Here is a 68,952-nt window from a genome sequence, read left to right as displayed (position 1 = left end):
GGCTTCGCAACCCCCTCATCGGCCGAATCCCCCGCCGGGCTCTGCTCCGTCTCGCTCCCTTTGGCCCGCTTGGGTTCGTCGGGGCGGCCGCCGTCGGGAGGAGCCGAACCGCTGCGAACCTCCGGCGGCCCCGAAGCTTTGGGCTTCCTCTTCCTCCGGCGATAGTTACCGTTCTCGAACATGTCCAAGCAGCGCGGATCCAGGGTCCAGTAACTGCCTTTCCCCGGCCGACCCTTCTCCCGGGGCACTTTGACGAAGCAATCGTTGAGGGAGAGGTTGTGGCGGATGCTGTTCTGCCAGCCCTGCTTGTTGTCGTGGTAAAAAGGGAAGCGGTCCATGATGAACTGATAGATACCGCTGAGGGTCACCTTCTGCTCCGGAGCCTCTTTGATGGCCATGGCGATGAGGGCGATGTAGCTGTAGGGGGGTTTCTGAGGAGGGTCCTGCCGGGTGATCGCGCTGCTGGGGGCAAAGCCCAGAGCGGCAGGAAGGTACAGCATGGACGGAGAGCCCATAGGGGAGAGGTGGGGGCTGTAGAGGTGACTCATGGCCGGCAGGCTCGGGGCTCCGACTCTTCCCCCCAGGAGGGATGAGTCTGCCAGGGAGAGGTTTGTGCGAGCTCAGATCCCAGCCCAGCCCGAACAAGCTCGCTCTGCCTCTGTCCCCGCTTCATAGCTTTAAAAAAAAAGGAAAAAAAAAAAAAAAGAAAAAAAAAAAAAAGAAAAAAAAAAAAAAAAAGGAGGGGGGGGGAAAAAAGTTAAATAATTGTTGTAAGTTTGCTATTATATGTTGACTTAGCACTGGAAAATAAATTGTCTCTGATAAACAGTCGTTTGTGTTCTCAGCCCACCCACATTAATTAAAATTTCATTGCTACAAAACTCCGAGCTCACTCCACGTGTCTCGCCGGTACCAGCCAATGGTCTCCGGGTTATTCCTTCATTTGTTTATAGAATTAGTCTGTTGATAAGTCTGCCCACCCAAGTCGAATCAAGCTGTGTTTATTTGGAAAAATTTCCGGGCACCCAATATATAAACGCACTGATCTGATGTTTGAAATATCACGTCCACCCTTTGACGCTGTAAGCACACACAGCAGAGCAGGATGTGCACTGCTGGAGCTCGGGGAGGAGAGGGAGAGGATCCTCGGAGGAAAACGGGGCCGCGAAACAACAAAAAAATAAATAAAAGGAGAAATAAACGGAAGGGGAGAAAGGGAGGAAAAAAGATCGAGGAGGGGAGAAAACGGAGCTGCTGATGGGGAGGGAGGAAAAAAGGATTCTGTGGTCGTTATTTGCTGGGGGGAAGGGGGGGGGGGGGCAGGTGCGTAAGGCTGAGCCCTGCAGTCCCCAATGGCTGCAGAAGGCTGGGGGGGGAGGGAGGGTGAGGGGGGAACTCGGCAGGAGGGGGAGGAGGATCAGTATTTGTGAATGCGGGCCTGTTGCTTTATATTATGTACTTTCCTGTTTATAACAAGGAGGGGGATTATAACAACTTTACAAGTGCACACAGCTGGCCGGTGCTTACATTAGGAATTTGTGATGCTCTTTTTCTGTATAAATGTCCAGGTCTGTGTTTTCTGTTGTTGGCTTATTATTATTATTTTTATTATTATTATTATTTAATTTGCTGATGTAGCAGCTTTAATACGAGGCCCTGAGGGATTCTGATGCAGTTGGAGGTGTCGGCTGTTTCCCTAGGCTCCCTGTGTTAATTAAAGCATCATTCCTTTGGGGGAGGGAAGAGGAAGACAGACAGGGATGGGGGTGGGAATGGGATGGGGATGGGGATGGGGATGGGATGAGGATGGGATGGGATGGGATGGAGATGGGTTGGGGATGGGGATGGGGATGGGATGGGATGGGATGGGATGGGATGGGATGGGATGGGATGGGATGGGATGGGAATGGGAATGGGAATGGGATATGGAGGGGGATACAATAGGGATGGGTATACAATAGAGATGGGATGGGGGTGGGATAGAGATGGGATGTGAGGATGTCCCCTGTTAGAAGGTTGTAGAAATGAAGCAAGAGGTGAACAGGAGATGCTCAGTAGAAGCAGCTTGACAGATGCCCGTTCCCTGGTTGTTTAAGGAGAGAAGCAAGACCTGAATCAGGAAGCATCTCTTCCTTGGGAATGGCTTCAAAGAGAAATAAACCCCCACACGCAGCTCCTCGCCCGCTTATAGCAGCTATGGTGGGACTTTTCCATGGTGGGTGAGGAAGTAAAAGCAGAGCTCAGCCAGCCCTCCCTCCAGCCCTCCATGCAGGATCTCTCAGCCCGTCGGGTTTCCCATCTGTTTATGCCATTTCCCGAGACATGGAGCAGGCAAAGGGGTTTAATCCACAGGTAAAAGCGAGCGGGATTCACATGGAGCCGCAAATGATTGATTAACGACACCTCCTTTTGATTTATTATTTTTTTAAAGAGCTATGAAGCATGGACGGAGGCTGAGACGCTGCAAGCGAGCCTGAGAAACACAGGGCTGGAGAAGGAGGTGGCTCCTTGATAAGGGGATGGGGACCGTCCCCGTTCACTGACTCGTCCCAGGACGGGATAGGGAGGGACCATCCCACTCTGCTCACTCCTCCTTTGCCGGTAACACACACCATCAGGCATGCCATCCATGCAAACCCCAAATAAATCAAAGCGGAAGGAGGGATTGGAGTGGGGAGAGCCCTTTGTCTGAACGTTGAGGGTCGGCATTCCTGGGCAGCCCCTCCCCTCGGTAGCATCTTCATTGGGAGGGATGGGGCAGAGCCCGGCTGCTCTCACCTTCTCGATGCATTCACAGGGCAGCAGGATCCCCCCGCACAGCCCCACTTCGGGGACACCCCGCTCCTGGGACACTCCAAAGGCAGATTATTAAAACAGTAAATACTCGTGCGTATGGCAGGAGACTGACACAAGGGCTTCCCCGAGCTCCCTCCCCCAGTAAAATTGTTGCTTCCTCCTTTTCTCTCCCCCCTCTCTTCTCCCCCTCTTTGCGGTAGGAAATCCTTGGAGGCGGGGATGAGGCTTTTCTGTCTTCTTCCCAACCCATGCGTGTCTGTCTCCTGCCGGCAGCATCTCTGCGTTATGTGCACAGGCATTGGGGTGGCCGGGGAAGGGAGAGAGAGGCCGGGGGGGGGGACGTTGTAGTCGTCGTTGTTGTTGTTGTTGTTGTAGCTCTTTCTCTGAATATAAGAAATGCAGATCCGGCAACAGAGGCACTCCTGGATGTTTTTCCCCTCCTCTCCAGCTGACTGTCCCCTTTTAAAGCAGCAGAGAGGAGCAATCCCACCCGAGGATCCCAGGAGGAGAGAGGGGTAAATCAAGGCTCCCCACTCCCTCCGTAACTCAACCTGAAGCAGGGGTGTAAATCAGCACTTCCCTCTGCAGCCACAGCCCTCCTCCGGGTCCATTCTGCTCTTGAAGGAGCTGCTTCAGAAGGGGCTTCCTCATCCCCAGCTGACCATTGAGAATGACCCCAAGCCACTTGGAAATGCCCACCCCTCACCCTGAGCTGCCGTGCACAGTGCTTTACAATCTCTCAATGCCGGCAAGGGGCTTGGGAGTATTTTTAATTCTCCCCTGGCTCCTCAATGCTTGGTATGAATTTTCTGCAAAATCCTCTCCAAAGTGGCAGAAAAGCGAGCAGCCTTGCCCCAAAATCTCCTTCCCACAGAGCACTGCTGGTCTTTAGGAGGTGTAGGATGGCTCAGAGGGAGCAGACTGCTCTCTGCCCCGGGGTTGTGGAGAGGCAGGGGGTTTTCCTAAGGGGAAAAAGTTTTACGCGGGTCCCCGCAGCACCAGGGATGCGTTCCCTGGGACTGTCAATGCAGGGAAATTCCCAGCAGCGGTGCAGGAACGAGCTGCGAACCCGCCGGCCCTTCCCCTCCTGAACCACAGAGCTGTCTGGGCTCTCAGACAGGTTTGCAAAACCATAGTTTGATGGCAATGTAGCAAGAAAAACCCATCCACCAGCTTCATCCGCTGCCCGGAACCGCGCTGGGCCTCATCCCGGTGCATCCCTCAGCTTCAGGCGGCCCCGCTGGGGCAGAGCTTGGCCCTTCTGACCTGCTAAGGGGGGCCTGGGGGGGAGGCGTTCAGCTGCAGAAGTTGTCCTAAGGGCTGGGAGGGGTTGGCTGAGCCTGGAAAAGGGACGCGGTGGAGGGATTATCTGGGGTGGAAATAGACGCATCAGGGCCGGCTCGAGGGGACGGGGGTGTCTGTAAGGAGTTGCCCTGTGCTTTCCTCCTGGCTTTCTTCCTCCCTCTCTGCCCCAGCCGTCACCTGTCACGACAAAAGCTATCACGTTATCGAACCCTGCATCACAGCTTCGAAATCGGGCTCAAAATCACCCCTGCAGCACGCACTCGGCTCTCACCTCGCCTGCAAAACGAGCGCCCAAAAGAATTCCTCAGAAGGGCTCGGCGAGAAGGAGCGAGTGAGACGTATCCGTGAGGTCTGAGCCCATTCGGGACAGAGGGACGGGCACTGCCAAGGGAGCTCTGCACCCTCAAGGGGGAAGGCTGCGAGGCCATCCTGTCCCGGGTGCTGTTCCTGGATTTAGGATGAGAGAACGGCCTGATCCTGCAGGAGGAAAGCTCCCGGTACTACGCTGCTCTCAGCACCTCACAGAGGGCTTTTCTTTTTGTGCCAAGCGGCTGAAACCCGGCCATCCTTAGCTGGCAGCAGAGCAGAGCGAGGAGAGGCTTTGGGAACAGCTCAGACCCCACCAAGAAGCGCTTTGTCCCCTTCTTTGCATCTATCCCAAGCTCTCCTTGTGGGTACTGCTGGTATCAGGAGAAATACCACCCCAACTCCCCAACTCCCAGCCGTGCTGTGTCCCCCAGGACAAGGAGGAGGGGGGAGAAAGGGGTGGCAGAGACACTGGCCAGGAATTCCCCAGCTCTGGGGAGGGAGAAAGGAGTTGGAATTGGGGCGATGAATGCTCTTACCCCTTTTATTATATTTAAAACAGCATTTTGGATTTTGTTGGGGGAAGAAGAAAACAAAAAAAAAAAAGTTGGGGAAAAAGAGAGAAGAAAAAAGAAAAAAAAATAAATCATCCACTCAGAGCCAGGAAAGAAAAAAAAAATGGCAAGAGATTTACAAGAATGTTCCTTAAAATACAGATCGAGTGTCGGGCATTTTTTTCCTCACTTAAACTGAGAGTTTCAGTGCTTTTTGCCAGATTTCTAGCGCGTGCCAAACGTCAGCGATCAAAAGCAATTCATGTCATCGATTTCTAAAGGCCAACGCGAACGGAACGGTTCCTTCAGCCCCGACACAGCGACAGAGGGGATGGGGCTGTGGAATGGATGCGGCCGGGAGGTGCCCTCGGGTCACGTCGGGGCTGAGCCGCGGAGCCCCTTCGCTGTGCCGGCAGCGGGGAAAGGAGCCGGGCATGGAAATCTCTTGAATAAGGGGAGCTTTTCCCTCCTCCAGGCTCCCCCGGCACCTTCAGCCTTAACGCTGCTGCGTCCCTGCGTTTTGGGAGGGGGGGGGGGAAGCAGCTTTAACAGGTTCACGTCGGTTTGGGGAACGTCTGTCAGTGAGCGCAGCAGCTCAGGGGGATGGAGGGGAGGCTGAAAGCAGGCAGATACCCACGCGGGAGGGGATTAAAAAGCTGTTAAACGGTCCCTACGCGTGGACTTTCCGAGTTATTTTGAGATTCTGAGGTTTAAGCGATAGCTCCCAGCTCTCGCTTCGGGCTGCTTTTAAAACGGGGTTTTGCTTTCGCTTGGTAAAGCTCTCAGTGCGGGCACCGCAGCGAAGCAGAGCTTGCAAGGATAGGGCAGAAGGGAAGGCGGCAGCAGAACCCCCACCCCCCCACCCCCAACCCCGTTTTGCTCTCTTCTCCCCTTTGGAGGCCAAGGGCAGAGATTTGGGATAGAGCGGCCGCCCAGCATCAGCCTCAAGCCTGAATGAAACCTTTCTCCGAGAAATAAACCCTAATCAACCATTTCGGCAGCAGGAAAAACGACTTGGTTTTAAAAACAACGAGCGTCGCACGAAGGAAAGGTGGAGGGAAATGGTTGCATAAAGCACGGACGCACACACAGAGCGCCAGACTTGGAGCAGAACAAAACAGCTCGGGTTTATTTTAAGGTAAGTACAACAATGAAGACCACATAAAGACAAACGAACTTCGAAGCAGATTAAAGCAAAACAGTCCTTAGGAACGGTCAAGGTGAGATCTATTATACAAAAACATCACGCGTCGTAAATAATAATAATAATAATTAAAAAGAAAGGAAGTATCAGATACTTTGGTGCTTAGTTTGTTTGTTTGTTTGTTTTCCTTTCAAAAAATCCACTAGCAAAATAATAATAATAATAATAATAAATTATTTCCTCGTCTTGCTCAAAGAACAGCTCTAAAATGAAAGAAACTCTATGGCATAATTGTACACGGAAGGAGAAGAAGAAAAACTCACTCGTCATCAATTTGGAAGTCAGAAATCATCGGGCGAGACAAAAAATAATCCAGTGAACTCAACTTTAAATATTATATTAATGGCTCTGAAAAAAAATCAGCCTGATTAGAAATCCACACATTTTTTACAGCACAACAGAGAACTTTAAAAAATACCCAGGACATATATTTATATATATATATATTTATATACTTCTTTAAAAAACAAAAAAAAATTGTATAAATGGTCGTTGTGATATTGGTCCATAACTTATTTTTTTCCGACACCCCCCTATACTTTAGCATATAAAATTTGCCACTTTGTTTACATAGACATATATATATATATAATTTTTTTAATTATTCTTTTTTTTTCTTTTTTCTCTCTCTCTTTTAGGACACATCCCCTTTTCAAGTAGGATTTACTTGCCCAGAATTTCAGGAGGCCCGAAATGGGGAGGTGAATGGGGGGGAGGAATGGGAGACACAACTTGGGATCTGCACCCCCATGTCCCACAGCTCCACGGAGAGGCTTTACGTTTGATGTTTTGATTATTTTTCCCCCCCTTTGAAGGGTTTGATGCGGTTTTATTCCACCTGATTGCTACTTTTTTTTTTTTCTTTTTAGCTATTGATTTTTTTTTTTCCTTTTAATTTTTTATTGCTTTTTTATTATTTTTAAATTTTTTTTTAATTATTATTTTTTTTTGGCGGATGGCTCTAGGAGAAGGATGGGAGGTTGAGGAGGGGGGGGAGCTAATCAGTACTTAGTGCAGTCGTAAGAATAGGGGGCGGCGTGCCGATATAGGGAAGGCGCGGACCTGTAGGGAATCTGACAGGCGGAGTTGCTGCTCACCTGATGTTCGCTCTCCATCCCCAACCGATGCGACGTGAACATTTCCCGCACGTTAGGGAAAGTCTGCTGCTGAGACCCGAACGTGTGACCGGGCAGGTGGCTCAGCTCGGCTCCGTGATTGAGGTACCACGAGGCTGCGGATTGCCCCGCCGCAGTTCCTCCGTGCGGATGCCCGGCTCCCAAAGCTCCCTCTTGCCCAGACGGCAGGCTGAGGGCCCCGAGGGGCGACGGGGCGCCGGTGGGATGCTCGGCCAAACCTTCCTCCAGCGCCGCGGGGGGCACGCACATGTGGCCCGGCCTCTCGCCGCTGTACAGGCTCATGGCCCGCATGCTGCAGTGGTAGCTCCCACTAGTGTCCAGCGCCTGGCTGCACGCCGCGCTGTAACCCGACGGCTGTCCCGACGTGGGGTAAACCAGCGGCATGCCGGTCCCCGTCCTGCCCGAGGCGGCACTCACCGGGCTCAGGTCCCCCGCGGGGGATGTCCGCAGGGTCATGATGTTCTCCACGCTGAAGCCCGGCAGCCCATTGCCGGCCGGGTGCTGCTCGGGCAGCGAACCTTCGGGGGAGGCGGCGGGAGGCGATGCGGCGCTTCGGGGGCTGTCCCGGAGTCCCCCGCCGCTCCCCGGGCTCAGCGTCTCCACTTTGGTGATCACTGGCAGCTCCGGGGACGCCGTCTCGCTCTTGATCACCACTTTTTTCTCGGAGGCCGAGGAGGAAGAGGACGAAGAAGAAGCTTCCTTGGGGAGGTCGGCGCCGGGCAGCCCGGGGGGTTTGGGCTGCTCCTTCAGCAGCCGCTCCCGGGCCTCCTCCTTCTCTTTGGACACGTCCTTCTTTTTGAAGCGTCTCCGGCGCCGCAGAAAGCTGCCGTTTTCGAACATGTTATAGGAATCGGGGTCCAGAGTCCAGTAGCTGCCCTTGCCCGGCTTCTTGTCGTCGCGGGGCACCTTGACGAAGCACTCGTTGAGAGACAGGTTGTGACGGATGCTGTTCTGCCAGCCCTGCTTGTTCTCGCGGTAGAAGGGGAAACGGTCCATGATGAACTGGTAAATCCCATTGAGCGTGATCTTCTTGTCGGGGGCGTTCTGGATGGCCATAGTGATGAGGGCGATGTAGCTGTAGGGCGGCTTCACCAGGTCCTTGGGGGCGGCGGGTTGGTGCGGGTGGTAGGGGCCGTAGGATCGCCCCATGCCCGCCGCGTACTGCTCGGCATGGCCTGAATACACGCTCATGGGGTTGCCCATGCCGCCGTAAGTCCCCGCCGTCCGGTAGTAGTTCTGCTCGCTTAAATAGGGCACCACTCCCAAAGCGTTGGGGTCCGAGACGGAATAGCGAGCCTGCATCATGGAGAGGAGGAGGAGGAGGAAGAGTGCGAGAGGAAGGGCCTCACCCTCTGCGGGGAAGGAAGAGGGGAGAGAGACAGAGCGAGCCTCGGCTGCGATCTCAGTCCCAGCGGCACCGCAGCAGCATCCTTGGGGCAGCCGGGGGCAGGCGGGTCGCTCCCTCCCTCGTTATGACTGTGATTCGGATGGGCACACCTAGAGGGAGGGAGGAGGGGGCGGGGGAAGGAGGGGGGCTGCCCTAGCAAGAAAGGAGAAATTAAAAAAAAAAAAAAAAAAAAAAAAAAAAGCAAAACTAAAAAGTAGGGGAAAATGAAAGGGGAAAAAATAAGGGAAAAAAAAAAAAAAAGAAAAGAAAAAGAGAGGGAGAAAAAAAAAAATAAAAATAGCAGCCCTGCGGAAACCCTGGTCACAAGCACCGGGCGAAATCTTCCGGCGCACAGCGGCGCCCCGCCGGCTCCCGGCAGCGGCGAGGGGTGCGCGGAGCCGCCGAGCTCCTCGGCCGCGCTGCCGCCGTTCAAACCGCTGCCCGCCGCCCGCCCGCTTTTACTCCCCGCTCGCCCCGCCCCTCGCGGCCACCGCCAGCCAATAGCAGGCCGCGCCGATGCCGCTCCGACCAATGGGGTTGAGGCGGCGGGATGCGGTGGCGATGCGAGCATCACACGCGACACACGCACACACACACACACACGCACACACACACATACACATACAAGGGCAGTGTCGCCCTGCTTTAATCGATATAGCCAACGATATATACACATCTCCCACCTTTAATCGAGATATCCCATAATTTGCATCTCTTCTCCCACCTTTAACCTACACATCCAGCCCCAGATAGATTTTTTTCCCACCGTTTTCGCCCCAAAAGAGCCAACCATTCCCCCGCACTTGACAAAAAGAAAACGGATTTTGAAGCCCATTTGCAGCTGTGAAGGCACCAGGTCGCTCCCCACAGGCGCAGGCACTGAGCCGAAATCCCGACCGTGCACAGCTCCGTGCTCAGGTTTTCCCCCTTTTCAAATATAATTATTTTAAATGAGAAAGCCTAGCTTCTTTTCTTTTCTTTTCTTTTCTTTTCTTTTCTTTTCTTTTCTTTTCTTTTCTTTTCTTTTCTTTTCTTTTCTTTTCTTTTCTTTTCTTTCCTTTCCTTTCCTTTCCTTTCCTTTCCTTTCCTTTCCTTTCCTTTCCTTTTCCTTTCCTTTCCTTTCCTTTCCTTTCCTTTCCTTTCCTTTCCTTTCCTTTCCTTTCCTTTCCTTTCCTTTCCTTTCCTTTCCTTTCCTTTCCTTTCCTTTCCTTTCCTTTCCTTTCCTTTCCTTTCCTTTCCTTTCCTTTCCTTTCCTTTCCTTTCCTCTCCTCTCCTTTCCTCTCCTTTCCTCTCCTTTCCTCTCCTTCTCCTTCTCCTTCTCCTTCTCCTTCTCCTTCTCCTTCTCCTTCTCCTTCTCCTTCTCCTTCTCCTTCTCCTTTCTTTCCAATGCAATGCGCTTAGGTGGCTTTTATTTCCCTCTTTCTCCTTTCCACTCCGGCCATTGAGGAATTTTTGTGTGTGTGTGTGTTTTTTTTTGTTTTTTTTTTTTTGTTGGCTTTTTTTTTTTTTTTTTTTTCCTCGTGGCTGTGAAATCCGCCCCTCTGCCTTTCTCTAATGATTTCATTAGAGGCAATCAGAGCGGGACAATTAGGGACGCGAGGTGGCCATGTGTAAAGTCGGCTATTCGGGAGAGCTGCGGCGATGCGCTCTGCGCTGCCCGAGGGTTGAGCGGCTCCGTCCGGCAAGAAATCTAAGTGAGAAGCAGTGATTTCCAACCCCCCCCTCCCCCCCCCCCCCCCCCCCCGAAAAAAAAACAAAAAAACAAAAAACAAAAACAAAAAAAACCCAAAACCCATTCATTCTTACTGCAAAATCGATTGGAGCCCGAAGGGAGCAGATAAGGAATGAGCTGTCACCTCGGCGGGGTTTCTTTCCCCAGCCAGGCTGCTCCCCGCCTGATTCCTAAGCCGCGATTTTTTGGTTTCTCGCACTGTAATTTCTCCCTTCCCTCCTTGCAATTTGTGGGGCACCGTCAGGCTTTCAACAAAACTATTTTGCCCAAATTCCGATAGGGATTTTGTGGTCGAAATGCCCCCTTTCTCTGCTCGCAGCCGCGGACCGCAGCTGGTTGCGGCCGTGGGAACCCGGCGGGGCCGGGAATTGCCGGCGATTTTCTTCATAGGAAAGGAAACGATTCTACTTTACATATATATGTATATATATATATATATATATGCGATAGGCAGGAAAAAAAATAATAAGAGGCAGCTCCTCCGCGAGGAGGTACAGCCACAAATGATCTGCGGTGGAAAACCGATTGCGAAGTTTCTCCAGACGTCTCCAAATCGCTATTGAATTTTGACGGAGATCAATGGAAAAGTTCTCGGAGGGATTCGTCGTCGGTGTCAGCGTCCAGGAGAATCGTTGGTGGAAATAAAGAGTGAATTCTGCTAGGTCTGATGATGCGTTTCATGGAAATCTACGGCCACCGAGGTTGCTTTCTTTATATTATTATTATTTATTATTCTGGAATAATTCGAGAACGACTCCCCCCTTTTTTTTCACAACTGGTTTCACATTCTGCTTTCAAATAAATCGTCTTTCAAACAGAATCACTAAACCCACGTTGTTTTCTAAGCAGAGGGGATTTATTTGTAAAATTGTATTTATGTATACATTGAAAGCCAGGAATTTTTAAGTGCATGAAGCTGAGCCATGCAGCCCCTGAGATTTGCCAGAGCTGTCCTTTCCTAAAAGCTTGGGACGTCTCGAGAAATAACCCTCGTTGAATCTTACCTCTCCTCAGCTGAAAACATTACCGAGACGAATTTCTATAGAGAAAAACAAAGCAATCAAGAAGCAGAGAGAGGACTTTGCGTGTTGCGTACAGAACCTAAAAAAAAAGCAAAGCCCCAGAACTTCAACTGGAGAACAAATAAAACCGACTCGTCAAACTGAAAAATAACGCGTACGAAACGGAGGAGTGCAGGCAGAGGAATCCTCGGGGACAGCAGAGCCCCAAGATCGGGGCAAACGCTCCCTATTCCCAAACACGGCGGCTTTCTCTCCCCTTTCCTCCGGGACTTCGGGAGCGCCGTTTGCCCGAATTTCCCCACCACCGACGGGGCGGCGGCCGTTTTCCTTTCGCTGCTTTGATTTTCTTTCTCGAGGAGCCGAGAGACGCAGCTCTCAGATCTTTCATCCCCCGGGGCTTTTCCCAGCCCGGTTCCTCGCTCCGGGCTCTGCCCGGTTCTGCTGCTCGGTGCCGCCGATCCCCGCTCCGCTCCCGGCGCTCACCTGCCCGGTTGGAGCACTGAGCGGCGTGTGCTGCCCTCCAGGGGGCAACGAGGGCTTTGCACCGCCGCACCGGCATCGGGAGAGGAGGTGGAGGGTGAGAAAAAGGGAGAAAGGAGAAGAGGAAAGAAGAGGGATAGGAAGGAAAGGGAGAAATGAAGAAATAGAGGGAGAAGGATAAAGAGGGAGAGGGCAGAGGGAGAGAGAAAGAGCTGAGGAGGTGTGAAATAGAGACTGGGGAATGAGATCTGTGGGGCAGTGGCAGAGAGGAGAGAGGGAAAAAGGAAGAGGGAAAGAAGGAGAAGGGAAGAAGAAAAAAGAACAAAAGAAGGAAAGGAAGGAAGGAAGGAAGGAAGGAAGGAAGGAAGGAAGGAAGGAAGGAAGGAAGGAAGGAAGGAAGGAAGGAAGGAAGGAAGGAAGGAAGGAAGGAAGGAAGGAAGGAAGGAAGGAAGGAAGGAAGGAAGGAAATGAGAAGAAGAAAGAAAGAAGGAAAGGATTAAAGGAGGAAAAAAGAAAAAAGGAAGAAGGAAAATAAAAAATGAAAGAAGAAAAGAAGGAATGGAATAGAAAAAAGAGGATAGTAGGGAAAGATGGAATGAAGGAAAGAAGGAAGGGAAGAAGGAAGAGATAAATGTGTGACACTAACAGAGGGAAGGAGAGGGAGGAAGGTAAGGTAAGGTAAGGTAAGGGAAGGGAAGGGAAGGGAAGGGAAGGGAAGGGAAGGAAGGGAAGGGAAGGGAAGGGAAGGGAAGGGAAGGGAAGGGAAGGGAAGGGAAGGGAAGGGAAGGGAAGGGAAGGGAAGGGAAGGGAAGGGAAGGGAAGGGAAGGGAAGGGAAGGGAAGGGAAGGGAAGGGAAGGGAAGGGAAGGGAAGGGAAGGGAAGGGAAGGGAAGGGAAGGGAAGGGACTGACACAAACCCTGCACCTTTCCACAGCAGCAGATGAGTTGCTGGGCTCAGATGGTCTAGATAGGGCTAGTCCCACCAGCCTTAGTATGCTTCTTTTTCAGGGTTGCTTAACATACACAAAAAATCCAATCGCAGACTGTTTAGCCACACATGGAAACACATTTCACAGTATTCAGAAAGATTTGGCCCAGTTAATAACCCGCAACAATGAATATATTGTAAAAACAAGCTGCCTTTATAATTTGCAGCCGATTTTTAACTTTCAGTATTGAAAATCAAGCACTACCCTCTGTGTAGGTCAGCGTTCACCTTCGAGTGCATTTTGTCTGTTTTTTGTGGCTGCCCTTACGTGTCAGCCTGCTCTGCAGGGCACTGATGGCCACAGCACAAGGAGTTTCTTTCTGCACTGTCCACAGTGCACCCTGGGGTTTGTTCTCCTGGCCTGCGTTACTCAGGCACTCCCTTTTTTCTAGGTGGTTTCACAAACTGTGAGCTCTGCAGGCAGAAGCAACATTTTGTCGGTTTGGTAAAATGGTTATTAGAAATGATTCAGTCCCCTCCAGTAGCCTGACTCCATTTACACAAGATGTTGGTGGCCCTGTCTGATTCCTGCTAAAATGAGACTTTCCAGTGGCATCTGTGCAATGCTAATGGGAAAGGCTGAAGCACGTGTTGAATAGAAGAGACACTGGAAAAGCAATTTGGAGCACGCAGGGTTTCAGACCCGTGGAATCAAAGCAGAGAACTGAATTGGTAAGAAAGACATCAACTGTCTGCAAATTCATTTCACAGCCTAGGGCAAAGTATCCTGGATTCTGTATAGCCAGGTCATGCCTGTCTGTTTGGTAGACAAAACCATGTCAGGAAGTGACATGTTAGGGAGATGGAGGTGGTCTGGTAGGGTCTCAGCTCCCCCTTGATTGCTAATGTATTAATTGCCACGGCACCATTGCTTTACCTTCCTCAAAGAAAGAGAGTGTAGCTGAAACACATCCATCCTGGGAGTGATTTGGGGTGGCAGCAAGCAGGCAGACGTTGTTGACTCTTGCATACAGACATGAGAAGGGCTGAATGGCAGGCATTATCTTCCAACACTCATCTCAGTGGGGAAACAGTGGCATTGCACCTGTGTGAAGTCTGTAGGAGCTCCCAGGAAGGAAGACAGCATTCTGTGAGCCTCCTCTTGCCCTGGCAGGAGTGTAAATTCAGTGCAGAATTACAGAGAGGCTGCCAATTGCTCACCAAATGCCCAATCCTGCACTCCCCACCACAATATCAGAGTTTTTCGTGAGTAGGAAAGGGAGGAATGAGCTTCAAATGCTCAAGTCCAGCTGCACATGGGTGGTCTGTTGTGCCTGGATGGATTCCCACTCTCTCCAGCAGAGCATAGAGGGAGCAAAAGGCTCTTCCCAAATGCACCCCATTGCAGATCCTGGGCTCCACAGTCTTTCTTTGCGGGCTTAGGCAGAATGGGAAAGCCCCAGTTTCTTTACAACTTAATGGTTGAATGCATTAATTCTGTAAATCATAAATTGAGGCATTAAATCACTTAGTGTCCCATTCAATGCATGCAAGAAGCATGCTTTGTGAGAGTGGGTAAACCTGGGGTTCCACACAGAGGCTAGGTATAATGTTAAACGACATAGTCATGGATTAAAGACTTTATTTTATTAAATGTGTCTTGTTTGTTTGTTTGCTTGTTGTTTGTTTTCCCCAGATTGCAAGAAAAGCTGTGTTCTTCCTGCGCCCTCACTTTTTACACAGAAATTCCCAATCTGACCTCAGTCCCCTTTGGAACTGAGGGGGTTCAGGGCTATATGTTGAGGGTAGACCATAGTGCTTATTGCTGCAGGAGGAGCTGAGTCAGGGGCTTCCTCTTGGGGCGCTCATTCTTCCTTTCCCTTCCAGCCCTGCCCCACTCAAAGCCCTGAAACTCCATCACCACCCTTCGCTTTCGCGCCTTTTTGTCCCCTCCACGCCGCCGTATCCTGGAGCGGAAGTGAGCGGGGCGAAGGGCGGAACCGCCCCTCGGCTGCGCCGCCATGCAGGAGGGCGTGCGGCTGCGCGCGGGTGAGCGGGGCGCGGGCCGAGGGGCGGGGCGCTTTAATGACGTCACTGGGGGGCGACAGTTGGGCGTGAGGGAGGGGGCGGGAAGGCATGGAGGGGTTCGGCGGCGAGGTGCCCGCTCGCAACGTGAGCTTTGCGCTTCTTCAGGTGCCTCCAAGGGGGACATCCGGGAGAAGGTGTGGGATTACCTGGAGGCCAGCGGTCTGGCTGAGTTCCCACGGCCCGTGCATCACCGCATCCCTAATTTCAAGGTACGGAGGCTCGCAGCGTTGCAGCGGTCCCACCAGGCGCAGACCTGCGGGCTGCGCGGGTGCGGAGCGACGGTAGGGGGTGGCAGAGGGCTGTAAAGCCGCCTTCTGGGTGAGGTGAGCGCGTTTATAATGGGGAAGGTGTATGAATTTCACGCCCCCAGGCCTTCGGCAGGGCGAGGGAGGTGATCCTGCCTCTGTGCTCAGCCGGAGCACTGCGTCCTGATGTGGAGTCTTCGGTACGGGAGAGACGTGGAGCTGTGTCAAGAGGAAGAGCATGAATGATATCAGGGTTGGAGCATTTTCACTATGAGGACAGGCTGGGAGTTGGGGCTGTTCAGCCTGGAGAGGAGAGGGCTCTGGGGACACCTGAGAGCAGTGTAGCTAAAGGGGGCTATGAGGAAGAGTGGGACAGGCTCGTTAGCACAGGATCTGTAGTCACAGCACAGGGGTGAAGCTTCAGGCTAAAAGAGCTGAGTTTTAGACTGGGTATAGGAAAATCTTTTTTACAATAATGATAATGAAGCACTGCAGCAGGTAGCTCAGAGGTGATGGATTCCCCATCCCTGGAGACATTCATTTAGCTGTAGGTGTCCTTGTTCATTGCAGAGGAGTTGAGCTATGGTGACCTATAAAGGTACCTTGCAACTCAAATCACATTATGAAAGCTGAGGTTGTGTGTGTTCCAGGGTTTTTCCTGGGAGGATAGAGCATGCTGATGTGGGCTCAAAACCCTTGTGTCTGCTGTATAGTCAAGAAATGCTGATCAAACTAGCACCGTGGGGCTGTGTGCTAGGTATTTTGGCCCATGAGCAGCACTGGGGCATTAGCTTCCCTTTTGCTGAAAGAGCAAAATAGACTTAAGGTAGAAAAAAAAAACACCCAAGCTGATCAAGGTGTAGAGAAGCACCGTGTTAGAATGGGTGCTGAAGTAGGTGGAGGGAGCCTCTATTGCTCTTCAAAACAAGAAGAAATCAGATGTAAAAACACTCAGTGGGGAGAGTGCATGCTTTGCAAGTTCTAGCAGCTCATGTGATTAAAAACTTAATTTTATGAGTTTAATATAGTAAAGAGAGCCTTGTCCAGAAAGTTGTTCATTCAGAAACAGCCTGTGGCTTCTCTTTAAAGAAATTTGGACAGCTACACTCCAGCTTTGAGACAGGTATGAATGGGGGCAAAGTTAGACAGAGGGAGTACCCAGATCCCATTTTTTGGCAGCAGCCTGCAACGTATTAGTCAAGTCCTCAGCTTCTGTTGACATTTGGTATTCTCACAGAAAGTGTCACAAAGGGAGCAGCATGTCCCTTATATTTAAAATCAGCCTCTGTATGGAAGAGTAAAAATTTCCCCTCTCTGCTTTGAGCTTCTTGGTGATGTGCTGATATCTTATGAAAACAGGGTGCCCCTCATGCTGCGACAAGGCTTCTGGGTTTAGAGGAGTTCAAAGCTGCCAGTACTGTAAAAGTAAACCCTGATGCTCCCCAGAAGAATGCTCGCTTTCTAACGCTGGAAGTAAGTGAATGCATTCTCTTTTCTTTTGATTCCTGTCTTCATACAGGGGTCTCATCAGGCTTGCTGCTCTATTAAAGAGCTTGATTTGTTCAACAGAGCAAGTGAAATCAAAGTGGACCCAGACAAACCTTTGGAAGGCGTTCGGCTAGCTGCGCTGCAGGTAACAGCACTTTTGTGCCCTTGAGAAGGAGAGCAGGGCAACAGTGCAGTGCTTGGCAGCACCTCTTGGTCAACTCCTCCCAGTTTTCCTGCAGGAGTTTTACCCATCCTCAGCTTCACGAGGCTGCTCGTTAAAGCATATCTTTGCCTTTTTGGCAGCTGACCAAGGTGCACATGTTGTTTTGGTAAATTAGAATGTTTTTGTGGAGCTGTTTCCTCGTCTTTGTGTTCTAATTCCTAAAAACACATCAGGTTAGCCTTGCTGCAGATTGGCTTAGATCTATCACAGGGACAGATGTGCATCAGATGTGTGTATTCACTAGCTTCTTAGTATGAGTAACATATCTATGAACGTGTGCTTTAGACTAAAACTATGTTCCCACCTTTATTTTTTTTAAATAAAACCATGTCTGAAATTTTGCTGTAGTGAAAAGGATTCATCCACAACCACTACGTGGTCACCAATGCTAACTGCTCAGAGCAAATGAGACAATTGGCCACATAGAAGTTTATGGGAGAGTAGCAACGTTTCGTTGGTGTAAAAGGGACCCAGTTCTTTTTAAGGTGGTAACTCCTTTTGTTCCACAGGCAAGGAAAACTCTGTTGGTTCCGACACCACGTCTGAGGAGTGGGCTGTTCAATAAGATTGTTCCACCTCCAGGTGCAGCTAAGGAAACACTGCGGATATGTGCTACATCTCAGGTAGGAACACAATGTAGGCCAAGTCTGAGTTAACATCTGGAAAAGTGCTGTGTTACAGTGGTCCAACTAGAAATTGGAATACCAGATGCTACCTGAACTGTTGTTCAACTGATATCTTGTTTCTGGTTTTGTGGTGCATCCACCATCTATGATTTTTTTTGGCAGTTTTGAGTTAGTAAACTCTACAAGGAATGTTTTAGTTTTTCTAGTTTTTACCTGATCTGGTTGATTAAAATATTCAGAGTTATAAGTATGAGAGATCAATTCTTTTTCAGTCTGAAGTGTAAAGAACTGTTAGTTCTGTGTTTTGCCTCAACTGAAGGACAAGGGGGAATGGTTTTAAACTGAGATAGGGGAGGTTTAGGCTGGATATTAGGAGGAAGTTTTTCATACAGAGAGCTGTGACACGCTGGCACAGGTTGCCCAAGGAGGCTGTGGATGCCCCATCCCTGCAGGCATTCAAGGCCAGGCTGGATGTGGCTCCGGGCAGCCTGGTCTGCTGGTTGGTGACCCTGCACACAGCAGGGGGTTGGAACTGGATGAGCACTGTGCTCCTTTGCAACCCAGGCCGTTCTATGATTCTATGAAGTACAAAAATAATGAAGTACAAAACAGTTTTCTTTGAAATGCAGTATGTTGCTGCCCTCTGCTGTTAAAATGTCGTACTGTACGGCTGAAGTCATTTGGCAGAGAAACCTCTGTTGTTTTGTATGCGTAGTTATTTGATGTGAAAATGTAACAGTTTGCAGTTTATCTCCTGCTAACAGCAGTTCTAGAGTAATCCTGTGTACAATGGAGGGTTGTAAATGAATGGTAATTAGTAGCAACTTTCTTTGTTGGAAGGTCTATTAAAGTCATTAACTACTTAAGCTTTTCAGTGTTGAAGAGCACTTTTGAAAGAGACCTTTCTGTTGTTTCAGGCCTGGTATCTGAGCTATAATCTTACCTCCATGAGTGTGTTTTTTTTTCCCCAGTATGAATAAAAGCTATTAACAGTTCATATTTACAAAGCACACTGCAAACAGTTCTTACCACACTGCTGTGAAGTGGGCAATGAACGTTATTACTGATTATCATGGCAACATTGCCCATCCTTTAAACCTAAATGATTTAAACGATCCACGCTGAAAATGTTTGGCTCTTTACTGTAAGGATTAGCTTAGTACAAGGTTGAGTTGGTCTGAGGAGGGTTGGTGTTATGTAGCTCGTGTGTGAAAGCTGAAGTACAACACTGTCTTTCATTTATGTGACTCTAGACACGGTTTTATTAGGATGTCTCCTTTACAGAGGAGCCTGAAGGGATTGAGGGGGCAAGGAGAGTTTAAAAAAGGATGATAGGATTGTGTAAGGTTCAACTAAAGGTCCTTTCCAACTCAAATAATTCTATGATTCTATGAAGGTTTTTCTTCTCACTTGTTAGGAATATATTTTTCTGCTCACTGATAGTGTTTTAGTTAGGAAATTGTTGGTAAGGATAGCTTGACAGTGGTGCATTCTAAATATTGATCACACAGCAAAGTGTTGAGGAATGCATTCTCAGGAAACATGTTGGGAGATTTGGAATGTGCTTCTAAAGATTTGGGTCTGGAGAAATTAGCAGTGCAGCATATATAGTGTGAAATGGAGAGCATCTGCACTTGGTTGTGCTTCAGTAAATTTTAGGTACAATTTAACATCTTGAGGCTGTGTCTGTCTGTCTAAATTAACCTGTGACTTGTACATGAGAGCTATTTTAAGAAGTTGCAGTGCTCTGATGCTGCTCATGGACATAAATTTATGTATTGTGACTTCCAGTTAGTTGTAGTAGGGTAAGAAGTTTCATTTGCCCTCATTTTCAGAAACAGCTGCTGAATCGAGGGTTTCAGACACCAGCTTTTGATCCTAAATAAGTAACCTTGCTTAGAAAAGAGCTCACCTCTTTTGACTCTCCCTGAAGCGTGCCAAAATGCTTCTCACTGTAGTAGAAAATGTATTCTAGGATTCCCTAGAGGGTAGCTTTCCAGCCATCTGCAACTTGGCTATACATGGAAGAAACACTTTGGAACATGGGTAGTTACTTGCATTTATCAACATGTTCCTGCTTTCAGCCTCCCTGGCTAGAAGTCTGCACTCTGTGAACCTAAAATTATCTTTTTCTTGCAGGGCATAAAAGAGTACAGTGTGCCTGTAGGTCTCGATGGGAAAGCACGAGTGGACTTGGTTGTTGTAGGATCAGTGGCTGTCTCTGAAAAAGGTAAGATAAAGTCCTGTAAGTTCTGCAGGAGGAGGTTGTGAGATTCACAATGTCAGCAGGCTATATCTACTTTCTGGTGGACCCAAAAATCTCACTGGATGTTAATTGTGGTCTTGAGTTCTGTCTTTTTCTTCCTGGTTGGATTGGGTTCAGGGATTTGTCACACAGAGTCAATGTTAACGGGCAGCAGCGTGGTTTAGAGCATGCAGGCCACTATTTTGGCCTCCAGTAAAATTAGAAACTGTGATGTTTTGGTTGCTCACACCTTCTGCTTCGTGCACTTTAGGTTGGAGAATTGGAAAAGGAGAAGGTTATGCAGACATGGAATATGCAATGATGGTGTCAATGGGAGCAGTGACAGAGGACACACCTGTAATTACTATTGTGCATGACTGCCAGGTAAGCTAAAATATCCACTCTTAAATGACAGATTGGAACTGTGGGCAACCTGGTCTAGTGTTAAATGGGGAGGTTGGAGATTCATGATCCTTGAGGTCCCTTCCAACCTGGCCATTCTGTGAATGGTGGAAGTGAGATTTGGAATTATTTAGGTGTAGCACTTGCACTCTGTTTCCGCTGTCACTAACAGATTTTGTATGTTGAAAGACAGCAGGATTGTGTGTAGTTTTATCAGATCTGGTTTTAACAAACCTCTTGTTTCCTGTAGGTAGTTGACATAGCAGAAGAGCTCCTTGGTGACCACGATTTAACTGTCGATTACATACTCACACCAACAAGAACTATCAAGACTAATTGCAAACGACCAAAACCACGTGGAATACTATGGCATAAGGCAAGTTACCCCTGCTACCAACATTCTGTTGATAAGTCCCTCATTTATTTTTTTTTAATTCCTTAAGGAAAATCACATATAAAGACATCTAGTGATTTAGAGATACTTGCAAGAATAACAAATGTGGTGGTAAGATGAAACAAAAAAACAGCATACATGTTGAGTGGCTTCTAAATGATCACAGTGATGAGAAGTGTGTTTCTGAAGCTGGAATTACTTTGTCAAATGAGTTATAGGAGGAGAGTCATGTTTGCAGGGTGATAGCCTTCATAGCTGAGAGGCTTCTACTCCTCAGGTGTTGTGTTCCTCAGTGCTGTGTAAAATTGGCTGTGTTCAATTTCTGGAGGCAGTACTTCAGAGATAGCTTTATGGCATTAGACAGTGAGGGAAGCAGCAGAATATGTGCTGCTCTGGTTGTAAAAGAAAAGCATGGCTTGCAGTGGTTTACCTAATGAATGTCTGGAGTTGGCATCCAAAGGATAGATGAATTTGTGTCTGGAGCTTATTTTCAGGTGAAAGAACAGTGACTTGATACCACTTAAAATCACATATCAGTGTTTACTGATAATTATTGTGCTGTGTGGTTTAGTTTTTTTGTTCTTTTTCCCCAGAGATTATCAGAAACTTCAGCAGTTTCACAAATGGTTTCAGAAAAGCATTTCCTAAATCATTCCACTGTAAATTTATGATGGGGAAAACATTTTCTTTGTCGTTAGATTTTCATTTCAGAAATCATCTGGTTAGGGAACAGACCCAATCCTTCCTGATTGGGTAAAATGATGAATAGTATGTCCTTATTTTGCAGAAACCACTCAGGAAACATTAGTGAATGATTTTAGGGGAATCATTTGTTGGTTAGCAAGAGTTTTACAAAGTAAAAAGAGTTAAATTTGTTAAGGTGACATATCTACAACAAACGATTGCAGCCAGGACTATTTTTATTCCTATGGTGGGAGAGTATTTTACCCTGACTGTGATTGAGGACTCGAGGTTAAAATCAATTAAATAAACAAATGGAAGCTGCTTCTACACCAGTGCATTTTTTCCACTGAATTATTTTTGAATCATGATTTTTTAGGATATTGCTGAATGTAATTGTTTTCACTGCCTACTCCTTGTGCTCTATCCAACATGGATGGAGTTGCCAACATACTTTTGATTGTAGTCTTTCTTGGTGTCAGTGGAGCCTCAGTAATTGGCCTTGCTGGTTTTATTTTCCCCTATGTTTTTATTTTCCCCTGTCTCCTTCCCTTTGCAAGTGACATCTTTTTAAAGATCTGGGGATCAGCTTCTTGCAGTGGCCCTTGAATCACTGTGTAGTTTTTGCTAGTGGAAAGTCAAGTCAGTCCCCAAGCAATGTATCAAATTCAGCACTACTTTAGCATTTCTTCTTCCCTTTGCAGAGAAAATGTCAAGATCAGTGTTACCATATATTACTCAAAAGCTTACAAAATATTTGTTGCAACTCCTTTGGGCTTGCATCTGAAGCTTGAGGAGCTGCTTGGCAGAGCTGTGTCTAAAATTAGTGGTGGTGTCTAAAGAGTACAGCTCTCTGGATTTGACCCAGCTTTCACTATGAGCAACGCACTTTGCACGACTGAATTTTAAGGAAGAAGAAGGAAAAAAAAAAAAAGATGCTGAGTGTTAATTTAACACAAAACAGCTTTTGGCTGTTCTTCAGAGCTGGTGTTGATTAGATAAAAAAAATACTGGAGAATACTGGAGTGGGGATGATTGTAATGTTGCTGTTGTGCTGGGATGAGAACAGCGTGTCTTGTTTGCGTGAAGAAAGAATCTAGCGTTATTCTTGCACAGAGAGCTGAACAGCTTGCATACATCTTGTTTGTGGTTGTGGAGGTAACCATGATCAGTTCTTGCACAGAGAATCCTGGGAGGTCCAAGCAATTGTCAGGGTGTTAAAAATGTAGGATCTGATTGTGGCTATTTTAAGTGTTTGTCCATCGGATTTTCCTGGATGCTTCTACCTCATTTTCTCATCCTTTTCTCTGTATCCTTTTCTCCTTTAAATCCTGGCTTTGCTGTTGTATTCCTCTTTCTCTCAGCAAAACTAAATGAACCTCGAGATAGTGAGTAGATAAATGCCTCACTTCTGAATATGGTGTTTTGTCAACATAAAGTAGCCAGACTGCTCTAAGAGGTTGATGTGTAAAATGCCTTGCAAAAACAAACGAGTCCTTCAGCTGGATCAGGCCAAGACAATGACTTAGGAACTGAATTAAAGGTGTTTGCAAACATGGGATTACTGCTAAGCATTGTTGCAAAGAGTGTCCTGTTCTGAAGCTGTTAGGACAAATAGCCATTAATAGGTATGCTCTGTTTTCTGCTCACAAAGAGGCAAAAGGGTGCTTGCATGGTAAACAAAATGCACATCTCCAGCCTAAATTTCTGTGCCCAGAGATGTGTGTTCTCTTGGAGTGTTTTTGCTCATTATATGCTGTGTAGGAAGGAAGCAGTGAGTCAAGAATGGGAACAGGTGCAAAAAAACCAACAACACATTCTGTGATTTTTGTCACAGAAATGCAAACTTTTTTTTAAAGATTTCAAAGGAAGTATAAGAGCTGCAATGCTATTACCAAAAAAAAAAAACATTAACAAATTAAGTGTTTGACACTCTAGAAGCGCATCTAAATACAAAGGCAACACTGGGGTGTTTATACAGGTAAGTTTTCTGCACTGGAATAGAGGTTTTTGAAAGCTTAGTGCTTTTGGAGGACAATAAGAGCTGCTAAGAGCTGAGAACTCTGGAAAACTTTATTTGGATGCCAGTGGAGAGTTATTTGGCTTCATCTTTCTTGAAAATCTGACCCATTGTTTCTGGGAACTCTAAATCCGTGAAACTACTTTCTCATTTAGTATTTTGTATGGGGAGCTCTGATCTTTATCTGTGACGCTGTCAGTTATGTTTGTCACAATTACGAAGTTATTTGTGCAGTGCTTATTTTAAATTGAAGCTATATAGACCAATTAAAATACTTGGGGTCAGGAGGAGAGAAATGAGAGAAGTTGGTGGAAAAATCACTGCATTCCAGCAAGCATTTCCTTCTGTTTGTTGTTTTTTTTTTAATCACATTTTTACTGAGAATTTTATAGAAATAGGAGAAGACGTTTCCAAAACGATGCCTCCAAAACTGGGAGAATCCCTGGATCTGATGTTTAATGTGCAGTAGCAGGGAGACGCTGACAACAAACAGCTTTTGATTTGGGTATCTGATAGAATGTTTGGAAAGTAAAGTAAGCTCTGTCAGAGCTCACAAACTTCACACATAACTGGCAAAACCTTTGGAAGGGGCACTGTTGCCATCCGAAGAAAATTACTGTCAGTTTGGCCTGAGTTGTTTTGTTGTTTTGGTTTTGGCAGTGTTTTTTTGGGGGCAGGGAGGGGAAAACATGAGCAGGGCAGGCTTCCATGCATGGTTAGACTTCTCAACACCTTTGCAAATCTAACCCTTGCTGCAGAGTCCATGGAATCAGTTTTTGCTGATGAATTCCAAATGTGGGTTTCATAAGTTTCTCCTGAGGGACACCAGCAGACTTCATGGGCTGCCAGCTCCCAGAAATATGCCCTTGGATTGCGTGCACATATTTGGACATTTTGTGCAAATGAATGATAAAATGCTCAACTGTGTTGGCCCGTCCTAGCTCTCTTGGCTTTGTCCATGCTTTAAACCCCTGTGAGTAGAGTGCTTCTTGAGACAAGCAACTGATTAAGGAGACAACATGAGATTTGGGCTCTGTCCTGGAGGCATTTCCGAGGAGCCTAGGGTCAGACCACCCTCAGAGCGGGCAGAGGTGAATCTTCCAAATGCCCCTGGCCTTCCAGCCTCAGGATTTGGAAGTGCTCATGGGTCTCCTCTGCTAAAGATTGATTGGTTTTGTTCTCAGCTTTCCTTGGCTGCATCCGTTTCGTGCCACGTGTTCCTGCATCAGCTGATGCACCCAGGTGGGTAGCTGTGTGAAATAGAATCAAACAGCAGACCAAGCACCTTCTCTGGTCTGTAGCTGTCCTTTCCTCATCTGAGGTACATCAGAACTGTGCCGCCTCTGTTGCCAGGGAAATCAAAGTGGTGTTTGGCTTGGCCTGCACTGTGTCAGGGGTCGGCATTACTCATTCTGTCAGAGGGCAAATACATCTTTCATTTCTTCCAGCAAAGAAGTGAAAGTGTCTGCATTCATTCTTCTGGAATAACAGAGGTTGAAGAGAGCCCCGATGTTCCAGCAAAGGACATTGCAGGAGCTCTGTTGTTCTGTGACCAGACTAGGTGCCATGAGAGTGGATGCTCAGGGTTAAATGCTGGGAGATTTTTATTGGCAGGCAGCATCCCAGACTCTGTTTTCTTCAGGTTTGTGTCAGAGAGGGGCCGCATTTCCCTTCTCAGCTCCTTTCCCATAGCCTGGTAATTGTGTGCCAGAAGAATTCATCTACCCTGCTGTCCTCTTTCCCCAAGGCTCTCTCAGCCATGGCAGGGAGTAGGCAGGATTGTTAAATGATTAATTGCCTTTGGTGGAGTTATTTTTAACCTGAATCACTTCAGTTACAGAGTTTGTACTGCAGACCCACAAGCATTTCTCTTGTCCAACCCCAGAAGGCTGAAGTGTGGAAGTGGCCTGGGAATTGGTGGTCAAGGGATAATAGGAAACTTCTTCAGCTGGCTTCATTGCCAAAGCCAATCATTTTACTAACTCCCAACACTCAATACAAAGTTTACAAACATCAATAAATGGTTTGGCCCTGACTTTAGAGGGATGTGGGGAGCAAGGAAAGAGGCTTCAGCCACTGGGCTTTGCCCAGTTTCATATAATGGGGCTAAGATGACTTACTGGAGGCAGAACCCAAGGCCCTTGCAACCTGGCTTAGCCTTAAGTGCTGAAGGAGGCTAGGGAGGAGTGACCAGCCGGCACAGCACCAAGAAACGTGCAGCTTGTTTGAAAGAGAGGAGGAATATCTTTGGACTCTCTCCACTTGGAAATAAATCATTGCAGACCTCCACATCTCACAAGACAAAAGATACTTTTTGCATGGTCGTAATTAGCAACACATTGTACTACCACAAAGGCGTTCTTTTGTTTGGTGTTTTGCAAGAGAGCAGAACAAGCTTAGTCCCTTCCTGTGCCACCCACTGCCCCTTTTGCCCTTCTGCTTCTCACCCCTTGCACCCCATAAAGGGTGGTGAACTGGTTTCTTGAATTGATGCTCTGAGTACATAAACTGAGTTTCTGCCTTTCTTTGATTAAAAAAAAAAAAAAAGGGACAAAAAATAGGGAAGTATTTGAGAGCTTTGATCCAGCTGAAAGTTTCTCCTAGACCATAGCCTGAAGGTAAATACTCTGTCATTCTTCTGTGGCAGAAGGATGTCAGTTGATGATGTCCAGTTGCAAGGATGTCAATTTTTTTTTTTCTTTCTCTCCAGAATGTCTTTATTGCAAATAAAATTAAGTACCAAATCAACTGCCTTTGTTGCAACAGTATTGTAGAGTCTTCTTAGTGGTGTCCCTGCAAAGGGCTGAATTTCAGGTAATGATGGGGTCCCCTTATGGTGTTATTTGTGATCAGAGCTTCAGCTTTATAAAAATTGCTTTGTAGTCTTTCTCAAGCCATATATAGTATTGCAACTGCATCTTTTCCAGTTTGCAGGACCGTGAAACAGGAGCTCCACTTGGGTGCCAAGAAATGCTGGCCTCTCCAGTAAGAGGAGAAAGTGTTCTGACCATTGGATTGTTTAAATCTTCGATCTGTCCTTGAGAGACTGGAAGTTCCAGGCTGATTCTCTGAATGCCCTACTCATCAATTCTCTTAATCTACAAAGTAGTGAGGGCTTGCTCTTGATGGTGACCATCCTTCTAGCTGAGCACCCAGTCTGTGCGTTAGAAATTGAGTTTAATTTCAAGTTGAAAGTAACTGTGCATACACTTGGTAATAGGTGACAGTTGTGGTTTGGGCTCAGGATTCGTTAGCTACATGAGAATAATGTTTTTCCTGTTTGGTTTAATTGGCATAGAGCTTACATTTCACATAGAAATTTGACAGAAGACAGCGAATGTTCCTAATTGTTGTCTGGTAAAAACAAAGCAAGATGGCCTCAGCCATTGGTTTGTTGTTGTATTGCCCAGGGAAGGGGATTTTGCTGTTGAACCCAGCAGCCTGAATTCTTGGGTGAGAAAAACAAATTAGTTGAGGAATCCATAGAGCAGTAGGTCTTCAAAATGTGAAAATGCCACGTACCTTTCAGAGTCATCCGAAGCCCCAGAGGAAGCCCTTGCCTCTCTGTACTGGCTGCCAGATTTGTACAGAGATTTTCAGTCATAGTTTATGTGTTTAAATGGCCTGATCCCAAACACCTTGACTCTGGGTCTGCTCTGTGGCAGAGCAGAGGTGGCCTCTGCCCGTGTTTGTTAGCCATGTTCTGCTGTTTGATCGTATATTAGCGAGGCTGAAGGTTAGGCTGGGCTGTACGTAAGCTTGGATTTTTATTTCAGCCTGAAGTAAAGTTTGCTTGTCTGCTTCACAGAATGGGAAACCTACCGGACTGTATTATAGAAGCAGGAATTCAGGAGCTCTAAGCTGAGATCTGCAGGTATATTCCAGCCAGGATATGCCAGTGCCAGCCCAGGACAGCCTGCTGAGGTCGTGGCTCCTAAGCTTTGATGCAGTATCCTGTGAGAGTGGCTTGCTCACACTGTGTGGGCTATTAGCTTGGGTCTCTGCTAGCTCAGGCATCTCTTCCCCAGGCTCTGTTTTGCTCCCTAAATTTAAGAATTGGATCCTGTGTTGATGGATGTTCTGCTTGTCCAGCAGCCAAGTACGAATTATTGCTACTTCCAACTGCAGTCTGCAAGCCAAGAGCTAGACCACATTAGCTAGGGAACCACTGTGTTTCCTGCCAGTCGCTGAGCACAGCCCGGGGCATCTCATGCCTGAGATGGATAGGGTTCAGCTGTTGAGAGGAAGAGCCCTTCCAGAAAAGCTGCTTATGAACTGGGGCTGGATGGAGGGAGAGAGGGTTCACAGTTTTAAAGCGCGGCGTTCGGGCGCTCTTCAGTTCTGTGATCCAGCCCAGCAGACTGCTGTGGGATCCACTGAGCAGCTGCGGGTGGTGTGTGGTGTCAGATGGTAGAAGGGAGGGCTGTGGTGATGTTCCACAACCAGAGAACGTGCCTCCAGCTGGGCCCACACTCGTAGGAGCCCCACTGCAAGGCACGCTCCCCAGCTGCAAGCTAACACCGTGGTCCCTCCTCATTGTATGACTGAACCTACGGGATATCCTGTTTTCAGGGGTAAAGAAAGCAAGGAGGTCTGCAGAATGAAAGTGCCTCATGGTCTGATGAATTGTAGGCATGTGAGGCTTTGCCAGAGCAGGAGCACAGGGCCTCGGTCAAAGTAAACCTTAAGGGATAACAGTGAGAATGCAAATCTGAAAGCGCCCTGATAAATAAATGTCAAAATCAACCAGCTCAGAGTTTGGTTTTGATTTTCCTGCTGGTTGTACTTGCTTGAAGAGTAACTAATGTTTATTTTTGTCCCGCAGTGTGTATTTAGGGAGCAACTTCAGAATCTGGCCAACAATTAGTAACATTTTGAATGCTCTGGCACTCTGAATGGCAGCAATATAATAAAGTTCCTCTCTTTTTATGGTACGAATGTGTCCTGATGGTCATCTTTTTCTGGAAGAAGAAAAATACTCATAATTGTGTCTGTCTTCCTCCATTTTTAGGTCAGCTGTGAGATGCTGGGAAAAATCCCCATCCTTAAGAGTCTTCGGTACAGGGAGAAGCAGGCAGGCAAGGATGTCACCCTCCAAGATGAACAACCAGACTTGGCAAAAGGCAGCAAGTCAGCAGCGTTAAATGAGAAGGCAATGGCTGGAAAAACAAGACCACAGGCTTCAATGGGCTCAGCTCAAACAGGACAACAGTATGTTGAAAGTGATTCTTTAAGTCCCAGATTAGAGGGATCTGGCGTGATTACTACTGTGTATGTGGGGAACATACCTCCCAACCTAAGAGTGAGCGAGCTGAAATGTGCTTTGAGGGAATTCCATGCAGCTCCTTTACGAGTGAATTGGCAGGGAGCACAGCACAGGGCTTTTCTCGATTACAAGGATAAAGCAACCGCAGAGAGTGCTGTATCCTCTTTGAAAGGCTTGAGCCTCGGGGGTAATACTTTGCGAGTTGAGCTGGCCAAGAATCAGAGAAACAAAGGGCAAGTGGAAATCAATAGTCAGAAATGAATATGAATAGAGGAAAGAGAAAGAAACAAAGGCGTGTTTTTATTGTTTTGCAAGAAGCAGACCTAAGTTTTCAAGGTTATTAGTATATGCTGTGATCTCCACAGGCTAGACAACAAAAGGCAAAGCCATATATTCAAATAAATGAGGCATGCATCTCATAGATGACTCGCCTGCCTCGTTCCTGCAGTTGTATGTGCAAAGTATATTTGTCAAGATAGATGACAGAGGAGCCTTTTCTCTAAATGCTTATCCACAAATTAACCACGCTCTGTGTATTTGTTTTTCGTTGGCCTTGGGGTGATTTGCTTTTCAGTGTACATCTGTTAGGCCTGGATCAAAAACTTGCCCTTTGGTAGCTGCCACATGGAGGGAGGTGGTTGTGTTCTGTCATCTGCAGATTGTACCTGTGGATTTGTACTTGTGAGCTTTAAAGCCAGCTGCAAAAAATCTGTCTTAGGGTTTGCACTTATGTTTACTAAGAAACAGGGTTTGCCTCTTGGGAATTTTCAGTATATTTTTCATTAAAATGGAGAAGGAGGGCTTGGCCTTTTTGTGCTCTTAAAGAACTGCTGTAAAACCAGTGCCTCAGCCTCTACTTGCAGCTATCAGGATCGAGTGGATGAGCTGGTAGCTTCCATCTCAGGTTTGATCTGTTAATTCAGCCCTGTGTAAAAACATCAGTCTGGGTGAGGAAAGCAGATACCAGCTTTCTCCCTCAGCACTTCAGGTGCCTTTTTCACCTGATGTAGATGCTTATAAAACAGATGCTCTTCCTGATTGTCTTGTTTCTTATAACGTGGTGTGACTCCGTTACCTCTGTGAAATGACTTTAATAGATAATCATTTTAGTGGAAATAAAAAGCAGCCAAACGGTGGTCAAAACCTGTTGGCTTTTATTATATATATATATATTTTTTTTTCTTCAGTTCCCTATTCCTGAAAAACAAGTTAAATTTTGGCTGAACCATCCTTTCTAAACAGGAGCACTTTTACCATCGGTGCTGGGCACGTAGTCAAAGTAAGCATCCAAATTGATTTTTCTTAAACTTGGAAACTTTTTTTTTAGCCAGAGGGTACCATTATGTATATTTTAAGCATGTTATTATGCCTCAGGGGTCAGACATTTTGTACAGTATTCAACAAATTCTCGGTGTTATCATGTGCTCTGTGCAGATGGTCTCAAGGAAAGCATTGCTCCAACTTCTTGTAAGGTCAGCAAAGGAGAAGTTGCTGAAGAAATAGCGCTGTGCTCTTAAATGCTCTCTTTTCCTTCAGCTCAAGATTATTTTTGGTATCACTCAGCCTGAAATCAAATGTAATCACTACAGAGGCCCCTGCATCTTGTTTCAGTAGTCGTGTGCTTCAAGGATAAGATCCAGGAGTCATGTTACTACTTAAAGACACTCATTACATCATTATCTTAGAAAGCAGAGGAAAGTAAAGCAAAAAAAATAATCATACCTCACAACCTCCCCCTTCATAGGATGGCAAATTAAGAAGAGGGATCATATGATGTTCTTTTTTACTCTCGTAATGCCACTTGCTTTGGTGAAGATGCTGAGATGACCTTAGCAGTTAAAAGGCATTATCCCACCCATGCAAGCTTCAGTCATCTCAAACAACTTTGTGTGTATTACAGATTGAACTAGCCTTCCCTGGTCACATTTGTGGGAAATTCATCTCCTGCCCTATTTCCTCGTATTAATGATCAAAGACACAGATAAGATTAAGCACTGTTGACCACTTAGAGTTTTATTAGGAAAAAATAATGTGGGTTTTTTTGTTCTTTTAACTAAGGCAAAGAAATCAAAAGAAATGTATAACTGGCAAGTGCTTTGTATTCATACTTGGAGGCACTCTTAAGAGTTCTTTTATGCTAACCTTGGTCATCAGTTTTTTCTTTGCTGGAAGCCACAACACAGAGCTCAATGTCAGCTGACCTCCAAAAGCAATGGAACAGAAGAAATCATAATGGTTTTCTCTGTATTCTGATAGTAAAAGTTTATATGCTAGGGGTATTAGATGTATTTGCTTTGCTCTTAACGCTGTATGCAGTCAGTGGCTGGTTTTGTCTGGACAAGCATATCTAGATAGAGCTTTTTTCAGATGACTTTCCTCTTTGCAGTTGTGGCTCTGTGTGCAACCTGTAGCATGAGCTGTGTTAGACTGCCCTGCACGTAGCTGATTCTCTGCAGTTATCTTCTGGCCTCTCACTTTTTTGAATGCAGTTCACAATCCAAACCACACTGCTGGAAAGGTGTTAACCAGACAGAGGTATGTAATTGTAATTAGGCTCTGAGGAGAAAAGTAATTACTATAAGCTTAGGCTAATGAACTGTCCCTTAGCATTTTGAATGGACTGAAATCATGTTAATGCAGTGATAATTTCCAAGCTGAGCAGTCATTTTTGATCCAAGTTGTTAATAAATTGCAAGATCATTTGGGCATCAGCAAATCAGAGTAACTGTGCTGTGAACAAGCTCCTTTCTGTTGTCTGCTGCAAGAGCAACAGCCTGCAGGAAGAAATTAGTGCAGGCTGCTGCTGAGAAGAGCCTGAAGCTGCAGAAAGTTCACCGAGGCACAGAGCACCTGTAGAGGTTTATAGTTTGCATGAGGGTAAGCAGTAGTCCTCTGAAATAAGAAGGCTTGGCTTCCCCACATTCCTGCTGTTTTGGGGTGGCCTCCTTACTTTCACAAGGGTTTTCTCCTGGCAAATGTGGCTGAAGAACATAACCTCTCCCCTCTGGAGATGAAAAACCGTAGGGAATCCTATCTCATCTGTGCATTGCTATTGCATTCCCACAGTTGAAAACAAGAAGTGATTTTGTAGGAACTTAAGGATTTATATTCTGCAATGACAAGGAATTAAAAAAAAAAAGCAGCATAACTTGCAGCAAAGCAGTTCTGTAAGCTTACCTGTGAGAAATTGGGTGTATCTCATGCTTTCTGAAATGTGTTCTGTATTAACTCAGCTGGTAGGAGTTTGACCTTGTGCATGCTGAAGCCTGCGTGATTTCTGTCTTGAAGCAAGAGAAGCTGTGTTAAGAATGAGGCTCTTACCACTGCTTAGGAAGCTGGTCTTCTTTAGCTAAGTGACATTTCAATGCAAGATGCTCAATTGCTGTTTAATTAAGCAACACAAGACTACCGAAGGCGCACGCCTACATGACTTTCTGGCATCTCCAGCTGCATGATGTGGATTTTTTCTTACAGGCTGACCAAGTTCCTGCTTGGGTAGGCAGCAGATTTTGAAGAAAGGGTGAATGGGGCCCAGTTTGCATCTCTTAGGTCTATTGTTTCAGGCTCTCTGCACGCTCAGGAAGACATCGGTTGTACATGAGTCACTTCTGACTTTTCTCTCAATCCACAAAACTCTGCAATGTAATACTTTTCAGTGAATCCTTGGACTCTGATCTCATAATGAAACTCGAGGAACTGAAGTCTGCTTGTTTTTCACTTTGGCCCAGATCAAGACTGTGCAAGATATTTTACTAAGGATCAAGCCACAGAGACAATGCCCTAGGGGATTTACTGTCTGAATTAACAAGCTTTAAAGATGAGAACCTTCACTAAAGCAATAATTCTTCATTTTCTGCCAGTTGTAGTTGTGGCCCTGCTGCTAGCACCTAGGATGGCTGCATAGACATGGATATGTCACCTCATCTCAGGTGCCTACCGCTGCACACAGCCCTTCTTTATTGCAGTGACTGAAGCACTAGTCTGGGACTTGCAAAGCTTCAGTGCTTCAGCCCTGGTCTCTGTAAACACCCAGAGCAATGGTGAAAATGCACATCTTACCTATTAACCCCCGTTCCCCTTCTGTACGAAGGGCTGAGGTATCTTCATATTTGAAGACGCTTAAAAACATCCGCAATGAGAAAGAAGTGCCTGGATGTTGCATAAAATTCTAAAACGCCTTTGGTTAATGGATAGCCTGCATTCAATAGGAAATGAAGTGATCCCTAACGCAGACAGATTTCAGCCCATTTGCAGCAGCAGCAGAAGAGCCTGTGTTTCACTGCTGTGCGATGAGAAGAAAAGTTCAGCAGTACAATGGGAAATACTTTACTGAGCCAACTTTGTTCCGAAGTAATTAAAAATGAGGTCTTTCTATTCTCTCTGCAGCCTGATGTCCTCACTTGTCATGTGGTTCAATGCATTCTTTCCAGTTCCTTTCATGGCACAAAACAAGTTAGGATGTCGTTATTGCATGCCCCTCTCTTCAAGGGTTCAGTAGGGAAAGATGCTGAACAGCTCCGGAGGCTGGCTGCAGTGAGCAAACCCAGCCCAGCTTCTATGGCAGCTGAGAGGGTGCAGAGCCTGGCAGCGACCACCCTAGGTGCTATATGAGCTCCCCAGAGTGATTCTACCCCCTCTGTTTGTCCTTTTCTATCCCTGCTTATGGGAGAGGTGCAAAGGGAGGATGCTATCAGATGGATGGAGCCTCGACCAGATCCGTTAGGCTTGAGAACGTGGTCAATTTGGAGGGGGTTTTCTTTTGCTGAATGATATTAGTCACAGCGTGGTGTGTGGCACAGAGCAGTGAGGCAACATTGTGATCTGCTAACAATAAAAATGAGGTGGCTAACTGCCACTCAGCACTGAAAACTATACAGTCATGAGGGTTTTCCTTCAGACAGCTATGTCCATGCATTTCCTGGAACGTGGACAAGGCCACACAGCTTCAATCCACCAAAGACAACAGTGAGTAAACAAGCCATGTTGCTGTGTAGTCTTCTCTAAGTGACAAGAGTCAGAGATTATTTGTTTCCATGGAGAGAACAAGGGGAAAAAAAAATAATATCTCAATGTCGGGGTGGGAAGAGAGCAAAGCCTGCTCCTATGTGACACAGCCAGGTCCCCATCCAGCCCTCCAGCACCCATTCACATCAGGCCCTTGTTCCCTCACAGGAAGCAGTCTTTAAGGACACATGATTTTAGCTCATTATCTATCATCAGAGGCCAGTAAAATAAAAGGGGGTGGTTAAATACTGGCTTCAAGTCATGTCTTTATTTTTTTTCTTTTTCTTTTTAATTTTATCTTCCAGCACTTCAAAGGAAGAAACAAACGTGGTTTTTTTTTTTAAGAGAATGCTTTCATTGAAAGTCAGTCACTGCATTTTTCTCTTCAACGACAGCAAAGGGTGAGGAGGGGAAGGAAAAGCATGTGCTGAGATTTCTCTCATTCCGGTTCCTTAGAAGGAACAGCCCCATGCAGCAGTTCTGGCACTGGAGGAAACATCTGTGAGTGTGGCCATGTCAGCCAGGCAAACATACCCCTTAGTGAGGTAGGTGCTTGTGTATGAATGCCTCTGTTTCCTCGTTGCCATCTATTAAAGATTATCTCTCCACGAGAAGAGTGCACCATTTCCCATGTTTTCATGTGTAATGCCTGTGATGTCTGCTGTAAACATCATGAAAAATTTCTCTGTCCCTCCACTTGCATAGGTAGACAGAAGTCACTGCTTTTCATCTTTTAAAGCACAGCAGCAATGTTTAGGGCTGTGTATCCTGCCATTGTTCTGGGCTGGGCATCTCACTGAAGTCACTGGGAGAAATGACTTCAGGATACAGACCTATCTAGTGCATCTTTACAGCGGCCCCAGTAACATCCACATTTTACAGATGGAAAAATGAGGAAGGCAGAGTTGGCTCCTGGTAGGCTGCTAATTCCCAGCCTTGGGAAACAGCTGGAAAGACAGGTTAGAAGCCCATCAACTGCTTGCTTTTCAAATAAGTAAAAACACATAGCATGGTGGCCTTTTTTATGTGATGGATGGGCACCTTGTTTCATCCCAGCATCTTCTTTCTTCCCAGCAGAGCTTCAGCATTGCCTCTACTCGGCTGCTGGAGCCACCAGGCAGCCCTGCTGTGGTTGGGTATTGTGTGATCCCATAGGTCCTCTTGCTACTCTTGCCTTCTGGTCAGTCAAAGCACACCTGCAAACCTCTTTCCATTCCAAGAGTGCAAATCACAGCTTGCTTTCCCTGTGAAACCAGACAGGGGACAGAAAATAATGACTTTTTCTGAGACGTGCCTCCTCCTGAGGTCTAGCAAATCATGCAAGCGTGTTGCGGTCCACCCATCTCATGCAGAAACACGTGGAGCTAAAAGTATGGGTTTTTTTAGGGAATAAAGCAAACATTTGGAACGGTGAGATGAGAGGGAAAGAAAAAAGTCAGGGAGGAAAGGGAAACATTCATGAAATAGTGCAAAAACCTCCACGTTTCTCAGCTTTAGTGTATCTGTTGCAGCCACTCCTTAGTATTTTTAAGCAATCTGTGAGAGTGAAGTTAATCATTCAGACAAGAGCAATACTTGCAGTTTTTCCAGAGGGATATCATGTTTTCAGAGCATTTCCAAGCACTTGTGCTGCTCAGATTCCAAAGGTTGGCATTTCCATCTCTCTGAAGGAAGCAATTACCCCTGCAGTTGATCTGCAGTATCTTTTCTACCATATAGATACACAATTGCTGTAGCGAGTCTGGCTCCAAGTGAACTCTTGCTAACTTTTAAGTCCCTGCAAAACTTTCCAGGCTCTGACATCTTGCTTTTCCAGGTGTGTTTGCTTATTTTTTCAGTAATTAGCCTGAAGCTGAGCTGAGCCACAGAACTGCACTTTCTGTACCATTCCGGGTCTTTCAACTCCTGCTGCCACAAATAAATAACTGTGTTCAGTGTAAGAGATACTGAAGTATGGAAGCACTGCCAGTGTCCACGCATCTCATTCTGTGATCAAGCAGATTTGATCGTGGTTTGGTCTCTGGAATGGACGTTTGCTCTGATATGTGTGCCTGTAGCAGTAGGTGAAGCTGGTATGTGATATGTGAACCTGCAGGTGTCTAAGAGGAGGTTGATGTTTATCCCAATGATGGGGAATTGGTCTCAAAGAGCCTCTCATAAGCATGTGCAAATAGACAGCCCTGCATCCCAGAATATCAATAATGAGCTTTATTCCTTGTTATCTTTCCTTAATAATCTTCTGACTTTAGCTGCTTACTGGGCACGATGGATACTGGCAATGGAATTTATTTAAAACAACTTTGCTGCCTGCCTCTCCTCACTTCCTGGGCCAATCTGATAACTGTGTCTATGAAAAGCATCAGCTCATGATTACTGCTGCTGGCACTCTGTGCATCTCCTGCTCGTTATGGGGATCTCCTTCAGCCAGTCACCTGCATCAGTTATTATGTCCCTGAATGTGGCTCTCACTGACGAAGATTTCTTGGCTTGTATGAACCACCCTAGCTCTCTTTTCCTGCAGAGCCTGGTGTCAGGCAGCAGTTCTGCTTCTAAGAATGCGTGGAAAGTGAATAAATGCTGAAATCTGACCTTCTAAAAGCCTGTGCTCGTCCCAAAGAAGTCAAAATCCCCTTTTCAAAAGCTGTGACTCAGATCCATCAAAGTCCAAAGCTTCTTGGATTCAACAAGAAGTCAGGCACCCAGTTTGAGCCTTCCCCTGCTAAGAAATACGGACCAAACTCAGCACTTGGCCTTCCGAATTTCCATTTAAGATTCAGAGGATTTGTTTCCACCAGGGAAGTCTCCCCACGTACCTGGTTTTCTGCTAGTCTGAGTAACCACCCCTGCCCAGGAGCATCACGTAACTGTACCAGGAGTATCTATATTCTCCTCGATGCTACCCCACGTGTTTCCCACCTGGGTGCAGAACAGACCTGAGCCAGAAGCATCTCATGAAGGAGATCTGTTGGTGATGGGGCGCATCAGACATTTTGACGCCAAATCTGAGACGCGGTAAAGCTCCTTTCACCTTCAGACTTCTAGATGGCGGAAAGAAAACTAAGAAGAAAGAAAGAAAAAGAAGGAAGGAGATAAAAATAAATAATAAAGGGGCAGAAACCTCCCGAAGCAGCCGGGTTCGCAGTCGCTGTTTGGAAAAACCCCTTGGATTCGGGGCGCGGTGCGCAGTGCGCAGCACCAGATGGCGCTGCCTCCAAGGGAACGGCTGTGCTCCGCCGCCCCCGAGCTGAGCCCCGCATCGCCCCCGGGTCCCTCCTCACCGTCACACGGAGACCCAGCCGTATACAAGCGACAAGACGGTAGATTTACACATGCAGCTCCGTGGCAGCCCTAAGAGGCTGGGAGGAAACACTTGGAGATGAGCGGAGGGAAGTGGAGAAGCTACCAACCAACACGTCTTGCTGGCCGAGTGCTCTGCCATGGCACGGCCTGGCCATGCTGCAGCATGTCTGGGGGGGGACTTCTGTGTCCCCTAAGCTGCTGGTACATCTTGTGCCAAATCAGGTGAGAAAAACCAGGCTCTGATTCTTGATGTGCTCCAAAAGTGCAGCGCAGCAGTGAGCAAATTGCCGCTACTGAACGGAGCCATGTCAGCTAGCCACAACTCGGATCTGGGCAGGGGGAGGTTGTTACGTGAGCAAATCCTGTATTTCTGAGCAAGCCTATTCCTCCCGTCCTCTTTCAGGGCTCCAGCAGCGTTTGTGAACAAGCTTGTTCCTCCTCACCACCCAGCAGAGCTCTCCTGCTCACACAAACACAAGCACAGAGCTTGTACAAAAGGTCTGGTTGGGATAACAGCTAGAATTTTGCAATCCCCTGGAACAACAGGGGAAAAAGCGGGTTCGTCTTGTGCAGAGCAAGGGCTGGGAGCAGCAGCCTGCAGGATTTCACCCTCTCCTCCCTGCTGTAGGTGTCGGAGATGGAGAGCTGCCTGTTTAGACTGCGCTCACTGGCTTGAGGAATATGTGGCGTCCACGGTATGCAGTGGTTCTGTTTTTCCAGGTTTGGTGGCGTGGGGTAAGGGGAACCGAAGGGAGGGAGGGAAATGAATCACAGAAACCTTTGTTGGGGACCAGATATCAAACCCTGCTCGGGTGGATTGCGAGGTGTCTGCCTGCCCTTCCCAACCCTGCAGACAGCAAGCTGTGAGCAGATCGATAAGGTGCCCAAGTCCAAAGTGAATCTGAAGGATGAGAAAGAATCTTAGAAGCGATAGTGAGATATCAAGGAAGGAAGAACCACTTGGCAGGGACTGAACTCCTAACCCTGAGCCTTTATCTCGGCCACACCTAGCGCAGATATGTGCGTCAGGAGTCGAACCCCAGCCTTCAGCTCGCACATGGAGATGGTAACAGCGTGGCTCAACTCCAGCAGGGATGGCCAACACACGACGGAGAGAAGGATTGGTCCACAGAGGCACAAAAACAGGGGAACCCCAATAAGGATTGCAAGTTGAGCGCCGCTCCCTTAATCATAACCACCCTTGGAAAAAAAAAAACACCCCCAAATTAATTAAACTTCCCAGAGAAAGGCCTCCAGTAACTCATCAAACCCTTCCCACCTGCCTTAATTAGAAAGCTTTTGTGTGTGCGTGCGGCTAACTTTGCTTTTAATTAAACTCATTACACAATGCCCGGCTGATCAGTGCGCCGTAACCTAATTTGCCTGGATGAAGGTGGACATACACAACTGAGCAATCAAAGTAATTTGTATACATCTACTTCCACACATGTGCTGTCGGTAGCATGCACTGATACGGGGCGCCTTGGCCTACGGAGGTGGTTGAAGCAGAATGTCTGGAGTTGGGCACATCCTCCAACAAATAAACCTGAACCCTTTGCAGTAAGTTGAGTGCTCGGCCCATGGATTTGTGCCTGGGTTTAGGTGAACGCCAGCCCCCCGTTACCTGCTTTGATTTTATATGTTTTATATCTTCTATGGCGAGGAAAGGACGCAGAAAGCTGCCCTGGGCTCCATAGGGTCCAGCTGGGAGGAGGAGAAGAGGAAGAGCTGAGGGCTGTGACCCTACTAAGAGGCTCAGAGCCATCGCCTTTCACTTTTTCCTTGGGCAAAACCATAAAAAGATACAGACGACAAAGAAGAAAAAGAAAAGATATAATAATCACCTCCAGCTTTCCTCCCTGCTCGCTCCATCTCAAACAGGGAAACTCCGAGACCCGCCGAGCGGCGCAGCCAAAACCAAGAGAAGCCCTTTCAAGCCTTCACCAAAAAGGGACTTTTTTTTTCTGGTGCCCCAAACACAGGGAGCCCACAGACTCCTCAGATAGAACTCGGCGTCTCACACCGCATTGCTCGTTTATTTGCTGCTCATACAGTCGTGAAGCCCACATACAAAGACCATACATGTTTTATTTCGGTTCGATTCTTTTTTTTCCCCTCTCTCTTTTTTTTTTTTTTTTTTCCTCTAGGGACAAAACGTACACAAAAGGGCAAAAAAAAAAAAAAAAAAAAAAAAAAAAAAAAAAATCCAAAATAATAAAATAGAACACAAAACCAACCACATCATTACAGTTTTATACAGTGCAGAAAGGAATTAAAATAGGTGACACCGAACTGTACAAAGTCAGGGCAAAAAAAAAAAAAAAAAATAGATGGGGAACAGAGGGGGGGGGAATAATCCTTCATTATATATATATTTCTATAAAAACATATGGAGGATTGTCTTTACACAGAGACCAGGGTGTTTAAAATTTACAGAGGTTAACTAAAAAAACAACAACAACAAAACCCAACATCTATATGGCAAATATTGCCAACAGAGCTCCACCGCTTTAATACTGATCAACTGAGACTCCTCGTGTCTCCATTATTAGCAACGACGACGACAATGTAGAATAAATAACAGAAGGAGCGTGGCTGTCTCTTTTCAAAGTGCCTTTTTCTCTCTGCATAGGGTCCGGTCCTGCAGTCTTTACGCAGGTCAAAAAAAAAATAAAAAATTAAAAAAAAAAAAATAAAAAATCAATGGCTACAAATTAAAAATAAAAATGTGATCCCTTTTAGAGATTTTTGACCAAAAATAAAAAATTTTTTAAAAAATTATTTTCAGGAGTAAGGGCTCGATGGGAGCGAAGGGCCGGAGCAGCGCTGCTCTGTTGTGCTCGGGGTGCTCACAGCATCCCCTCCGGCTCTGCCCCCGATGGATGGGGCTGCGGCATCGCTCTCACTTAGAGAATTGATTCAGAACGCTTCGTTTGCGATTTCTTTTCTCTTTTCAAGGATAGAACCCGAAAAACCTCACGTAGCAAAACCTTTCAACCCAAACTCGCAGTCGGAGATTTCAAGATAAAGGGGCAGCGGAGGGTTTCGGGGGGCTGCTTGTTTTTTACTTTCCCCCCCCCTTCTTCCCCTCTCTCTTCCAGCCTACCCCGACCCAACAGAAGAAGCAGAAGAAGGCAGAGAGCGTCTTTGATTAAAGACACGTGGTGGAGGCCGGCCCGGCCGATGCTCAGCTGCGGGGCGCGCTCAGCCCCGGGGCCGCCCGCATTCGGCCTCGCCGCGCTCAGCTGTCCGCTCCCCGGGGGTCCCATCCACGGGGACAAACTCAGTCTGCAGAACCCCCCCCCAAACACACACACGCTCCTCTTTCCTCCTCCCACAGGGTCCTTGGGTGGGAATGGGGGTCGTTCCCCGGGTCAGACCTCGGCGGCCTCCGGGAGGTGATGGTGGCTTTTCCGCCCCGTCTCACATAACGCACGGCTTGATGTCCTGGTATGTCACTTGTTGGTGGTAATAGGAGCCGCTGCCCGCTGAATGCATGGAGGAGGAGGCCATAGCGTTGAAAGAGAAGACGAATTCCTTTCTGTCGCACATGCTCGGAGACTGGGAGTGATACCGCGGGATGCCTGCGGGACGGAGAGAGAAAACGATCAGCCATCATCATTATATTTACCAAACAAACAAACAAACAAAAAAACCCCAAAAAACAACAACAAAAAAGCCGAGCGTTGGGGAGAAGGAGATATCGGGAGGGAAACACCCGGCCGCCCGCGAATCGAGGTTTCGGTGCACTCCCATCTCTCCCAGAAAATGCGGGCAGGTGCCGGAGAAAAGCCCGCAGCTCCGACCCCGCACGGCCTAAGGACATTTCGTTTTGGTTTTGTTTTTCCTCGGTATTTGTATTTGTTGCGCCTGCGCGCGATCCCCGCAGGGTGCGGAGCGGAGTTATTCGGCCTCTCCCCAGCGGACCCGGCCGGCACAGATTGGGCGGAGGGACCCAAACAGCCCATGAAACCCCCCCGCTATTTCCGCAGTCACTTCGGGACGGGAAAAAGGCCCCGAAAAATCGAGACTGCGCTCAGGAGGAGCCGCGCAAATCCTCTCCGGGCTAAGGAAGAGCCGCGTACATTTTTTGGGTGTTGATTTGAGACGTTTCGGGCTGGCCTGGGAGATCCTTTACGACTGATTTTTTTGCTTCATTTCTCAGCTAAATTAGCTTGCTGATCCGCTGTTTATTGGCGGAATGGGGCCGAGGTGGAGGCGGCGGGTCCCGGCTGCATTCCGCTGCCCTCGGCCCGGTTCGGCCCTGCGCCGAGCTGCGCCTTTCCGCCCTGCCTTCGTGCTTCTTTCCCACCACCGCTCCGCTCTACATCGTTTCTGCGGTTCTTTCCCTCTTTTAGAAACCGGGGGCCAAACGCAGCCACCCCAAACTCTTCCTTTCCACCGCCCCGAAGCGATGCGGAGCGCTCCCCGCGTCCCTGGAGCCTCCCCTGGCCCCGAGGTGAACTTGGGCCGTAGTATCAATCCCAGCTCCGAGCTCCCCGTCCTTCCACAGGCTCAGAGCACGGCGGTCCGACGGCCGCCCGGACACCGCCGTATCCCCGAATAGCGGCACAGAAGAGCCGTAGGACGCGGGGACACCCCGCCACCGACTTCTTACAGGCGGAGGGAAGTGAAAGGCCTGGAAAAGCCTGAGAGGAGCGGATTGCTGCGGTGTGAGGCCGGAGGGACGGGGGGGATGGTTAAGGATACGGGCAGCGGCTGCTCCCGTTAAATAAAACCCCCGCTTCGCTGAGAGCCTCCTCGAAGAGCCCTGCGGTAACCTCTATCGATACCCTTTCCTCCTTGTTCCACCACCTCCTATTTACTCTGAACCCCCAGAACCCGTTTCCCGGCCTCCCCTTTCCGCACCCACCGGCATAAGGAGCATCCACGCGGGACGCGGCAGCTCCCAGCCCCGCAACAACGACGGTGCGAACCCCGACGGTGCAAACCGCCGCATCCTCCGGCAAAGAGTGAAAGGACCGCTGCTTCCCCTCGGGGGGAGCTGCTGTTAAACCAATCCCCGGGGCCGGTGGCCGCGGATTCCCCCCCGCTTCCATCCCCTCAGGGTTCTCTCGCACGCGTCCGCGCCTCACCTTGAAGCTCGGCGGTGTTGTGGCTGTTCTGATGCAAGTAGGGCTGATCGAGGGAATGTGTAGAAAGGCTGGAGGACAGCGGGTTGGCCGCGGGGTTGCAAGGCGACAGCGGCTGCTGCTTGATGTAGGAAGCTCCCGTGTTTAAGGCGGCCGAAGCGGAGGGAGCCCACGCAGAGGCCGAGCTGGAATAAACCGAGTGCGGTTCCATCACCCCTCCGCCGGGCAGCAGCGGGGAGGCGGGCACGGAGCTCTCGTGGTGCGGGTAATCCCCCGCCGAGGAGCCGCTGCAGCTGCCCATATAGGAGTGCCCGCCGTTGGAGGGCAGGTGGGGCACGGAGTGTCCCGCAAGGCCCATCCCGTCCACGTTGCCGGCTAAGTGGCCGTTCATCATGCCCAAACCCCCTTCGAGGGAAAGGCTGTTGGGAGGGCATGAGAGCCCTCCGGCCGAGCCCTGGAAGCTGTAGCTGTCGGGGAGGTGGTTGAAGCTGAGCCCGTTCATCATGCTGTACATGGGCTTCAGCGCTTGGCATTTCCTCCTGAAGCCGCGGGGCCGGCGGCGGAACGAGCCCTCCTCGAACATGAACTCGCTGGCCGGGTCGATGGTCCAGTAGTGGCCCTTACCCGGGCGGCCCAACCCCTTGGGCAGCTTAATGAAGCACTCGTTGAGCGAGAGGTTGTGGCGAACGGAGTTTTTCCAGCCCTGGTAAGAACCGCGGAAGAAAGGGAAGCGGCTCTGTAAGAACTGATAGATCTCGCTGAGGGTCAGCCGTTTGGAGGGCGAGCTCTGGATGGCCATGACGATGAGAGCGATGTAGGAATAGGGCGGTTTCTCCGGCCGCCGGATCCCCGCGTTGGTTTTCTTCGCTTTAGGGCCGCCGCTACCCGGGGCTCCGCCGCTGCCCGGAGCGCTGTTGCCGCCCGGCCCGGAGGGAGCGGCGGAGGCGGCGTCCATGGCCGAGTTTTGCGGCTGCTTCTCGGCCACGGAGGACATGGGGCCGTAGCTGCTGTGCACAGCGGGAGGAGGGGGCTGAGAGGACAGAGCCTGCTGCGCTTCTGCAGTCATCTACGGGCAGCTCCGCGGCGGCCAGCCCCGGCCCTCCTCCGCCACCCCCCCCCACGCGCCCCCCCAAAAGGCCACCGCGCTGCTGGGGGCTCGCCGCGATCCCCCCCGACCCTCCTCCTCCTCTTCCTCCTCCTCCTCTCGGCCCCCGGTAGGGTTTGTTTCCACCGGGAGCCTTCACCCCTCAGAGGATAAACAAATGGCAGCGACCCCCCCCCCCACCCCTTTCCCTCCTTCTCCTCCTCCTCCTCCTCCCACTTTATCCCTAAATCCGAGCACGGCTGCAGAAGGGGGGCCGCGGGGGGGAAAGCTGCCCTCGGCTGCCGCGAGGAAAAGCGGGCGGCCTCCTTCCGTCCCGCTCCGTGCTCCGGGACCGTCCGCGTCCCGCCGGGCCCCCCACCTCTAATAGGGCCGGCGCTGCGGGGAGCTGCTTCCCATCGCTGTGGCTGTCGAGTCTGCCCCCGGCCCTCCGCTCGCCTTTTGCTTTATCTCTCTCCGCGGCGTCTGCCGCTCCTTTGACAGACGTAAGAACGGAGAGGAACTCCCCGCCCCGAGCGGCTCCCCCACGCCCTCCCGGGCGGCCCCCTCGGCCCTCCTGTCCCGGCCCCTCTCTGCAGCTCCGCAGCTTTTAAAGAGCCCTTTCCACGCAACGCTCCGCATCCTTGCCCACCTCCGGAGGGGGGGGGGGGGGGGAAGGGGGGAAGGCACGCGTGACCGCGACCGAGCGTGGGGTCCCGACACCCACCCTCCTCTTCCTGCCCCCTTCTCCCCCCCCTTCCCCGCACTGCTTCTGTTGGAAACCACCGGGATGGGGAGCGCCCCACGCGGAGGGGCCTCCGGGCAGCGCGGAACATCCGCGGCCGAGCAGTGGAGAGGAGGCTCAGCCCCGGCTTCGGTGTCCGCTCAGCTCGGAGCTTCACCCACTTAAACCCCCTCTTGGTGCGCTCTTTTAAGCTCGGCGGGCCCGGGCAGGATGTTTATACTGAGCAATGTAAACACGGGCTCGGGGGTGCTTTAATAAAAAGAAATCGGCGAAAACTCCCTCTGCCTCTCGAAATGCCCTTTTCTGCCTCTGCCGCCGGTCCGGGAACGGGCTTCGGTTCCTTCTCCTGCTCCGAGGTTTCTTTAGGGCTATTTGGCTTTCTTTCCTTTTTTTTTTTTTTTTTTTTTTTTTCTTCTTCTTCTTACTTTTATTTTTTTTATACTTTAGGGGGGAGGTTGTTTATAAATCTGTGCTTCGCAAACGGCTGAATGCCGATAGCCCCGTTGCTCGGCTCGCTCGGATGCCGCACGCACATGCATCGGGGTAGGGAAGGGGGGGGGGGACGGGAAGGAGAACGGGAAGGAATAGTCCTCACCGCCCCCCCTTTCCTCTCAATCCTTCAGAAAAAAAAGAAAAAAAAAAAAAAGAAAAAAAAAAGCCCTTTTCGAGCATCTTCCCATCGGGAGGGCTGTCGCTCGCTCGAGGTAAGTCGCTTTAAAGCTTTGTCACCTTCTTGCGCGTTTAAATCCACTCTCCTGATGGGGGATATTAGGGTGGTGGTAGGGGAGTTGGGGGACAAGGCGGCAGCAATCCGGGCTTTGGCTGCTGTAGGGTGCGAGCGGGGCAACGTGCGGCTGCCCCACAGTCTGGGCTCGGGGAAAGGAAGAGAGAAAGGAATGGGAAAATAAAAAGAAATTACCCCCCTTCCATTCCCCACCCTGCCTCCCCCAGTCCCTCCAGTCAATGCAGGCCGCTACGGGTCTGCCCTGCAACTACAGAGAGCATCCCACTTTTTCAGGTTCGCTTTTAAAGGATACATATATTTTTAATAATCATTATTCTCGTTATTTAAAAAGATAATTGAAGCCTTCTTAAAAAGTGGGGCAGCGGATACCGATCTGGTTTCCGAACTCCCTCCGAGTTATTGGCGAGCAGTTGTGAGCAGCCTGCAGGGCGCCTGTCCCAGCTGCCTGCACCGGCGGGGATTTCTCACGGGGGGCTTCTTTTTCTTCTTAATTTTTTCCTCTTTTTTTGCCCCCCTTCTTGCTTTTTTAAACCCTCCCTTCCTTCTCCCCGTCGTTTTTCTCCCACTCCGCAAAAAAGAAAAAAAGAAAAGAAAAGAAATAAACCCCCTTGGGAAAGGGGAGGTGGAGGGGAACTTTTGGGGATGGGAGAACCCCCAGAGCAGGGTGGGCACGGAGGCAAACCTTAACCCCAAAATGACACTGTAAGGAAGTCACTCCTCTCCTGTCTGCTCGCAGATTTCGGGCGGACAGTGCAGATAAACCCGCCGCTTAGCGATGCTTTCTATTTATCTCCCCCCCATACACACACACACACTGAGCCAAGAAATAAGTATTTTTCAGCGCTCTGAGACCGAATTCCTCCATTCTCCCCCCACCATAAAAAAACCCATCCGGGATGGAGATCTGGAAGCAGCACAAAGAAACGGCGCAAAACCCACCTTCAGAACCAACCCCCCCCCCCGCACTCCCCCAACATGGGTAAATGCATCTGGGCGCTGAAATCAAAGCCTTCCACTCCCGAGAGAATCTCTTAAAGGACCCTTTTCCCACTTCGGAATGTTGGTTATTTTTTTTGGAGGGGGGTGAAGGTTCGATTTCCAATGGTTTTATCCCATCCAGAGGATGCTGACGTGGAAATAGACGGCTCCGATTTTTATAGGCCTCGCGGTGGGAATAGGAGGAAAGCTGGAAGGTTTTCTATACGGCACAGAGAAACGGGGAGCTGAGTGCGGGACAAGGAGGTTGGGGGGCGAGGGGGAGTCGCTGGGTCTTTATCGTTCTCCCCAGAAATAGAATCTTAGGGTCATTTATAAAGGAAAGAAGAGCCGCCTGGGCCGGGCGGAGGAGCGAGGCTCGCTGTTTGCTGTTGTTTGCCGTTGGTTTGTGTGTTTGCATCGGATCCACCCGCAGCGAAGGGGAAGCGGGGATGGAAGGGGTATGGGGCGAACGGGAAAAAATGAGAAGAATTGAAAAAAAAGAAAAAGAAAAAGAAAAGGATGATCGGGAGCAACGGAGCAATTAGCCCCGTTAATCCCGGCCCGTTCCGTCCCGTTTTGCCGGACCCCTCTTCCCTCACTGCTCCTTCCCCCCCTCCTCCCTTCCCTGAAAGCCGGCCGTGTTTTGTGTAAAAATAGACAAATCCGAGCTTTCTTCCTTTTCCTGCTCCGAAGGTATTTTTCCTCTCTAATTGCTTAAGTGAAGTCAACCCCGCGAGCAGGCCGCGTGTAACCCGAGGATGGAAATGGATCTAGGTGGGACCGGCGGGCGCTGCTCGGGGTGTTCCTGCCGCCCGGACCACCCAAAGAGAGAGAGAGGGGAGGGACCGCCGCATGTCCCCCTTCCCCCCACCCCTCCATCCCCATCCCCATCCCCTCCTCCTCTGCTTCGCATTAACGCCGCCCGCAGACACCCCCCCCCCCCCCCCCCCAGCCCCCCTCCACCCGGCGCTGCCCCCGCTCTGCGCTGCTCTCCCAGACCCGGCCGCCTCGGATCCGTTGCGAATTGATCCCTAAACGTTTATTTAGGGCCGAGGGGTGCGTTCTGCCGAAAGGCTTTCAGGTTTGATTCGACACACGTGCTGAGATCTCCCTTAGAACAGAGCGAGGTGCCTCTCTGTTCCATTCCCCCCCCCCTCCCCCCCCCCACTCCCCTCGTTTCCCATTGCCTTCAGTACAAAATTCCTCCCCCCCTCCTCCCCAAAATCCACGGAAAAGCTTTGCCCCACGCTTGTCCGTATGTGCAGGAAGAATTTTGGGGACGGAACACAGCAAAATTGGGGCTGCAGAGCTCTGCCAAGCAGGACTTCAGGCGCTGATCAGACGGGAGAAGAAAAAGGACAACCGTACAGATTTTCCCTCTCTTTGTCCCTCTTTCCCCCCCCCGCCTCTGCCTGCCACCCCATAAAACAACCCCCCCCTCCCCCCCAAAAAAATATATATATATAAAAGCCCATATTTTCCATGACGTCCTCCGGTGAAACGTTGCAGCGCAGGAATGCGCAGCCCTCATCAGCGCAGGATTTGTTCGGAGCTCTTTGACGGAGCCGCTCCCCGCGCCGTCCCAGCGCCCAGCACCCCCCACCTCTGCCCATTTACACCCCAGAGATCCTTTTCTATATCTGCCGGTGTTTATTTCCCTGCTAGGGGACGGGGAGCTGAGATGCTTTTCCCGGAGGGATGCTGTGGGAGAGGGAATATCGGGAGAAGCAATGGAGCTGAGCCGGAGAGCAATGTGCGATGCTCTCGGCCGTCCCCGATAAAAGAATTGATCCGAAAGGCGAAGCGCAGATCCGCATAGAAATGGATTTGGGGCGTCGGGGCTTTCTCCGACATGGTTTCCCTGCGGGGTTTCCCTTCAGCGACCCCAATAGGAGCAGAATTGGGGCTCGGGAGAGGAGATGGGAGCTTAGCGTGGGTCTTTAAAGAAGAGAGACGGGGATTTCCCCGCTCCGTTCCTGCACTTCCCCAGCTCGGCCCGAGTCCCGGGGCAGAATCGAGGCGGTACTCCCGGGGACCGTGGCTTAAGAAGAGCCGAATCCCCGAAAAGGCACCCAGCTTCTCCCAGCTTCTTCTCAGAGAGCTCTGTGCCACGCATTAAAACAAAATAATAATTAAAAAATAATAATCATCGCTATTCCCAACGTTTTTTAGCCTCACATTCCGGTGGGTGAGAGCTAACACGGGAACTTCGGTGCCTGCAAAACATTTCGCTCCTCCGAGCCTTTTTGAGGGCTGGGAATCACCTCAATTTCCCCGACGTGCCCTGAAGCGAAACGGGGACAGCGAGGGGCTTCCCTGCGTCCGCACCCCGCCTGGATCCCTGCATTACTGATCTCCATTCGTTGGGTTTTGTTTTCTATTCTCTTTCTTTTTTCTTCCCCTCCAACCCAAAACTAAAATCCCCGTCGAAATTCGCCCTTCGAACCGCAGCGTGGCACTCGGAACGAGGGCCATCGGGCACCGTCGGTTCGGGGTTGCGTACAAAATCCTCACTGGGAGCTGCGGGAAGTTACAACGGAACGAATACGAAGGAGGGAAGGTATGGGGCTGCTGTCCCCTGCCAGCACCCGGGACTTCGGGATTCCTATATGGAAAATGGCATGGAGCCCCGGGGGGACCCTACGGTGCTCTCCCTGGTGTGGGATCCTCGGAGGGAGAAAGGTGTTTTGTGAAGCATCACCCTGCCCTGAGGGTACAGGAGGTGACAGCCCGACACCAAACGCTCCCCAGCATCGGGATGTGAAATGAAATCCACGTTGAACCCCGTCTGTAAATCGCCGCCTCTCACCCGCCGCGGGGTTGAAGGGTCGGGGCTGCCAACCCTTTTCTGCAGTGTCACCTGTCGTGTAAGGCGGCCCGATAGGGGCACGGGGGTCCGCGGGGACACACGGCAAAGCGACCCACGAGGGATGAGGCCGATTCCCGTAGGGAGACGGAGAGCAGAGCAGCTCCCAGCAAAGGATGCTGAGGGCAGGGGGAGCACTCAGAGTACGCTGGGGAAACCCAAAGCTGCGGCTTTCGGATTGTGAGAAGGTCCCTGGGGCAGCAAAAGGGCTTTTGTCCCTTTGTCCCTTTGCTCCCTGCCCGTACGGTCCTGCCCTTCGCTGCTCAGGGATCCACCTGCAAATCCAGCCCCGCAGCTCGGAGCATCCCTCTGGGTTCCGGGGGATAAAGCGACCACTGGGATCATTTCATTTCAAGCGTAGGATGCGGAGCTCCGTGCAAAGGGCAGCACGCTTGGGGTGCGCCTGGCAGGGAAAGGCCGACGGGGCTGCGTCCGAGGGGAACCTCCTGCGTTCTTAACCTTGCCTCTATAATAAATCTCAGCTCCGCTGCAAACCTCCCCCTGCAGAGCCCAAAGAGAGGAGTTTCAGGACTGGTGTTCGTAAACAACGAGAAGAATCCCCGTTGCAAACAGCCGCGGCTCCCCGCTCGCTTCTCCCCTCTTTGCAGAGAGGCGGGTTAGGCTTTCCGTGGAAAAGCTCCCGGCAAAAACGATTTCCCAGCATTTTTCTTAATGAGCGAATTCCCAATTAACAGCGTATCTCTTCTCGGGGGGACCCGACGGCTCCGTAATGCACCACAGCGCGAGCTCTGGGGCCACATTATGGAATGCTGGGGGTTTATGGGACCCCTTTGCTTTCCATTTCCCAGCACGGAATTATATATATATACATATATATATATATAAACGCTAAAAAATTGATTAATTGCTTTTCCCACCCCCTTAGAAAACAAAACAAAACAAAACAGAACAAAAGAACGTAGTAAATGTATCCTTTTGGGTCGCTAAGCTCACTATTATCAAGGATATATATATATACGAAGGCATATATGCATATATGTGCTTTCCAAAATGAACTGCAGGGAACAGAGTGCTCGGTTGGTCGGCGTTCTGAGGAAGGTGTTGGTTGAGTGCATGAAATACCCGACCCGAAGTAGGAAGGATTGATATCGTGCCCCGGAGTTATGCGGTTTCTGCAGCAAAATCACTGCGTTTTGGTGAGCATCGTGGGAACGGTGCAACCATTTCCCCCCGGGTTTCTTGGGGAATGGGGTGTGAGGGTGAGGGAACGGGGGGAGAAAAGGGGAAGAAAGCTGAGAGGGAAGAAATATTGGCGCAGAATTGGCTAAAAGTCCGAATAACGAAGGTAGAAATGATGCCGTTCCTCCCGATTCCTTGCTGAACCGTAAAACGTCGCAGACGCGTTTTGCCGCCTTCAGCACCGCGCTCTGACTCCCTTCACTCTCATTCCCAAAACCACCGCAAACCCGTTTTGCAAAGAATCCCGATTAAAACGCTGTGCACGGAACCTTTCGCCCTTTCCCGTAGCAGATTTGGGGGCTGCCTACCAGTAAAGATACCGCGTTGCCGTATAGCAATATCCCCCCCCAACCCCCCCCCCCCCCCCTCCCAGAATCGTTCGTTTTCCCCCATGGGAACGATCCCACCCGCAGCTCCGAGTGGGACGGGGCCGTTTGCGTCCCTCCCCACGCATGTGGGACGGGGCAGCCGTCCGGTGATGATGGTAAAAGAGCATCGAAATGGTCTGCAGAGCTCCGGTGGGAGGTGAGGGGGGGGACCCACGGGAAGGCAGGGGATACCGGCTGCGTGCAGCCTTAGGGATGGAAGGAAATACGGAACGGCTGCACTTCGGCAAGGGGAGATTTCGTTCCGTCGGTTGGAGATGGAGAACGGAGGGTTCGGGCTGCTCTGAGCTCCGTCACTGAGAGGGGGAGGATGGGGAGGTGTGGAATGGAGAGGGGTGTAATGCTGGGAGTGAGGGGAGAGGGGGAGTGGGGAAGGAGAAAGGTCGGGGAAGAAAGAACGATGCACAGAGACAAGGCAGAAAATAGAGAGGGGGGGCAGAGAGAGAAAAAGTGAAGAGAAATACAGAGAAGAGTGAAAGAGAGCGAGAGAGAAATGAAAAGGGAGAGAGTGAGAAAAGGAAAGAAAGAAAAGAGGAAAAGAAAGGAGAAAGGAGGGAATGAAAGAAGGAAAGAAATATCTGGAGAAAAGGAGGAAGGAAAGGCAGAAGGAAGGAAAGAAAGAATGAATGGAAACAAAGACAGATGAAAGAAAGAAGAAAGGAAGGAAGGAAAGGGAAGGGAAGACAGAAGAAAGCAAAACAAAGCAAAACAAGAAAACAAGGAAAAAGGAAAGAGAAGAGAAGAGAAGAGAAGAGAAGAGAAGAGAAGAGAAGAGAAGAGAAGAGAAGAGAAGAGAAGAGAAGAGAAGAGAAGAGAAGAGAAGAGAAGAGAAGAGAAGAGAAGAGAAGAGAAGAGAAGAGAAGAGAAGAAAGGAAAAGAAAGGAAAAGAAAAGAAAAGAAAAGAAAAGAAAAGAAAAGAAAAGAAAAGAAAAGAAAAAGAAAAGAAAAGAAAAGAAAAGAAAAGAAAAGAAAAGAAAAGAAAAGAAAAGAAAAGAAAAGAAAAGAAAAGAAAAGAAAAGAAAAGAAAAGAAAAGAAAAGAAAAGAAAAGAAAAGAAAAGAAAAGAAAAGAAAAGAAAGAAAAGAAAAGAAAAGGAAAGAAAAGAAAAGAATAGGAAAGGAAAGGAAAGGGAAAAGGAGAAGAAAAATAAGGAAAAGAAAAATAAGGAAAAAAAGAGAAGAAAAGGAAAAAAGGAAGAAAAAGAAAAAGAAAAAGGAGAAGGAATGGAAAAGAAAATGAGAAGAAAAAGAAAGGGAAAAGGGAAAGAAATAAGGAGATAGAAATCAGAGTGTGAAAGGAATAGTGAACATTAACATCATAAGAGTGCATAAGCAAACGAATTAAAGAAGGGAGAGAATGTAAAACAAGTAAACAGAAATGAAGAGAAGGAGAAAGTGAGAAATAGTGGAAGAAAGAGAAAAACGGGGAAGTAGAAAGTGAAAAAAAGAGGGAAAAAAAAACATAAGAAAAATGAAGAGAATGAGAAATAATGAGAGTGGAGGGAAGGAAAGAAAGAAAGGAAAGAAAGGAAAGAAAGGAAAGAAAGGAAAGGAAGGAAGAAAGGAAGGAAGAAAGGAAGGAAGAAAGGAAGGAAGAAAGGAAGAAAGGGAAAAAGAGAGAAAGAGAGAAAGAGAGAAAGAGAGAAAGAGAGAAAGAGAGAAAGAGAGAAAGAGAGAGAGAGAGAGAGAGAGAAAGAAAAGAAAGAAATTAAGAAAGAAAGAAAGAAAGAAAGAAAGAAAGAAAGAAAGAAAGAAAGAAAGAAAGAAAGAAAGAAAGAAAGAAAGAAGAGGTAGAGATTGAAAAAAAAAGAAGAAAAAGAAAAAGAAAGGGGAGAGAAGGAGAAAAGAAAGGTGGAAGGAGAAGGGAGGAGAGAGGGAAAAAGAGAAAGAAAGGGAAGGAAGGAAGGAAGGAAGGAAGGAAGGAAGGAAGGAAGGAAGGAAGGAAGGAAGGAAGGAAGGAAGGAAGGAAGGAAGGAAGGAAGGAAGGAAGGAAGGAAGGAAGGAAGGAAGGAAGGAAGGAAGGAAGGAAGGAAGGAAGGAAGGAAGGAAGGAAGGAAGGAAGGAAAGAAAGAAGGAAGGAAAGAAAGAAGGAAGGAAGAGAAAGGAGGAAAGAAGAAAAGAAGGAAAGAAAGAAAGAAAGAAGGAAGGAAAGAAAGGAGGAAAGAAATGAAGGGAAATGAACGCCCGCAAAGCCAATCTCGGGGCACTCAGTGCAGTTTGCCAGGCAGGCAGCGCGGCCCCATCCCGTCCCATCGGGTGCCGCTCACCGCATCCCTCCTCACCGCCAACCGGGGCAGAAAAACCCCAAACTACGCGTTCCGTTTTTCCGTGTCCTTTCGAGGGGGGGGGGTGTTGAAATTTCGCTTTGATGTTTTATTGCCTCGCTCGCCTTTTCCTAATAAGAGAGGAAAACGGGCGCTGTGCGAGCATCCCCTCATCTCCCCTTACCTCCGGGCAGGGCCACAAACGAGAACTGCCATTTCAAACCTATTTCACACCGATTTCACACCCATTTCACACCGATTTCACACCCATTTCCCCTCCGTTGCCCCTCCGCTGCTGCCCCGCGGCTCCGCGCAAATTGCGCGCCCGACTCCGCGCATCCTCCGCCCGCCGTCGGCCCCGCATTCACTCGACCGGCTCCGTAGGTGGCCGTGTATATTTTTGTTGAAGTAGTGTTTATGTTAATGAAAAAGGCTGAGATTACAAACAGACCACTGAACGCCCGGGATGTTGCTGCCGGATTGGTCTACGTTGTGTATTTTAAACCTAATCAGAAGCAAATATGATTTACTTTTTTTCCCTTTCCCCCTGTGTGTGTGTGTACGTGCATTATTTTTAGCAGAAAGACGTACGGGATGTTTGGGGAGCCCGGTGCCACCCCTGTTCCTTCACCCCGTGATTTCAGAGCGGTGGTTTTTTTTTCCCTGCATGACTGGGGAGGGAGTGGGGATGCAGGGAGAGCTGTCAGAGCAGCTATCCGAGAATTACCCCCCAAAACAACGAAAACGATCCCACTGCTCCCAGAGAGGGAAAGGAAGGGCTCAGCTCGTCCCCTCCGAGCTCCCACCGACCCCACAGAGGGGTTTCCATGCGCTGGTGGCAAACGGGTGTGCATCCCTAAAGCCTTGGCTATGGGGTGGAGGGTGTTTGGGTTTTTTTTTCTTTGCCGGGTGTTGCTGAAAACTGCATCAAAAATCCCCTCTAATTCGGCAGTGAAAAAAAGCCAATTGTAATTTGCCACATTAAAAAATAGACAAATAGGTAGACAGACAGACAGACAGACAGACAGACAGACAGATAGATAGATAGATCATATATTTAGAACTTCAGCCCTTGTAAATGCAAAGTGAGCAGGAATCAGTCCATCCATCGCTGAAAAGAGGAGATCCTGAGGGCTGTTTGATTTTTCTTTCAGGAGTGAGCTGTGATTTTCTTTGATTTCAGAGCCTTTCAGGGTCTCTTCGATACCGGTTTCCTTAACAAAAAAATCACCCCTTAGACCCGTTCCTGTCTCTGCTGGTGAAGGTTCAAAGAAAAGAACCCAATTTTTGGAGATTTTCCTCTGCTGACCGATCACCCCCAGCACAGAGGGATGCATTTGGGGTCCCAGCAAAAGGGTTTCTCCCCCCCTGACAGCTCTGCAAGCAAACGTGCGGCGGCTTTGGCATCGCCTTCCTTCCCAATATTTGCCTTTTGTGGGCAAAAGCTGTCGGTGGAGCAGAGCTCTCCGCCACGGCCAGCCCGAGGATTTGTGTGCTCCGATGTTTTACTACTGTTACGATTCCTCATTGACTCAAAGTACAAAGAAAATCGCCGTGTAAACAAGTCGCCGTCTGCAGGGAACATGGGCGAAAATCGGGGCAAGCAAAACCTCAGCAGGGATTTAAAGGAAAAAAGGGAAACAAGGGGGAAAACACGACAGTCCTGTGCAAGGTTTTCTCCATGCAATGGCAGTAACACTTCGGAGCTGTGCTGGGTTTTTTTTTCCCCCATGTTTTGTGGGGCAAAGGAGAGCCCTAAAACGGCTTTTTCTCCCTTAGAATATCTGGATGGCATCAATCTGTCTCCCCAGAGGAAGAGATAGGTTCCAGCATGAGGCTTAGGGGGTTTCATGGTTCTCCTCCCACCTGGAACTAGCAATTTTCTTTTTTCCCCATGAAACTGTATATTTTGCATTCTTTCTTTTTTTTTTTTTTGGGGGGGGGGGAGGAGGGGGCAACCCTTTCTTTTTCTTTTTTTTATTTTATTTTACCTAGCAACATTAAGCAACGCTGCAGAGAGATTGTCAACACCACAGCATTTGGCTTTTGGGGAAAACATCACTGCTGTCAGAGCCAGGCAGGCCCTACAGAGGCGAGGGGCAGCAGTGTGCGGGTTGGTGGGCAGCCCCCGTGGGGTGACCCACTGAAGGATGGGGACAGAGGGCTGCCCCCAACCTTGGCACACGCATGCAGACGTGTGCACACACATGTGCACACGTGTTCACATGCACACCCTCCTCTAACCTAGCATCCGACCGCTCCGCTCCCGAGCAGCGCTAATGATGCCGCAGCACCAGCGATGCGGTGCGAGGCAAAAAGCAGATGAAAGTGATGTCACATTAATGTCAGCTCACAACTCGAGCCCACACAGCCTTGATTGCTCTTATTAATCTTGCCAATTTGTCTGTCAGCACTCAGCTAATCCCTAAATAGCCTCCCAACAGGTGCTTTATGCTTCCGCCACATTGCTGCTCCCCACCATCCCACCCCCTTCATCTCCCCCCCCCCCTCCTCCCAAGCCCTGGAGCCCTCCTCGGTGACACCGACTCTCTCCTGTCCATCTGGGAGCAGCTCCTTCCCCGGGAGGGCTGGAGGGGAGAGAGGCAGCTTTGCAGATGTTGTTTAGTCTGTGCACAGAGGGCATGGAGCTGGGGGCTTCCAAATGGAAACGACGGGCGGCAGGGAGGGGATGCTGGAGCAAATCACCTGGTGTTGGGGTGGGGGTAAGTGGGGGATGAGTAACACCTTCCCCCCCAACCTGGGGTTTGCTCACATAACTGCATTTCTGGCTAGCACGATGGTTGCATTGCTTTTATGTATCGCTGGCTTGTTGGTTTTATTGAGATGGGACGAAAGCGTAGCACAAAACTGAAGCTGCAGTGGAAAAGCCACATTACACCCTGAGCAGCTTTATCCTGCAATTAAGCTGAGGGTCAAACATTTCCTTTGCTGTGCTATCAGAAAATCCGCTGGCTTATTGCAGTGTATATTTAGCCATGAAGTTCCCCCTGAGCTCAGAGTGGAAGGCTGAAATTATTGTGCTCCATCCTCCCAGCGCTCTTATTTAGCACAGTAGTTTTAAACACAGGTTTTGCATGCAGGAAACCCTACGAACCACTAAAGTGGAGTGTTAGCTGCTTTCCTGCATTTGAAAAAAAAAAGAAGAAGAAAGAAAAAAAAAAGGGATATACATACATGTATTTTGGTTTGGCAGCAAGCTGCATGGAGCAGCTCGCACGCAGCCTTCAGCCCCATGCGTTGCAGCTCACCTGGGGGATGCTTTGCTCTGCAGGAGGAGCTGCCAAACCCAGCTCTGCTGAAGCAGGCTCCAATTTTACATCCGACGTTGGCTCAGGCTGCTTCCAGCCCTGTGCTTAGCACTGCAGGAAGGAAGCTTTCAGGGCATCCTCCACTGCTCTTCCAAGAGAGTCACCAAGGGGAGCGTACCCGCTGCTAGAGCTTGGCGCAGCTCATCATTAACCCTTGGGTGCTTCAGATCAGATCCTAAAAGCCCTCTACAAACACCATCCGCAACCACAAGCTGTTTCCCTCCATCCCGACCTGGATTTATCACTGGGAGACAGATAGATTTTTCCTTCTTTCTCCCCATCCATTTATTTCACCCAATGAGACGATCCATCACGGCGCGCTGGAACCGACCTACGATCTGGGGATATTCTTAGATACTCAGCATGTCAGGAAACGGCTCACAGCCCCACTTGATGCAAATATTTGGACGAGCGAGAGGTAGGAAGGATTGTCCAAATGTTTACTGAAGGCTGTTGATAGCCCAAGGATTTATAACTGGCGCATAATGCCTGCCCCCACACAGCTCCTCTAGCAGGTGCATCCAGTTTCAGCATGACACATGGTATGTGCGTGCTCTGGGAACGGGGATGCAGGAGAAAGTGCTTTCACAGGTCTCGCCTCCCTCTTCCCATCTCCATTAAGGTTTGGAGAGGCAAGAAGGGAGCCCAGGGCCAGCTTTGGTGATAGAGAGCCTCAGCAGCAATTCGCATGTGAAGACAGAACATAAGCATTGAGCGCTTTGGGTTGGAATTTCCCAAGTGAAGCCAAGGCTCTGAATTATTGAGGCCCATTGTCACACTCCTTCGGTGCTGAGATGGAGAAATTCACATCATTCTAGCTATTGCTCTTTGCATTTCACTTCCTAACTCACACCATCAGGGTTTGATCTCCTTTGTCTCACAATAATCCCTAATCACTGTTGAGGGCACATCACTGCTTACTGATTGGGTTTAATATTTTCTAGTGTCCAAGGAGCAGCAGTTTTTTGGTGCCTTTGAGGACCCCAATGGAAATGCCCCAGCATCCAGGCAGCCCCTACACCAATAACAGAGAACAACAAGCTCAGAGCAGATCATGTTGGCCAACTAGAGTTGGAGATACACTCAAGGAAAACTTCAGTACCTTGCCCAAGGCCAATGAGCGAAGGCATTCAATGGCAAAAGAAGTCAGTTTGCTGATACCCTGTCCTGCATAGATGCCCTCAAGTTGCAGGGAGACCTCAGATGACTCCAACACAACCTCTTGTTCTGAGCACGACCCATACAAGATCAGTTTGCTGCGGCTTTGTGTAGCTGAGCCTTGAAAACCTTCAAGGGCAAAGCCCAACAGCCATGCACACAGTTAGTTCAGGCAGCAGAGGAACTGTTGGTGCCCTTATGCCCATCCAACCAAGCTCTCAGACTCTGCCAGGGGCTGTTTTGTCTGTAAGCATTTCTACATGGCATTACTGAGAATCCTATGGAGCAGGAGAAATGAGCACAGAGCTGAGTCACCCCAGCCTGCGAATCGCCTTTTCCTCAACCATTTGCTAGATTTTGACTATCCTAGGAACAAGAACACATGCACTCAGCATGCTGCAGACGCCCAGACAACGTGCTTTTCTGTGTAAGGAGCAGCAATTGTATCTGCTGCAGAACAGCCTTTAATTCATTGCAGCCCTGGAAGGCAGAGTTTGCTGACTGCTCAGGCAGGAATACAATGGCCCTATTGTTTTGCTAAGGGAAGATTTCTTTGTTGCACTCTGATGTGTAAACTGTATGTTTTCTATTTGTTACCTGATTCGTTTCAATGGAATCCCTCAGATAGGCTTAAGGCTGTCTGCTGTCCTGTGCTAGAGCAATGGGAGAAGCTGAGAGGTTGAGGACCTGGTTGTTAGTGTTCCCTCTATTTGGCTTGCTTGGAAAGAAGGAAGAGAATTTGGTGTTCTTTGTGGGAGCAGAAACTGCATAATAAAATACATGGGGGAAAAAAGTAGTAAGTGCTCAAATTCCAAAAGTCATCTTCTGTGCTCAATGAAGGTTTTCTTTATATACCAAAAAAATTTAGCCCTGGTTTTGGTGTCACATTCTCAGTGTGACCTTAAAAGTGTAGCTGTAACTCAAACTAAACCAGATTTCTCTCTCCTTGAACCTATTTCTCAACAATCACCCAACAGTGTGGAAATGTGTTTCCTAGATGAGAATCTTGAGCCATCAACAGGCCCCAGGCCAGAGGGATTCTGCAAATGCATATGGTGGTCATGCCTTGCACAGCCCAAAGCCTTCTTCACAGCTGTGCCAACCATGTTTCCATACCAATCTCTCCAATTTCTCTTCGTGTTAGCAGTGGGATTATCTCCCTGGACTTGCTGGGTTGTGATATGGGGACAGTCTCCCTATAGATCTCCTTCCACAGGTTCTCCTCTCCCCAGACCCTTTGTGTAGATGGAGTAAATCTGGGGTTCAAAAGATTGGTAAAAGGATTGGATTAAAGGCATTGCAGCCCAAAAATACAAGCCTAAAATCTGAATTTGCCTGCCGTCTGAACCCAGACGCATCCACAGTGCATGGGGGCAACAGCAAGCTGTGGCAGAAGAGAGGATCTTCTGCAGATATGTTCTCTGGCCTCTGTCAGAGCAGATTTAGGAGAGGAAGACTGTGGATATCCAGTTAAAAACTGCAAAACCAGTAGGATCTGGTCCAGGCTTAACCAAAGCAAAAATAAATCAGCTCAGTCACTGGTGTGTTTCAGTGCATTTGGGCTTAGAGGCGATGTGGGTGATGGCTTGTGGTCCAGACCAGTGTGGTGCTTTTAGATATATATAATTAGACGTTTTTTCTGCTGCAAACCATTACTGACAGATTGAAAGGGTTTTATTCTGCAGGATTTTTCTTGCCTTGTCTGCCAGGGAGCAAGCAGGCCTCACTCAAACTCTGCTTCGTTGGTGTAAATCACAGCATGGGGCTACCTTATCTCAGCCAGAGCCCCTGTGCAGGAATGCTGCTCTGTCCAGCCCTCAGGCCACCCACCCCTGATCCCAGGCTCCAGCATCTGCTCCAGGCTCCAGCTCTGACCCTTCAGAGACATATTTTTGCAAGGTCAGGAGGTTGGGTGGTAAAAGGGGAGTGGAGAATAGCAGGGAAACAGTGAAGGCTGGCTCTGCAAAGGGATTTCAGGAGGATGTTTACACTCGCCATTAAATGCAGGCTTGAGCCTGTTCTCTTCTCCAGATTCACTGCCCATCTGCACTGTTTGCATGCAAGCATGCATGAGGCACAGGCACGGTCCCAGCTTCAAAGCCTTTTGGATGAGGGTGGTCCATGCAATGCTCTGAACCCTTGGGCTTTGGTTGTGCAACTTGGGCCAAGCACAGCAAGGTAGGAGCAGTGAGACAGCCAGCCCTGCTGGGCATCTCTGGGTCCTTCACAGGGCAACAAGAATGCTTTCAGCACCAGTTAAAATGTCATAGAGAAAAACCATATGGAAAAGAGGCAGAAGAAGGACTGGATATGGCTCTGGGCAATCTGGTCTAGTGGTTGGAGACCCTGCACATAGTAAGGGGATGAAACTAAATGATCCTTTTCAATCCAGACCATTCTATGATTCTATGATTCTATGATTCTATGATTCTATGATTGGGTCAAGAGCCTTTCCAAGAAACAGCTGCACAGGGGTCACTGGACACAGCCTGACTATCATCAGGAACAAGGAGAGACTGTGCTTGCATCACACCAGGAGACATTTTGATTAAGAGAGAGCATTCCAAGCAAAATTCTGATTTTCTTAAACTGTTAAACTGAAAATGGGTTTACAAAATGACCTTCTGTGCAGACATTTGGGTACACATTTCTTCCCGAATGAAGAGGAAAATGTCATTTCCTTTCCTATACAAGCTGATCTCAACGCAGGAGATGAAGACTCCGAGCTTTTCCCAACGAAGTTGAGGGTTTGCTGTCCAATAGAGTGGGTTGTGTGGTGAATTCTTCCCAAACTACTCATTGCAGTAAACTATCCCAACTGCTACTGAGCCTTTCAGCGAGTGGTTGAATCACTAAGCCTGAGCTCTGGGAAGGCAGCCCCATCCATCCCAGCCCAGGCTGCACCTCCCTGGGGCTGGGTGCCATCCCCAATGGTCCCATCCCCATCCAACAGCCCTGAGGCCAAACCACCCACTGCAGCGTCTACGAATACAATTCCCATTCCAGCCCTTGCTTTCCTACATGGGAGCTTGCATCCTTCCCTCCTCCCTCCGCCCTCCCTGGTGGTGCAGCTGCTCGGCTCTGCGAGGGAAAGGCTCCCAGATGTGCTTGAGAGGGAGCGGGCAGAGTCCCGAATTCCACTCCGTGCTGTGCGGACTCTTTGTATATTTTGTTTTAAGGAGAAAATATGCATCGAGTCCTCGGAGAAAGGCTGGGGACCAGGCACGTCCCTGTGATCACGACGAGCACAGGGGCTGCAAGCCATCCACCCTTGGCTTTTCTCTGCTTGCGGGATGGCAGCTCTCAGCATCATCATCAGCTAAAACCCATCTGCATTACACAGCAGGTCCCTAACCCCTTCACTGGCTCAAAGCACCCTTCCAGAAAATGGGATTTTCTGCTAAAAGAAACCCCAAAAATCAGGCACCTAACTGCTCACATTTGCTATTTTTGGTATTTTTGGCTCACGAGCCGCGTGCCATATCAGATCAATAAATATTCACACGCTCCTAAGTGCTTTGTGGAGTATGTTTCATTGCATTTCAAGCGCATTTAGCTGTGGCACTTGGTAGCTACATGGTTATTGCGTGAGACAGTACGTTTATGAAGTGTTGGCCTTCATTTAGTTAATCATTTCATTGATGTGCAATATAAAAATAGTATGAAACTAATTGTTTCCATAGAAACAGGAACCCAGCAAATTATTTCGTATCACAGCTTGGCAGAAGAAAAAGAAGAAACTGCTGTAATTGTTCCCATTAGTGAAACACAGAGGATTCATGCTCAATCTCTACTACACTCGGCCTCACTTCTGCTGTGAATTAAGGGACGAAAAGTCAGCACAAGAACCACAGGAAAAAAAAGCACAGAAACAAGCTGCGCTTTATTGAGTATTTGTTGTTCTGCCACCAAAACATTTTCCCTTCTGCTTTACAGGTTTCTGGCCAGCAGCTCCAAGGACTGTCACAACCATGCTGTGCATTTGGGAACATCATGCAATGGGGCTTTAACTGTGAATGGAGGACATCGTGGCCCCACTATGGGTGGGATAAGAACAACTCTCACCTCAAGGGTGAGTGCTTAAAAGTGGAGGCAAAGCTAGCTGGTGGAGCAAGTGATGGGGGCAGGCTTCCCTGAGGTGCAAATCAGCCCATGTGCACTCAAAATGACCCAAATCACGACCTTATGGAGGCTCTTTTGGCTGTAGGGTGCACTGATGACAGAGACAGTTCCCACCATCTGTGGATTTCCTCACCCTGGCAGCTCAGTGAGGAGCAGCGGGCCCTAGCTAAAAGCCTTGTGGTCCAGATGTTATGAACCATCCACCCTGGTTCCAGTAAGAGCAGTGCTCCTACAACACCACAATGAGCAGCTGCATGGAGGTTTGAGCCATCCCAGGGTGGAGGTCAACTTCTCCATCCCCACGTTTGCCATAACCAGCCACAGCACACGCAATGATAAAAAGGGAACCGGCAGCACAAAACTCATCCTGATTTCCAGGCTGATGTCTGCACAACCCTACTGGCTTCTCCAACAGAACCAAGAGACACAGACCTGCTCTGTCCCAGGGTTTCCCACTAGGCTGATTACTGCTAATTGTACCACTTGTCTATCTCGCCAGCCGCACCCTGAGCAGGGCTGATAGGGTATCAGTGAGATAAGGAGCACTTGGATAGCTCAGGTAACAGAACTTTGGGAGGGATTATCACCACTGCCACCCTCCTTCGGGGGGACACTGAGGTCCTAAGGATGTGTGCAGGGGCTGGCATCCAGCTGTAAGCCTTGTGGGAAATGCTACTGTGGGTTTTGGTGACTCTATCTGCAAGTTGCAGAGAAGCAAGCTGGCATTCATTTCATAGTAATTCCTTTAAATTCACTTAGCATGCGGATTATTTGTATGAGCTGTTTTTGCTGTTGTTAACACAACACTGTGGAAATGGAGGCTTCATCATTTCTCCATCTTTTTCCCCCCTCCCACAGAGAAATAAATGCTGTTCTTTTAACAAATGCTGTATCTCTCATTTCATTTCTTATTTCTCCCCAACTCTGATGGCCTACCCGAACAAATTCAGCTCCCACACTGGCACAAGGTAGGGATTTCTATCACCTGCTTGCTAAGGAAGAGACTTGGATAAGGCATTCTTATTTGAAAACGTTTTTGGTAAATGACTTGCAAAAAGATACTTGGAATATTCACACTCAGAGACATTCTTTGTTAGATATATTTTCTCCTCAGCACATAACAGCTTCTGGCTGTATGTAAAAGCACATCACATCTGGCAGGTAAAACACACTGGCCACATCAGCACCTACACGTTGTCTTGCTTGTCTCAGAGCAAACATCACTGCTGCATTACATAGAGGCAGGTGTGCTACACAGCTTGGCTGAGCTGGGCAACTCATGGCTGTGAGTCCCCTCACCTGAGGCTTGGGATGTTGTCCATGTCCATTGCTCCATGTATAAGAGCAACATTGGAAGCCTGGAAAGCCAGGTAAGCAGACAGGCAGACATTTTCTTCTATAAGATACCCCAATCATCTGCTCTTCCTTTCAGAGTCCTTTCAGGTCTGCATTCACATCGGTTTAAGTTACCAGAGTTTCTCATTGTCATACAGTGGAGCTCATAACAAAGCCTGTGACCAGCTCTTTCTTTGATAATTCCTTTCCCTTATTTGTTTATCTCAAGTACTGAGCTTTGTTCCAGTCCCAAAACCAAAAGCCTTTCTACCCTGTTCTCCCCTTGACTTGTTGCAGATGTAACAAAATAAATCTTTAGAAAGAACAAACCTCCACTTCCTCTCTCAGTCACAAACCCTAGGAAAGAAAAATAAATCACAACGTGAGCTCACCCGCTCTTGGAGGATACCACACTGTTCCTGAAGGCCACCACTCAAACTGGAGGTGTCCATCCCTCAGAGAGATCAATGAATGCAGCAAATTAATGAGCAGCATCAGCTCGAGCTGTGACATGAAACCAGCCCCAAAAACAAATCCACGTGCAGTGCCATGAGCCAGGCAATCCTAATTCTCCATGTTACTTTTCCATTCCATGGCCTATTGGTGGGACAAAGAATTGGTACTCATGAAATCACCATTTTATGAGTGGCCAAAGTCAAGAGTGGATAAAAGCTTGCCATGATCAGTCTGAATCACGGTGGATGTGATGGCCAGCAATGGTCAGGAGTGGCACTGTGCTGCTGGCGTGCTCCCAGCATTCATCCCTTGGGAACTGAGGGCCAATGAATATCTCTGTCTCATCCCAAAACTCTGCCCCTCATCTCCCCTGACACCCACCTAATGCCTTTTAAACTGGATCTGGAAAAATCAGCAGCAGGGTGCGTTTGTTTTTCTCAATTGGCCATGGCAAAGAGGTAGAAATACACCTCCAAACAGCATTTCTTCCTCTCCTGAGAGAAGTCTCCGTATGAGAGCTGTGTTGCTCAGAAAGGCTCAACCCATCTCTAAATGTGACCAAATCACAACAGCTGTGTCTCCAGCTGACACAGGTCTAGGATAAAGACAAACTGGCTTTAAGCTGGGAGTATAAAACTGTACAGAAGCAGCGATCTGGATTTTCATCAGATAGCTTTTATTCCTTCAAGGATACTCAGGGGCAGATGAACCATGAGATACCCACAAATTGCGCTGAAGTCAGAAGACATTTGGCCCAACACTTCAGAGGGCCGAAACGAGACTTTCCTTCTTCTTTTCCTTAAACAGGAGATCTTTGCAGTTTTGAAACAATCTGTACAGTTAACATCGAAGAAAGTGTAATTAGACACTTCGAGGACTGGAAGAAATTAACTCCAACCACAGACTGTCACTCAGACCATTATTTAATTATTCTCCCCAAATGCGCAAAGCACTTAGTTTTAGAATAACAGGAAAGAAGTCTAACTCCTCACCAAGAGCTAAGTCTCTGGGTGGGGACGCAATGGGCTCCCAAGCCATAGGATGGGGACAGGAATGAACGCCTTGGGCACAACTTTGGGCTCTGAAGGACATGATTGATGCCTGAATGGCTGGAACACAGTCAACGGGAGTGCCCAGCCCTAGGTACAACAGGCTGTGGGAGAGAAGATCGCCTTCAGTTTCCAACATGCCAAGGAAACCGCTGAGAAATTGCTGTTTTCCTTCTTCTGCAGCACCGCGCGGAGCCGTTGACTCACCCCTCGCTACAGAAACCTGGCTAGAAAGAGATTATTGTGATTTCTGACTGTTTCTTTCCTAACTACAAAAGACCCCATTCATCTGGGCTAATTTTGACGGGAGAGCAAGGGGTATCAGTAGCATGAACTGTATCTGAGCGTCTCGACCGCATTTCAGCAAGCCATGCCTGTTGGCCAGTTCCAGCCGGTGAAATGGATATCCTCCGTTTCAAGCTTTTTAGTGGATCATTTCTCTGGTTCTAAACAGAGGTATCTTTTCTGGCCGTGGCAAGTTAGAGAAGTACTGACGAAGCAGAGACGGCCATTTTCATGGCAAGAACAAGAGGCCATTTAAAAAGGGGGAAAAGGCCGCTCTGCTCCGTCAATGCACCAACGTTTGTCTGCCTACATGCGCCCCGCGTGTGCACCAAGGCTGTGTCCAGAACAGTGAATCTTTGCCTTATTTCCAAGGGGTGAACAAAACATACTTTTATTTTTATTTTTTGAAGATTTTGCTCAATTGTGAGCCTTCTTGGAGCTCAGCTGGGACAGCCTGCGTGTGTGGGAAGGGCTGGAACGTAATTGCTTTCAGCAGATATCACTGTAGTCTGTAATTAAAACATACGAGGCTGCCAGCTTCGAATTTTCTAAGTGATTTCATCTGTATTTGGGTGATCACTTCTCTCTGAGAGGCTCGTATTAAATGATATTTCAAGTTCCAGTGCACTAAAGGGGTGAAAAACTGATTTTGTCCTCTCCTTCTTGTAGTCCTACAAGAAGGACAATCTAGGCAGCTTGGAGAGGCAGAGCTCAGACCTCATAAGCACATCCCTTCACCAGGGAAATGCTTGGTGAAAGCTGCTCAAGAAGTGCTGCTCCAGAGACAGAGCGGAAGGTGTTGATAAAGTTTGTTAAAGAAAAAGGGGGGTGGGGGGGGAAGAAAGGCTAACAAAAAAATCTGGCACCTCCTAAATCAGAGTGACAATTTCAGTGCAGTGTTTACATGGGGTAGTAAAAATAAATTGCCTGAGACTGATTATACCCACATGGCACTCTCCAGCCAACAGGGATGTCCTCCAGTATTGGAAACCCAACACAGGGAAACACATGTGGCAATCCTCAGCCCATTGGGGCCAGCACTGCTTTCTTCCTTGCCTCAGTAGATGGAAACAGCAGTGAGAAGAGGGATGTGCAACTCCCCACCAATGGACATGATCGCTTTGAGAACCACGTTTGGCTTACAAGGCCACTGCTGCTGCGTCCTACAAGGGCTGTGGGCAAATGAGCAGAGTGGGCTTGGGGCATCCTCAAGCTTTGACAAAAAATGCCTGCTGGATCAAAATGGGTAATGGAAGAAGGCAAAGATGACAGCATCACTGTTAGAATTGTAATGAGTCACAAATGCAATTTTGATGGCTTTCTTTGAAAGATGTACACAAGAGCCAACTGATATAACTAAAGATCTCCTAAGCTTTATAATCAGCACGGCCACAAATGCACGTGGTAGAACACATGAGTAGGGTCCCCAATCAAATAAAATAAAAATTAAAAAAAAAAAAAAAAAAGAGAGGAAAAAAAGAGAAAAAAGATATTTTGAAGAGTTTTGTTTGCAACGATACCAGGACATGAAGAACATGCATCCCCCATGTGACAGAACGACTGTAACATCTTGCACGGCTGAGATGTTTAAACTTAAGAAATAAGATGGGTCACTCAGCAGACAGTTTTTATTCTTGGCAAGCAAGCTCTGAGCATGGAGAAAGTGAGCATTTTTGTCCTAAGTGTGACCACCTGGGACTGATCTGCTCGGGGGAGCAGGAAACACCGTGCAGTTGACCTGATAGAAATAGCTGCTGTTTCCTTTGCATCCCATCACCACGGGGCTGTGAGGTGCACCGTATCCCTGTGTGCATCCAGTGTTTACAGAAAAACATCAGAGAAATGGTGAGTGTGGATTAATCTGCCTGAAGAAGCTTGTGATTAATGCAACTTGGATGGTGCTGTGGGAAGGCGGATGGCTTGAAAAGATGGAAGGAAGTTTGAGGCTGTCCTGGCTTGATACTATATATGGTCTTTGGTCAGTTCTGCTTCAGAGGCTGCAGCCAGAATCAGATTTTTATTGTATTTCTTTTTCAAGCAGTAAAATGCTTGAATAATTTCACCCAACTCAAAGAGCCGAGATGGATAGGTCCACCAGTGATCCAAGTGGTGATGGATGGGTCCACCAGCAATCCCTGCTATGAACTGGCTGCACCAGCAGGATGATTTCTCAGTGCATGGGCTATGAGCTTGACCAAGTCCCTTCCAGCAGCCCTACTTAGGCTGCAAAGCCCCAGAGATTTGTGCTTTCACACAGATCCAACCTGCACTGATAACCAGCACTGCTGAGTGCGCTGGAACATCCCCCCCTCCCCTCCCCTTTTACATCTGCTCTACATTTGCATCTCAGAAATTAGAGAACTGAGCTATGCAGAATTACAGAGCTTGGGCTGGAGTATGGAACTGATTGGGTATTCAGGCTAAATAAGAAGAGTTTAAAGATCTTTCCAGGAAATTGAGTGGAACACCCAAACTGACATTCGGTATTAAATATTATATTTGTGCAGTTGCTCTGCATAGCCACTTGGCACTGAACATCTGGGAGCACGATTTATAACATACAGAAACTGAATACCTGCTCAAAATTACACTCATCAGAGCTCAGAAATTAAAATATTACTCTGTACACTCCGAGCCACTCCATTCCTAAAAGGTAAGGCTATTAAAATATGATTAGCTGAGCCGTATCTGCTCTCAGAAATGTCATACGCCATTACAACTGAAAAGACTTTGATGCAGTGCTGTTGGCAAAGCCCCTTGCTTGATCAGCAGCAAAGATGCCTAAGAATGAACCTTACGAATACTCTCCCCAACATCAGGAGGGAAATGCAGAAGAGAAGGGCAGCTGCTGGTTGCAGAGGCTGGAGTGGATTGGGGCTTCTATTTAGGGTGGGCAAGAGCTGAAAGCTTGACTATTATTAATATTATTACAAATATGGAAAGAGCCCCGCTGTCCATTGCACTGGGCTTCTTATCCTTGCCCAGTACAGAGGTAGCCCCATTGCTGTTCCCAACCATCTCTGCTCCCAGTCCTGCACTGCTACATTTCCAAGAGCACGACATGGGTGGTCGGGGTCACATTTCCACTCTTGCTGGAGAATAAAATCCAAACAACAGCCATAGAAAACCTGTAGGCCCTGGGCTCAGGTTGGGCTGATTGCAATCTTCTGCTTCTTGCAATGCAAGAGATTATGTATGCATATATACAAACACATGCATGCATCTTTTAGAATACCAATTAGGAAGATAGAATTGTATAGGGATATAATTACATATTATCTAACCTATACATTAAAATGATATATATTTATGTAAAACCTTTTGCAATACATGATTGTCTCTTCCAATGAGGCAGTTTGCCCTAATCACAGCACTGCACAGCATTCTCCATTAAACATTTCCATGCTGAAATCTCCATAAGGACTCAACTAGGTGTGATCTCCCCAGGTCTGGGGCACTCAGCTCTGGCCAAAGCCTTCCCTATGGCTGGCCATGTAATCCCAGCCATGATGCCTCAGCCCTATTACCCTCTGCCCACCGCACAGCCAGAAGAATTCCCTTACACTGAAGCCTGCATGCCCTGGCCCTGCGGGAGCTGCCTCTCCCCGCCTTTGTCAGGGCTTATTACTCCATGTTTTCACACTTATCCCCAAGGTGTTGAACTCACCCTGAAGGTTAATTAGTAATTTATTGCGCTGTCATCAGTTCGAGGCTACTAATGGCTTCAATTTAGCCCCAGGGCTCTTTTTTTTTTTCTTTCTTTTTTTTTTTCTTTCTTCCTCTCTTCCTTTCCTCCTGCCTGCTTTGGAGGAGCTGTAAACTGCAGTGCATGGGAAAGCAGCAGAAGTCCCAGCTGGAAATATGGTCTCTCAAGGGGCTGAAGGTGGCTCTGGGTGCCATCCTGTATCCCTGGCCCAGTCAGCAAGAAAGCAATTTAAATCAATTCACGGAGAATAGCAAGGCTGAGAGCACATGGTGAGAGCATCACCAGCTGCTGTTGCAGGACATTTTCTGCATAGAGGATGGTGCACCGACCACATCACCTGGCCTCTGGGCATCTGCTTTTTGCATTGCACACTTGCAAGGCTCATTGCTGAGCAATGGGAGCTGCCGTGGTTCCAGCTGGTGAGGGCTGGGTGGGACTAAGGAACAGTTCTGCCCATCCCATAATGCCCCTCCAGCGTGCCTCAGTTTCTCTCCCACCCCATCATAGCGATACCAAACAGAACCCCAAGGATGGCACCCTGTGTCCCCCCATGTCCCCATCAGCCCTGTCCATGTGCTGATATATGTATTTTTAAATTACTTTTTTGGAAAATAACCGAATAACTCCATTTCCTGTGTTTATACAGACCATTAGGTAAACCAGCCACGGGAAGGGGGGAGAGAAAGGATGCAGGATGGGAGCAAGCTCTACAGCCAGGTTAGGAGGAGAGAGGTCAGCTGCAGGGAAGGTGACTCATGAGTGTGCCCCATTGGGGACAGGTGGCATGTGAGGCTTCATGTGGGTTACAACAGCAGGATGGTGCCTGGCTACCCACTGGGCTCTGTGCATCCTCCCTGCAGGATTGGGATTCAAGGGGGAGAGAGCCTGGTAGAAGGGAAATTGAGTAATGTTAGGGAAAAAGGGACAAATCCGACCTCTTCAAGAATGCAGTTTCTACAAAAAGGCTGTGATGTGGCTCTTCCAACAGACACAAGCCAGTGGCAGAGCAGGGCAGCAGGGTGCTCACATCAGGTATGAGTAAAGGGGAAAGGTGTCTTTCTCAGAAGGATGAGACCCAATTGCTCACTAGAAAGGAAGAAGGTATTGACATTAATTTGGGTTTTGATGAAAAAAAAAAATAATTAAGAAATAAAAGAAAACCTATATTTAGCTTCCGACTTCAGACACAGCCTGAGGATTCCTATAGTAACATCTGCTATTCCCCTCCCCTGTTTAATTTATGGCCGTTAACTTTAGGGCTAAGGACAGTTTATGGAAAAAAACACCTGCTTTCTCCTACTCCCAGGGCAAGGGTGGAATTTTCT

The 68,952-nt window shown here is 48.5% G+C and overlaps 4 protein-coding genes and 1 long non-coding RNA gene across 9 annotated transcripts in view; 2 read left to right on the top strand and 3 right to left on the bottom strand.

Annotated features, from left to right (window-relative positions):
- FOXL1 (forkhead box L1) overlaps positions 1–1,262 on the bottom strand; it is a 2,703-nt gene extending 1,441 nt beyond the window's left edge. Inside the window, exon 1 of the mRNA XM_052686709.1 lies at positions 1–1,262. This exon is cut by the window's left edge and continues 1,441 nt beyond it. Within this exon, the coding sequence (XP_052542669.1) occupies positions 1–548 (548 nt within the window). The 5' untranslated portion in view covers positions 549–1,262.
- Positions 1,263–6,063: 4,801 nt separating this feature from the next.
- On the bottom strand, positions 6,064–8,825 carry FOXC2 (forkhead box C2). The gene has a single exon (XM_052686700.1). The coding sequence runs from the start codon at positions 8,604–8,606 to the stop codon at positions 7,167–7,169; it is 1,440 nt and encodes a 479-aa protein (XP_052542660.1). The 5' UTR covers positions 8,607–8,825; the 3' UTR covers positions 6,064–7,166.
- A 5,978-nt stretch (positions 8,826–14,803) lies between these two features.
- Positions 14,804–39,531, top strand: MTHFSD (methenyltetrahydrofolate synthetase domain containing). Of its 5 annotated transcripts, XM_052686707.1 has the most exons (10): positions 14,804–14,898; positions 15,043–15,146; positions 16,702–16,815; positions 17,403–17,516; positions 19,659–19,749; positions 20,036–20,148; positions 20,417–20,542; positions 28,273–28,472; positions 37,460–37,526; positions 37,848–39,531. In XM_052686707.1, the coding sequence occupies exons 1-10, from the start codon at positions 14,871–14,873 to the stop codon at positions 37,899–37,901; spliced, it is 1,011 nt and encodes a 336-aa protein (XP_052542667.1). In that variant the 5' UTR covers positions 14,804–14,870; the 3' UTR covers positions 37,902–39,531. The 5 variants fall into 5 exon arrangements, with proteins under 5 accessions (XP_052542667.1, XP_052542665.1, XP_052542668.1 ...); XM_052686705.1 differs by having other exon boundaries at positions 37,460–39,531; XM_052686708.1 differs by lacking the exons at positions 37,460–37,526; positions 37,848–39,531 and adding an exon at positions 32,002–33,399.
- Positions 38,951–43,043, bottom strand: FOXF1 (forkhead box F1). The gene is made up of 2 exons (XM_052686702.1): positions 41,928–43,043; positions 38,951–40,415 (listed from the first exon to the last, which is right to left on the bottom strand). The coding sequence occupies exons 1-2, from the start codon at positions 42,988–42,990 to the stop codon at positions 40,255–40,257; spliced, it is 1,224 nt and encodes a 407-aa protein (XP_052542662.1). The 5' UTR covers positions 42,991–43,043; the 3' UTR covers positions 38,951–40,254.
- Positions 43,044–44,022: 979 nt separating this feature from the next.
- On the top strand, positions 44,023–61,681 carry LOC128082524 (uncharacterized). Its single transcript, XR_008207702.1, has 3 exons — positions 44,023–44,106; positions 44,374–44,454; positions 60,611–61,681. It is a non-coding gene; the product is annotated as an uncharacterized LOC128082524 (long non-coding RNA).
- The last annotated feature ends 7,271 nt before the right edge of the window (positions 61,682–68,952 follow it).

This window comes from Tympanuchus pallidicinctus, unplaced genomic scaffold (assembly GCF_026119805.1).
Source record: "Tympanuchus pallidicinctus isolate F22 unplaced genomic scaffold, pur_lepc_1.0 scaffold22, whole genome shotgun sequence".
Classification (NCBI taxonomy): Eukaryota; Metazoa; Chordata; class Aves; order Galliformes; family Phasianidae; genus Tympanuchus; species Tympanuchus pallidicinctus.
The sequence above is the reverse complement of the archived record's forward strand: the minus strand, read 5'-3'. Positions and strand labels throughout refer to the sequence as shown.

Excerpts from the sequence above, each read along its gene's own strand:
- FOXC2 (XM_052686700.1), bottom strand. The coding sequence starts at position 8,606 with ATGATGCAGGCTCGCTATTCCGTCTCGGACCCCAACGCTTTGGGAGTG.
- MTHFSD (XM_052686703.1), top strand. The coding sequence starts at position 14,871 with ATGCAGGAGGGCGTGCGGCTGCGCGCGG. Across the intron at positions 14,899-15,042 it reads GGGCGTGCGGCTGCGCGCGG|GTGCCTCCAAGGGGGACATC; the intron begins GTGAGCGGGGCG and ends GCGCTTCTTCAG. Across the intron at positions 16,816-17,402 it reads TTCGGCTAGCTGCGCTGCAG|GCAAGGAAAACTCTGTTGGT; the intron begins GTAACAGCACTT and ends TTTGTTCCACAG.
- FOXF1 (XM_052686702.1), bottom strand. The coding sequence starts at position 42,990 with ATGACTGCAGAAGCGCAGCAGGCTCTGTCCTCTCAGCCCCCTCCTCCC. Across the intron at positions 40,416-41,927 it reads CAACACCGCCGAGCTTCAAG|GCATCCCGCGGTATCACTCC; the intron begins GTGAGGCGCGGA and ends TCCGTCCCGCAG.